At 40.7% G+C, this 72,089-nt stretch overlaps 1 protein-coding gene across 3 annotated transcripts; it reads right to left on the bottom strand.

Annotated features, from left to right (window-relative positions):
- Nucleotides 1-16,433: 16,433 nt before the first annotated feature.
- Nucleotides 16,434-71,268, bottom strand: VWC2 (von Willebrand factor C domain containing 2). 3 transcript variants are annotated; one of them, XM_085052189.1, is made up of 4 exons: nucleotides 70,956-71,262; nucleotides 69,067-69,848; nucleotides 62,273-62,402; nucleotides 16,434-16,926 (listed from the first exon to the last, which is right to left on the bottom strand). In XM_085052189.1, the coding sequence occupies exons 2-4, from the start codon at nucleotides 69,778-69,780 to the stop codon at nucleotides 16,775-16,777; spliced, it is 996 nt and encodes a 331-aa protein (XP_084908315.1). In that variant the 5' UTR covers nucleotides 69,781-69,848; nucleotides 70,956-71,262; the 3' UTR covers nucleotides 16,434-16,774. The 3 variants fall into 3 exon arrangements, with proteins under 3 accessions (XP_084908315.1, XP_084908316.1, XP_084908317.1); XM_085052190.1 differs by lacking the exon at nucleotides 70,956-71,262 and adding an exon at nucleotides 70,610-70,751; XM_085052191.1 differs by lacking the exon at nucleotides 16,434-16,926 and adding an exon at nucleotides 52,906-53,007 and having other exon boundaries at nucleotides 70,956-71,268.
- Nucleotides 71,269-72,089: the final 821 nt, after the last annotated feature.

Genomic DNA, 72,089 nt, shown 5'->3' with positions numbered 1-72,089 from the left:
CTTACAACTGTTGAGCTGCATGTACATAAGAACATCTGCAGTATTTTCTTGGACTTACTGATTATTTCAGTTCTAAAAAGGCCATTGTTTCCATATGTTGTATTAGATTAGTCACTATGTATCAAGACATACAGTTTGAAAAGATCCCTTTCTGAACAAGGTATATCAATTATGCTTATTTTTTTCTCTTTTTTGCATAAAAGCAATGACATCTTTAGTCAGTTGTGTTTCTCTGAAAACTCTGCTTGTAGTGAATGGCACTGATGTACCCGAAAAGTCTCATTCCTCTCATGTGTATTTAGTTAAGGTTAATTCTAAGATTATTGAGCCTACATAAATGAGATTTAGTCAATGTGTAGGCTTTGTAGAATATTGGAACGTTATGTATTGGCTTGAAAACAAACCAGTGGGAGATCACCAGTCAGAATTAAAATTAACAGGAAAAATTAAAAATTAGTGAAATAATACAAGGAAAAGCACTGACAAAGTCAGATACAACGTGACACCCTGTTAGGGTGGTGGTAGCAGTCCAACTGAAGTAGTTCAGTTCAAGCAGTGATCCTGTGAAGGTTCAGTCTCCAGCTGAAGATCCAGTGGTAGCTCTTGTCCTCTGGGAACCCAGTAGACAGGGCTAGCTCAGGCAGTTCCAAGGCCAGGTTATATCCAGGTGGGAACACCTGGCTCCTCCCTCCTGGGCAGAGCATCCCACAATGGGATGAGATAAGTCCATGAGTCACACGGTGGGTCCCTGATGGCCCATTGCCTGTCATGGGGGGTGGGTCATTAGCAGCTGGTAACAGCTAACGGCCCACAGCTGGTGGTAGAATACTTAAATACATCTGTATTGTAACCTAGGACACATTAGTAGGAGAAATTCCTCAGTGAGAGATTTAGATGAATGTAAACTTTGATATGAGCCAGTGGTAAACTACATGGTCTTGTGTAGCTTCAAGTCTTAGAAAGTACTTTTTGATTTCTAAGTACCATTCAGTCTTTCAGAATAACTTCCAAGACAGAGGTAGGGGAAGCTTGTAATATAAAGAGTTAAATTCAAATGCTAACAGTTTATTTCACGCATAATATGGTCCCTTACTCTAATGTCAGTCCTGGAGAGCAGTCCAGGAGCTTAGTTAATAATTTCCCAGGTCTTGATCACAACATATTGATACTAGTCAGCTGATAAAGAGTGTGGATCCATGCAAATGGATTACTAAAACGTAACTATGCTTCTTCTTCAGTCTGTATTTGAAATCTCCCTTTGTTCCTGTGTGTCAGAGACATTCCAGGGAGAATGTAAAGGGTTGAATGGGTGAGGCTCAAGAATTTATATGTTTTTTGTTGGGGGCTGGAGCAGTGAAAGTTTTTAAAAGCACTAGATATTAACCTGATTGATTGCTCTTGAGGGAACTTGAGTCCATAACAGAAACAACCTGGACCTTGGACTGTTATAGTTCCTGGATGACTGTTTTATAAACCTGAATCTTTATTAAACCACAACAGCAGGGAAGCTGAGAGGGAGTAGCCTATTTTGTTTTAAGCAATTCTGATAATATAAATCTGGGAAGAGTCCAGAATTATACATTTCCTAGCCATTAGAATTTGCAAATAAATGACAGTTCCCATGAAATATTTAAGTATACTGAAAACAAGGTGTAGATGTGTGATACCCATTAGAGGGATAAAATTCCTAAATACTTGCATCAAAGCTGACTAGAATCTTAGACAAGTAAATAAAAAAAAAATTATTTCATTGACTTTGTTCTTCATTCAAAACATAATTATGTTTTGTTACAGTTGCTTCCTTAGACAGAGAAAAAAATCAGCCTATGTCAGCAAAGTGCTTGTGATGCACCTCACAGAGTAAACAAGGGACTGCAGATGAAAGAATGAAAAGGCAACTCACATAATAAGCTACTCTCACAATAAAGAATAACAATATAAAAAAATGAAACTTACCTTGTTTAGTTAATCAATAAATCGATAGAAAAGTCCTAGTGGGTATAGAATTTTATCAGTTAGAGTTACTAATATTCCATTGCCATTATGGGTAAGGCAGATCACACTATCAGTCAATACAAAGAGAACGAAAAGTGAAAAGACAAGCAGGAAACTTTGAACATGTGGTATCTTATAAATAACAAACATGCTGTTCTGCAATGCAAATGCCTTTCCATCACTTCAAAGTGATTTTATTATTGATTGGGCAGAATTTTAGCTGCTTGAGGGTATTTGGCTGTTACACTCAAGAACCAGAAGCCAGAGATCTGCTTACCAAATTAACTGCTAATTCAAAGATTCTTAGAAGGGAAAGAACAAAGGGGAAGGGAAGCATGGGGGAATATCAAGAAAGAGGTATACAAACTGTACTTTGGGATTTCAATAGAGGAGTGAGAGAGTCTAAAAAAACATTGTACTCATTGAGCAGCTTTCATCCCATTCTTTCGAAAAAGTCTAAATTTGTAGGGAAAGCTCATGACCAAAGTGCATCTTTTCAATAAACGGCATCAAATTAAGAGATAATGAATAAATCTGGCTTTGCCAATTTCTATGTGTACTGAACCTTGTAAGCATAATAAACACCTTTTTTTTTTTTTTCTTTTTCCTCTTAGCTTTCTCTTTATACAACTAGTCCCTTTATACAAATAAAAGACTGTCTGGATATGAAGCACTGACACCTTTTAATGTTAGATTTTGTCAGAAGCCAGACCTTTAACTGCTGACCTTAAACTTTTAATATTCAGATGGAAAACACTGAAATTCAGATGGAAAACACAAAAATTGTCTAAAATTAATGAGAAATTAAATTATTTTTTAAAATATACATTGGCTAGGGAGATGAAATAGATGTGATGAAAAGGAATAGAATTCCTTTTCATCCTAATATTTCTGTGATTCTGTGCTGCAGGTTCTGCACTGACTGAAATGAATACTTTTCCTACCTGTATTTGTGCAAACATTTTTCATTAAGGGTATTACTCTTCCAAGATTACATTTGATTGATTCATCATCATCATCATCTTCATTTAACTTGGCTTCAGGACACTTTTGGCATGTTCTGTTTATTGAACAGAAATAGCTAATAAAGATGGAAAGTATTTCTGAAATATAAGTGGACCTAACCAATAGTACCTATGTAGATGGGAAAGCTGCAAGTCTATTGATGGTGGGCTACAGCTGTCTAATGTAGGCAAAGTTGCCACAGATTAGCTTTGAAAATTCTATTTGTATAATCCTGAACACTTTAAAAGACATTGAACTAATTGATCAAGGTTTATCTATATTAAACCAAACCTATCAATGAATATCACTTGTCCTGTTTCCATTTAGCTACAGCCCAAAAATTCAGTGGTACATACTTTACACCTTAATCCTAACTCACATACAGATGTTCTTGTCTTTTCTTGTATTCTGACCTCTTTAAATCAAAGATTCTGATTAAAAAATGTTTGCTTCAATTTAGGCAAAACACTGTATGGAGATGTTTTCTTTGTGGAACTGATTGAAGTTAGAAGGGAAAGTCCTGATTCATTCCCTGTAATACACTACACTGAAGGTACTCTGCAAATGGTATGAGTTGATTGCTACTGTCCCAGGAGTATCCAGGGAATATCCATGGAATGAATACCCTAATACATCCATACTGTTGTCTTAAGTGGCAAATTCATATGAAGTACTAAATACTGTTACAATGCTATTTGCTCTGATTGAACTCAGTACTTTGATATTTAGCTTTATAAGATTATTATGCCAGACTGTTTTGGGACAAGTCTGTTAATACACAAAGTAGTGGGATCAGGTTAGTACTTAGCCAGAATTTTCATAAGACCTTATTCATTTAGATTTTAAGCCAGACTCTAAATTTCTATGGCCTGATTCAAATTAAATACAATCAGATTAAGACCTCTAAGTAGCAATGGTGGTATTTTACTAATTAGGTTACAAAATCTATAATCTGACAAGGTATGTTTCAAGGGCTCTTTTACAGTGAGACAAAAAAGACAATTACAAACTCAAATGCTCCATTCCAAATCTAAGTATAGTAAGAATAATAGGTAATATAATTACTCTCTATAAATTTGTCGAATAAATCTAAATTTGAAAATCAAATTTAGAAAAGCAGGGTTTTTTTAAGAACCACTTGCTTTGCATGGACTGTAGTTTTGTTTTGGTCTTTCCCTCAGAATATTTTACTTGATACTAAACTAATTTGCATTTCTTTTTTGTTCAAAACACAGCTTTCATATTAGCTCTGGTGGCTTTTTAACATAAGTAGTAAAAAATAATACTGTTTTCTTTGCTTCCATGCTCCATTACCTCCTGCACGAGACAGAAAATCACATAGCCCTAGGCCAGCATCAACTGAAGGAGCTGATCATCGTTCAGCAGGGACTCCAACAGACACCTCTTTGGCAGAGCCTTTGCCAAGGTTTCACACCTGAAGAACCCAAGAACCTGAAACTGTCAGTCCTGAAACTTGACTGACTGCTACTTCTCATAGTTGAGGATGTCCCATAGTTTGAGCATCAGCACTCTTGGAAATACACTATTCCCTGGTTGACCTCTTGGTAAAATCAGTAATTTCCTTTCCCAGAATCCAAATCACACTGCTTATCATCCTCTGCTTATCATTCTACCTCAAGGCAAGATATGAGCTTCAGTTATACCTGAGAGCTGTATCCTCCATAATCTTTAAAAACTCCAGAAGGCTACACAGACTCCCAAGGAAATGTAACTCTGTACTGCGCATCCTCACCATTGGAAAGCAAATGTATCCCATGTCTTGTTTGATTTTAATATCCTTACTCAGGGCTCACTAGAATTTAACATGGTATTTCAGATGAGCTCTTACCAGTGCCTTTTACATCATTAGTTCTTTTCTTTTGGTCCAAAGAAGCTCTTTCTCAAATGATGTAACAGCACGTTTCCCCTTTCCATTGTGACTATTTGTGCTCACAATCCCTTTTAATCAAACAAATATACAGGCCTCTCTCATTCTTTTGTTTCTTCCTGCCAATTTACACATTGTCATTATTCACAGCTTCTCACACTTTTATTGTCAACATTGTCCATTGGGTTTTTTTCGGATAATCTTAGTGAAAATATTTAGTACAGTCTGTCTAAATGCAAGCTCCTGAGCAACCCCTTTAGCAATTTCTCTCCCAACTCTCATTTCCCTTTTAGGATCATTTGGTACTCTTTTTTAAACTTCATTCTAAACATTGTCTTTCATAGTTCATTACATTTGTATGTGCTGCCATATCAGGTGCCTTCAAATTAATTATATGTTTACCTAAATTGAAAAATACATCAGATTGTATTACTTTACACTTACCTGTATGGTTTTCAGCATTCATTCATGAAATTTTTACATATTGTAGGAGTCTGATCAGCTGGTCTGTAATTTCTTGGATTATTTTTCCCTTTTCTGAAAAATTTACAGTACATTTCTTACCAGTCATAGGCTATCACCACAGACACTGACAAGCTCCTATTACCATCTGCGGGCCAGTTCTATTTTGTAACATGCAAACAGATGTCACTCAGACTCTCTAAAGTACATTAAACTTTGAATAGTGCATCTGTTTCTAGTCTCCATGCCTTGATAAGGATATGACAGAAGGAAAGAGGTTATGGAGCAAGCCCAAGAGCATGGAAAAATTTTAAAAACTGTGCATAGTTTCTGCAGGTTTCATAACCAAGCCTGCTCTATTTTTACTTCTTAATACAGCAAAATAGCTGGATGTTCAGTTACACCTGTTCTCTTTCCTCTATTATTTTTAGAATATCTCTTTGCACGTGGTATTCCAGTAGCTCTGTTGGTGCAGGCTTTGGTGCAGAGCTCTGTGAGCAATGCATCATTTATTTCACACTGCCATCACACAATCTGTGCACTAAGCATAAACCCCTTTCACTTACTGCATCATCTGCCTATCTAAATATCTGTATCAGAACTTGCATTAGTTTTTGTCTCCACCTCTGATTTTATATTAACACAGCAGGAAACATTGAGCCATTGTGTCAACTTCGACTCTCATTTTCTAGTCTAAATCTCTCTCTCAATGAGTCAGTTTAACATGTTATCTTGATTAGTCATTGTGTGCTGTATCTGTCTATTGAGAAATCTTTGTGGCAGAAAACACAAGTGGTAAAACATATCAAAGTTTTGTTCATCAGGTACTAGATAACCCTCAGGCCAACCCTTTGCTGAGCAATTTTGTAGAGCCAAAGACAGAGTTGATGATTAGTAATTCCATTTAGTCTTCTGCCTCTGTAAAGCAGTCTTGCATAAACAGAATTGATAAGTACAAACATCTCAGAAATAATTTAATATGATTTTGTATTAATTTTAATGTTTTACTGATTTAAAACCCCTGTTTTATGTTAAATAAAGCATGTTATTTCAGAATAATTTAATTAAGTATTTTAGCAACATGTGTTTGATCCACCATTAAATTTTACTTAACATAAGCAATGGAATCACTTTCATGTCATCAAAACTTTTAAATATAATTTCTATGCTTTATAAATATATATATATATAAATCATATGCAGCTGTGAGATAAATACAGTACAAAATGTCATATGTTTCTTATGCATCTCTGGAGAGACCTAAGATGAGATGCTGTAGTAACTTAATGAAATATTTTTATTCTGCGGATCTTGATTTCTGTGGTATTTTTAGTAGACTAGAACTGAATAGTCAGTTCAAATTTGGTTTTCTTCAGCTCTTTCTCACAGTATGGTGATTATTTATATTACTGAAATACAGTATCTTGAAAGTTGAAAAGGAAATACATTATTAAAAAAATATTTAAATAGTCCTAAAAATCCGAAGAAAGTGTAAAATACTAGTTAGTTTATAGGATAAAAGAACAAATTAGGATGTGTCCATTTTTGGTTTGTGAAGTGTGTGTGTCCAGTATGTAAAACACTCAGTAAAGAGTATTTTGCTGAGATCTTTACACTTTCAAAGTGAATATAGAGAAATAGGAGTTTTCCACTAGTGAAAAGATTGAAGCAATTTAACAGTTAGAGAACTTTCCAGTAGCTGGCTAAATATGCTACTGGTCCTTACTTCAGATTCTTTTCTGTTTTCATGCTTTCTGCTAGACAGCAAGCAGATGACACTTCTGGGAAATAAAGCTTTTATCCCATTCTAACAAGAGTCTACCTTCCTACAATTAAACAAACTAAAAATTCTGAAGGAGTTGCTAGAAATGTTCCTATTATCTTCAATGAAAAGAGAAGAATTATTCCTCTGGTGCACAAGATGATGGATTTTCCAGACAAAAAGGTTGAGAAATCCCTTTAGTTAGCTTTAAAGCTTTCTCTTTTGCATAAAGACATCTTGATCTGCCTGTAATAATGTACAGTAAAAGGCAAGGTTCTGACATCACCTGCACAGGACTCCTTCTCTCTTACATTTCATAACCTCTAAAACCTCTTCTGTCAATAGCAGTGGCAAAAAATGCTCTGTGAGCTGATAACAGCCACTAGGGATCCAGGGAATCCTGCCAGCCTCAACAAATGAAGATAAACCAAACCAAATACTGAAAATCCTGCTGGAGGTTTGTGCAGCAGTGACTGTGATGTCAACATTGAGACAGGCAGAACCCAGTAACAAGGGAAATGCCAACTCTGCAAAAGGGAAGGTGGCCTTAATTACCTTTGCATACTGAATGCTAATGCTGTTAATTAAAGGTCTATCCCAAAGAAAGGCTACCATTGCCAACCTGAAGTATGATTCAGGACAGGCATAACCAAGTAGCTCAAATCCTGCTTTCTTCTGCCAAGAGCACAATGCTGAGTTAGTCTTTTGCAATGAAGTCATTCTGCCTGTGACAGTCAAATGGTCAAATGGTTTAACATGAGCCATCAGGAAGAAAAGATTTTATTCAGAACACTTGTTCTACATCACACATTGATTTCTGGTTAGTTGTAAATTATTTTTTCACTACTTAACAATTACTGTAGCTTAAATTTCAGCTTTGTCTTGTAGTACTTACACAAGGAGCTACAGGAAGAGTACTTAATATATTACTGCATATAAGCCATGTTAAAATCTAATTGACAACCATATCTTCTACATGTAAATGAAGTAAAAAGTGATGAAAAGTATGGTGCAAGAAATGGATGATGTATAAAATATATACAACTTTTTCATCATCAACTCAGAATGCTGAAGAATCTTTTTCAAATAAACTTGCATTCTAAACATTTTGAATGTAAATATTATTTATTAATGTCACTCAAACTCTACGTTTTTTCTTTTTTTTTTTTGCCATAGTTGTATGTAGTAATGGAATTCACTGTCTTTGGTGGACTGTGGTTTGACACAGGGAGGAACAAAGTGCTAATATTTGAGGGATTTTCACTCTTGCAATGGGTCTGACATATGTTAATGTAGTAATATTAATATTTTTTGAATGTGTACAGTTTGTTTTGTTTACATAGATAAAATACATATGTTTTTAAGAAACAATGATTTACCATTATATTGGTAAAATCTTTTAGGTCATACCACTTGGGACTACTTAATTCTTTAGGTCTTTAGAACATCTGCTAGGTTAATACGAATAGACAAGTATTTGAATCAGAAAGCAATTTCAATAAAAAGTAGAGGTATTTTGTATAGTTAGTCCTTTGCTGAAAGATCCCAATTCTCTCCACATTGGATGATGTAAGGAGTCTGGTCTGTGGTTTTCAGCTACCTGTCCATTCAGTCGTTGGTTTAGAGGATTACAGTGAGTAGCTCAGAGTCCATGAAAGGTCACAAATGATGCCATGTAGTCTCTGATTCAAAAACATCCGGAAGACTTTCTTTCAAGGTTAGTTATAATTCACTACTGAGCAACTTGTAACTTCTTCCCAAAGAATGCAACATTCCACTTGGGTCAGTCATCTGTTCATCTTTAAGAGACCATGTTGAGCACAAGACTTTTGCCCTTACCTGAAGAAAACAAACAGTCACATGAAGTACCACAATAGTTCTCTTCATCTTCTTCACTTGTGGTAAGACTGCTCAGAATTACTAAGTGCTGGACTCAATGCATTCCTTGCCATCATCATTTACCAAGATCCTTAAATAAGTTGGCATTCACTAATGGACTCCTGTTTAGAATCCTATTTGTTTTGTATTTGCAAATTACTTAGTTTTTAATAAATGTTACAAAGTTTATAATCTTTGCCCACTTAGCTCTCTTTTTTTCCATCTAGGTAATGTATTGCAATGAGTTAGATGTGAAAGTCCTTTGTGCTGGTTTTGGCTGGAGTAGAATTAATTTTCTTCACAGTGGCAGGTATGGGGCTGTGTTTTGGGTTCGTGCTGAACACAGGGTTGATAATGTAGAGATGTTTTTCTTACTGCTGAGCAGGGCTTACACAGAGCCAAGGCCTTTCCTGCTATTTTCACTGCCACGCTAGGGAGGAAGTTGGGCTGCTTGGGAGACTGGGAGGAGACACAGCCAGGACAGGTGACCCCAGCTGACCAAAGGGATATTCCAGACCATAGGACATTATGCTCAGCATATGAAGATGGGGGAAAGAAGGAAGAAGTAGGGACATTCAGTGATGCCATTTATCTTACCAACTAACCAATACACGTGATGGAGCCCTGCTCTCCTGGAGATGGCTGAACACCTGCCTGCCTGTGGGAAGCAGTGAATGAATCCCTTGCTTTGCTTTCCTTGTGCATGTGGCTTTTGCTTTGCTTACTGAACTGTCTTTATCTCAGCCTACATGTTTTCCAGCTTCTACCCTTCCAGTTCTCTCCCCAGTCCTGCTGGTGGGGCAGTGACCAAGTGGCTGCACAGGGCTTAGTTACTGGCTGGGCCAAAACCATGACACCATTTTCACCTCTTCGTTATATCTGGAAAGAGAGGTTTGCAGGTATTTGTTGTTTCAAGCAAAAATACGGACCATCTGTGGTAAATATTTGTCTTCAGAAACTCTGCTCTGAAAAAAGGACTAAAAAGAAATACCATACTACATCTAAGAAATAATTGCTCAACATGATGAATTATCTTATGATACTATACTTTAAGTTTCCCATGAATAACTTCTTAATGTGAGAGAACCTGAAGTTCCAAATATATTATACTTTGATTTGGCAGACACCAAACTGAAGATAGTACATTTGAAAGAACTAAGACTGTATTATTTGCCTTCTCGGTTTAAATGAAGTAACTTGTGTATAAAACATATGCAGCTAAGGCACTTGGAAGAAAATGGAAAACATTATTAGCATTCTACAGAGTGACACTGTTTATTGCTCAAACATTAGTATAAATAGCATAACTAGCAGAATATATAAAATAGCTCTTTTTATGAAATGCCATTTGAAAATACATAGCTGGAAAATAACCTTGCAAAATGTTTGGCAGTTAAGAAATTGAACTCTCTTTTACTGTAACCCTTAGAATGACTAAAGGCCACCTATTCCTTATTCTCTTGTGGTACCCAGAAGTGAACAGACCACTGGGTTGTTACATTAGGCTGAAGCACTGCATGTCTCTGTTATCTCCTCGATTTCCCACTCACAACAGCACTACATTAGTTAGCAATTGAATTAGCAGTGGCTAACGGGAGACCATGATACATGGTACTGCTTTTGTGAAAATGCAGACTTTGATTTTGTTAAAAAAAACTGTAACAAATAATGTAGCACATGGATCTTACTGTGGTATGGATAGAAAATTTAAGAATTACCCTCTGAAACAGATGCAGCTTTTTAAGGAAAACGTCACCTAGGTTAAGCAGCATTTTGACATTTTTTAATTTGCTTTCCTTTATATCAGAAATTGAAAGCTCTGGTTGGCAGATGATTTCATCACTTAAAGGCATTTATGGAATGTCATCTATACTTTGAGGGAGAAAAATAAAGCTGATGTATTTTTCAGTGTGTTATTATACACATCAGAATATTTAATTTCTTCTCTATGCATGCATTTACGGATTTTAGCAGAGTATGGAAACAGTGGGATTTGGTTCTCCTGACAGGTGAAATTCACTTTCTTTCACAAAGTTTGCACACCCTTTTGGACTTACCAGAAAAAAATAAGTAAGTGAATATAAAGGTTTGTCTTTAATTCTGCCTACTATGAACAAAGGCACCTTACACCAGTGTTGTAATGTGTGTCCTTCCTGTCCCTGACCCCGCCCCCCTGACCCCTTCTGACTGGATGTGAGTCAGGACCGCCCCCCATCCCTAGAGATAAGAACCCCAGCAACATCCGGAACGGGCCTCTTTGGTTCTGGACTCATATGGAACCTGTACCCTCCCTTGCCTTCCCTTCCCCCTCCCCAGTCTCCCCATTCCTCCCCTGTTTTCCTCAATAAAAACACCATGCAGACCAGGAACCAAACAGCTGCCTTTCTAAACCTGCAACGCTTCTACAAGGACCGTGTCTGACCAGCCCCACAGCTCGTGGCCATGGAATGACCATCCTGCGTGTTCCGGTTCTGGGGCAGCCCTCCCCCGCAGCAGGGGAGGGCTGCCCTCAGGTTTTGCACTGCTGCACACCAGGATTTGTGAATGTTTCCTCTCATTCACTGACTGTAGTCAAGTACAGAGACTTTATTATAAGTGCACCCTGTGGAAGCTAGTGATCTCAGTTAACAGTACTAACCTGGGCTTCTGAAATACTCTTGGTTAATGCTGACTTAGCCAAGAAAAGATTTTTTTCCTATACTTATTATTTAATATTCCACATTATTATTTCCACTTCTCTGTAACTGTTAAGTGACCTAATAGTTTGAAGTTTTCCTGTATTTCTTTCAAAGGCATAAAAATAAATAAATAAATACATAAATAACATACTAGGTTGCATTTATTTTTTTGTCTGCTATGGAAGTTGTTTAATGTGACATTTCAAGAGACTGAAAATTTTCATTTTCAGTTTGGTTGAGCCTAAATACATTTTTCAAAGGAAAAGGATTCTGGGAAGGAGTGGCTGTCATCTCAGAACTGAACAAGTTATGTGCTTTCTGAAGTAGCACTTACTTTAACCAAAAAGAGACGAAAAACTTGAATTCTTGGAGAGTCAGGAAAATAGTCTGTGACATTCAGTTCAGTGCTGTCTCCCCAGTTTGAGTTTGGTTCTTAATGTAGCAGGAAGTTGTATTTTTGCAGAGAGAAAACCCATGCTAACACAGGCTGTGAGGAAAACTCATTGCCTGATAAGGGGAATAAATGGAGCATTTAATTGGATTGCATTAGATTCTTAAATAATGTGTGCCTTTACAAGCCTCCCATGTATCACGGAGCTATCATAATTCAGATATTAAAATTGCTGTCAAAAGTACCATCGAATACTTTACAAGCACAAAAGTACAGTTCCCCATATGGGAACAGAAGAGTTGCTTTCCAAAGTGAGGAAACCTTTCATCATATCTTTTTCTTCCTTATTTCTATGAAAAACTTTAATTCAATGTCATTTGAACCTGGCTTTCAATTTTGCACCTCTGGAGATCATCCCCTCCAATACCTTGTTGAATGTAAGTTCAGCTACAGAAGGCTGCTCAGGGCCATGTCCAGTTGGAATCTGGCCATCCTCAAAGACAGAGACTCCAAAACATCTCTGGGCAACATCCTTCAGGATTTATTCACCTTTACTGTGTAATTCTTTTTTTCGTTGCCAGCTAGAATTTCCTGTATTTCAATTTGTACCCAAATAAATTTCTCACTTACTTTTCTTATCATATTCTTTGGAAATCTATGCTTTTCTTTTTTTTTTGAACATTCCTATTGTAATGATCAACTCATCTGTCTCTCATATTTCCTCTTTTTCCCCTTTTTTCCTTTTAAATCTCATGTAAGTACTTAAGTGAATATCAGCTCTTCTGTTTTTGTGGCTTAAATGAGTGGCTTAAAATCAAGAATCCTATTGCACCCTAACTGTGCAATTTTATAATTACCTGAAACCATCAAGAATGTAATCTCTTCAGGCACCTGCTTACACAGGTTGGAAGACAAATTCATGTGTAATGCACTCCTACAGAAATGGATTGTCTTGATTTCAACTGGGAAATAAGCAGCAGCAAGTGAAGCAGAAGCAGAAATCTCATATTCATGCCAATGCAGCTACACAAGAACATCTGAGAAGAATATTCATTATCCAAGCAACAGACCTGCAAATACAAAATTATTCATGAGCTATCAGTGTGTCTGGAAATACAGCTTTAATAGACACAACCCACCTGCAAAGCTGAAGAACTCCTCTTGTGCAAGATGTATAATCCTTTTGCACTGAAGCAAAAACCAGCTGAGCATCTAGGCTTCAGTAGGGAAGACAATATTCTCTGGAGTTTGGTTCACTGGAAATGATGCAGATAGCTTTTCTCTTATTTTTTAAGGTTACATATGCGCAGGTATTTTACCTAACCAAAGCATAACATTTAGATTAGTACAAGTGGCCACCACAGCAGTTCTGGAGTTGTTTTTTTATTGCTTTGAGATTAAATTAGTTTAAAGGCAAATGGTTCCTAAATGCATTTCATAATGGCTAGCCTTAAATATTTCAATTTCCACATGTTCATTATCGACTCCAGTAACAAGAAAGTTTTAAGTCTATCTGTGTGAAGTGACTGCAAATCAGGCTGCAAATCTCAGCTCCTCAACTCTGCTTCTAAAGGCCCACGTGCAGTTTGGTGCAGTCACTGGTTGGAGTCTGGCTTTTGGGGTTTTTTTGAGTGTTTGCCTCTGTGCCTGTGTGGGGCTGCTGGCAGAATCACTGTGTGCTGGGATGGAGTTACTCTATGCAATAGGCAGGAGGGTGCTGTGGTTTAGATTTGTGACCAAAGCAATGCTGAGACACATGAGTGTTTTGGCTCTTGCTGAACAGGGTGTGCACACTGCCAAGGTCTTCTCTGCTTCTCACTCATCCCCTGCAAGTAGAACAGGGGTGTGTAAGAGCTTGGGAGGGCTCACAACCAGCAGGTGACCTGAACTAAGAGACCAAAGAGATGTTCTATGCCATCTAGTGCCCTGATCAGCAGTAAAATGGAGAGGAGTGAGGTTCAGGTAAAGTTGGTTATCTTTTGCTTGGGATCCAGCTGTTCACTGGTCTGCCCATGGCAGGGTGGTGAGTGATGGTCATCGCCTCTGTTTGTTTCTTTTTTCTTTTCCTTCTCTCATTATTAAATTATTTTCATGACCCATGAGTTCTCTTGCTTTCACGCTTTCTTTCTTTTCTCCTGTTCTACTTGGGTGGACATTTGGGAAGTGAGAGGCTGTGTGGTGCTTAGCTCCCTACTGGGATTATCCCCGAGCACACTGTGTGCCAACTGGGCAAGACTGGTGAGATTTGCCCAGAAAGAGTCACTCAGCCAACTTCCCCATCTCAGGGATACCCAAAGGGTTCTCGGGCCAAAGTTGGACGTGGCCAGTGACCTACGCATAAAGAAGGTCACAAACTCAGTATAGCTTCTACGTCACCCCATTTAAAGAAAAAAAAAATCTAAAAACACTTGAAGTTTGCTAGTTTGCTTCTCAAAAAAAAAAAAAAGTATCTCAAAATATAATCTCTTTAAGAAACTACCCACAACACTTGATGTAAAGATGAATGTGCCCAGGAAATTCCACATGCAATGGAAAGGATCATCCTATTGCTACAGTAAAAATGATATTAATATGTTGGTTCCAGAACTGGAAGACAGAAAAATGCTTTTGAAAAAATGTGCAATAGAAAATATTTATAAAAGCTACACTAGAAAAACGCTAACCATCTTTGTCACTACTTTGACAAAGAAAACTGACCAAAAGAATAGAAATTCTCCTAGGAAATGGCGTAAGGCTTAACAAGAATCTTCAGTGAAGGAGAAGCAAAGTGTGACTAGTCTGAGGTGAGATTTCCAAAAACTTACACATTATGGCCATACATTGAAAGACACAAATTTTCTCACAGTTTCTCACAGTTCACTGAAAATGCACGTGTCTCTTAGAGACACCAAGCAGCCTACTTGGAAAGGCAATCCCACGCTGAGCTGCAAGTTCACCATCCCTGCTCAAGTTTCCTGGCTGCTTCCGACATGGGTACTTCCACTTGTCTTGAGAAGTCATACATGAAGACCACTGGCACTCATGGCATTCTCTCAGAGTTGTGCAGACACTTGATTTCAGTAAGCAGAAGTCCACAAAGCCATGAGGCATGGGTCTGACTGGCTCAGGAGCTAGCTTTCTGTCATATGACACTTATTCTTATGAAATGGATAGGTATACTTTATTGCAAGTTTTAGACAAAACATACCTCCTTTACTCCCAAATAACTCATGATTGAAATACGCTCAAAATAAGGACATGAGGTGATAACTGGGATCCACTGAAGTCATTGGCAAAAGTCCCACGGTGTTCAGAAGCACCAGAAAATCATACTTTGTATGGATGCAAAGCTGCTAACCAGGTAGCAAAGAGTAAGTGGGAGTTTAAGCAAGAGTATTCTGGTTTCAGATATTGATTCATCCAGTTTTCCCTCCAGCAAAAACTTTAATGTAAATCCTTGTTTAAGTGCTCTCTTGAACCATTGCCATAACAGGTATTCAAAGGAGATGTAATGTTGGATTTGATGATAAACTAAACTAAAACTGAAATGAACTCAAGCAAATGTTGGTGGCTGAAGCAGAGAGATGATTCCCCTCACATGTGGTCAGGATCAGATTCTGTGCTGGAAATCCTCTGATGGATTCAAAGATGTAGTTTTAAACCTTTCACTCTAATACAGTGTCACAGACCCTGTACACACTGCCAAACAAAAAGTTGAACCAGGTTCAATCAAGGTGGCAAGACCAGGGTCTAGAGAATGGTGCAGCTACTTACCAGCTCTCCTACCCACAACCTAACAATGTGGAGCCACATCAGTGAAGGCTTGTTTGGCTACTGTAGCCCCTCCAAGCTGCTCTTCTCCATATCCATTATACATCATGTTATTGATGCTCTGTGATTACTTACCAACATTTCCACCAGCTCGGTCATACCATATTGTTTATGCCACAGAGAGATTTGTGATGCTGATAAATTTAATGTCAGAAATTAATATTAAGAATTGAATTTGCCTGAATAAATTTTTATAGCAGCAGCTATGAGAGACCAGTTTCATATTACCCACTGCTCCAAGTTATCTCAGCTGTGGAGCAGGAGACAGCACAAGTAGAACTAAAATATGGAGCTGACCCACCGCTACATTACAGCACATTTATGTTAATAAATGAACACATATTCTCAGAAAGCATATTCTATTCCTCTTTTTTCCAAAACTGAGAATGTCAAAGTTTTTTCATATGCTATCTCTTACCTGTCTCAATAAACTCAAAATAAGCAACAGCAAAAAAACCCCAAACCCAAAACAAAACCAGAAACACCCACAAGAAAACCCTCATAGAGTGAAACTAGAACAGAAGTGTAATGTTTTAGCCATGGCGCATGTATACAAGAGGAGAGGCAATGATACAGTACTTTAATCTGTATTGTCTATATAAAACATTTATTTTTAAGCTCTATAACAGTATTATAGAAATACATAGAATATTTTGTAGTGTATTTTAGTGTACTCACTGTGAAAATAACACATTTAAGACAGGTATTCTTATGTCCAAACGTTTTAAATATATGCGCTTCTTTGCCTTGCAGTATTATGTTACTTTGAAAAACAAAATATCAGCATTTTATTCTTTGCTCCTTGCCAGAATCTTCTCATTTGGATTTCCCTGGGTCATCTCGGGTGCTCTCTGCTGTGGGATGTTTTATAAAAACCACGAAAAGTCCGTAGATTTGTAGATTTTCTATATTTGCTTGCATTCATGTCTAGTGCACATCGCTTGCCGCTCAATCCTCCAAGTGCCTTCTTCATAAGTACAGTGACATATAGTGCATTCATCAGTTTGCACCTCCCGGCCTGCTGGAATGACAAGGGTTTCTGCAAAGCAGTTTGGGCCTAGAAGAAGGAGAGAGTTCATTATGTGACATCACCAGCACACTGCAATCCAGCCTAGCGCAGTTCTAGCCCTGGGCATGTAAAACGGGCTGCGAAATGAGCAATGCTGGGCACACTAAACAAACATGGGCATCATGCACAAGGCATAAAAGCAGCAAAGAACACAAGGACTCTGCCCTTGAAATGGGTGGATGTTTCTGGTGTGGATTGTCCTGCCCTGTACATGACAAAGTGCAATAAAACCTTTCTGTGCAATGTGTAACTGTGACAGAGACCTGGGCACACACTGATGGCACAGATGAAAACAGATTTAAGATAGAGAAAATGCCAGCTGTTGATAATTCAACAGTGCTACTGTAAGGTACTAGAGAGCTGCTTATACATTTTATTACTTTTTTTCCCACTGGAAACAAGCCTTTTCGTTTCTGTAGTAATCATAGTATCAGATTAGTTTATTTTCCCTCTCCTGAGAAAACAGTCCTTTTCCAGCAGAGTGGAATAGCTTCAGTCGCTTCTGAATGAAGGCACTTTTCACGTATAAAATGAAATAATCCATTTTATGTAAGTCAGTAAGTCTACTAACACCCCTTTTCATAGTACACTGAAATAACTTCTTTTCCAAGGATGAGGTAGGAGAAAAGCCCACCAGCACAATGTGCAGAAGACCAATCTAGTTCTTTCAAAAAGCAGAAGGCTGTGAGGGCTGTATTACCAATATTTCTGGCAAAAAATAAGTCTATTTCTGCCTTGAAAATCCACATGCACTTGCACAGCAGCACTAAGACCTCCAACCATGTATCTATCCACTGTCACGCCCGCAGTGGAACTCAGCCCTTTCACTCCATGAGCACACACAGCTCAGGCACAGCCTGGCCACACCACAGCACTTTGGCACCACTGTCATCTGGGCAGGATTTGTAGCAGGGGCCAGGATACATTGATCTGATACTGCTTAAATTCTTAGAGGCTACGGATGCAGCACAAAACACTTACTGACTGCCAGCCTGTTCGCCAGACAAGTAAATATATCCCAGATGGGCTCACTCTTCCATTGGCAGGTATCTACTCTAAGACCTGTGCCAAAGAGCATAGCTTCTTCTTCTTCTACAGAAATGTAGGCCACCCCCTGGGTTGCACATTTTAAAGCACAAACCAAATGGCTCACAAACCAGTTTTAATAGCTATCTCTTTGGAACAGGTTATGCCTTTGTATAGACACAACAGCTTGAGAACTGGATGCTGAATTTCCCGTAATGAAGGCCCTTCCTCACTGAAGTTACCTCTAGCAGAGACCTGCAAGACGTGCAGAAATTGCTTCCCCAAGTTGTACCCTTTAATGAATATTTAAGCCCATACTTTGTTCTCACAGAATCACAGACCATAGAATCATTAAGGCTGGAAAAGACCTCTAAGGTCATTGAATCCAACCATTAACCCAGAAGCACCATGTTCATCACTAAACCATGTCCCCATGTGCCACATCCACATGCCTTTTGAACACTTCCAGGGATAGTGATTCCACCACTTCCCTGGGCAGCCTATTCCAGTTTTGGAACTGGCAGCCTATTCCAGTTTTGTTGACAATTATCTCTAACACGTGGCTTCTCCACAATTTTGGGTGGCTTCTTGCCCATTTGGATGCAGAATGTGTAGGAAAATATAGCATATCTCATGTAAAATCACCTGCTTTACTATCCTAATGTTACCATGATACTTCTCTGTTTTCAGTCTCTCCGTCTGTCCATGCAAAGTATTACTGGGCTGGACAACACAGGAAGGAGGACTTTGGAGTTGAAGCCATGCTCCTGGGTCCCCCCTGCACACTGGGAGGTACCTCGGGTTTCAATCAAGATAAAGCAGAGTTAACTAAGCTGTCCTCAGTGGAACTTCGTTTAAAATATTTGAATGCTGATCTATATAATTTTCTTTCATTAAAATACAGAATTCTTGTTGCACCTAATAAAGTTTCATCCCAAGATGAGTTCACCTGCACATTCGGTAAAGATACCTGAATGTTTTGCATGCTGGCCTGCAACAGCCCCATGATATACAAAGCTGTATGTTATAAAGAGTTAAAATATTAAAAGCAGAATCTATTTTCAACAGAGAATTTGTACGCAACCTACAAGACCACTTGAAATTTAAACACTATATAAAAGGCACTGGAGGAAACAAAGTGATGTCAATCCCCTGTGCAGGATTTATTTAATTCAGACAAAGTAAATGTTATAGGTTATACTTGGTTATAAAAACTACCTGGGGAAGGAAGAAAAAATGGTGCAACATATGTAGTATAATTCACTCGGATTCAGAATGTAAATGCCTCTAGGCACAATTAGCAACACCTTAATGTCATGCATGACGAATACTTTCCACATCAGAAAGTTATTTAATGTAAAGATAAAACAAGTTAGACCTCAACTGTTAAAGAATTTTATATGGGGGAAAATCATTGCTTTGGTAAATCTGAAGAAGAGCAATAACCATCTATGCGAGAAAGGGACCTGACAAAAAAAAAAATGTCAGCAACAAATGTTGTTTTAGTACCATGGAACCTCTCCTTAGAAAACTGCCCATTTTCTGGTTCTGCATTTGCACCCATCATTACTGAAACTGCAAATCTTGTATAGTATTAAGCTGACAATACTCAACTGGCATCCTTGCCCTCACCTTTTTCTCTGCAATATCCCATGTGCACAACATTGTGGGTAATGTTACAGAAAAGGTCATCAATGAAAAGGCTGAACTGACAGGATTATTGCAATATCATGCACATAAATGTCAGTGCAATATAGTGTCTAAACATGGGAAAATAACTCCACAACTCTCCTTTTATAATTTCTTCAAACTCTCAGACTTCCAAGGAAAATATCTCTGAGCTTCACCCCAAACCCTCATTCAATTTCAAAGCTGTATGAGCTTGTCCTGGCTCTTGGTGTCCTGTGGCTCCCTTCCTCCCAAGCAGGGAGTGCTCACCCCCTTCCTTTTCCTCTGAGGAGCAGTCACAGAACCCAGACTTAAATGACAGATGAGACCAGCCTGCAGTGATGAGGTATATGTGGGACAGCACTTGTGGGACCCTTGGTGAAGGGCTGCTCTGGCTGCCCCTGTGCCTCCAGCAGCCCTTCCCTGGCCCCTGCCAGTCACAGAATCGCAAAATCGCAGAATATTCTGAGTTGGAAGAGACCCGCAAGGATTGCAAGTCCAGTCGAAGGGACAGTGATCATGAAGTCGCTGGTGATTCTCTGCCTGTCTAAAACGACAGTAAGGAAACTGAGGAATTAAAGATTTTAACAGACAGTGGGAAGGCCAGGAGGCACAGCAGGTTGGTTTTGAAAGCTTAAGAGTGCCATTTCCTCAGTCTCCCTTAGAAGAGGGAGGCAGAAGCATGTTTCCTCCTCATTCAGAGTGGACGAGCTGCCCCAATGGCAAGGCATTTGCTGAAACTACTGCTTTACTTAAAACTGGGCAGCTTATATTGATCTAGCAAGATTTTCAAAAGGAGATCCATTTTTGAGTTTTTAAGTTTGCAGAATTACCTGACTTAGCACATGAAAAACATTTCCAAGTAAATCAGGGCTGTTTCAACCCCACAACAGTGGTGCGCTTCCTCACTAGATGCTGCTGCAGGAGCAGTGAATTTCTTCTCCTTGGTCTACAAAGGAGGTTGCCTGCTTTTTCTGAGCTCCTTCTTGGCAACACCACTACTGTGCCCAACTTGAGCACCCACTACTTGCTCAGTGCAGCACTGGCTTGCTTGCTCTGCAGTATAAACCTCCCAGCCCCATCTCCAACTGTGTACACTCATATAAAGCTCTAAGGCAGTCAGTGGTGCTGCACTTCTTCACAGCAGATGAAGATCTTGCTGTATCACTCTTAAATCTGGCAGAAAATTCATTATGACATATTGTATCAATTCTGAGTGCAGCTTGAAATCCACCACGACATCGTTTGTTTTCCTAAAGTATACAACTGGTGCTGTCAGACTCCGCTCGAGCCATACCATGCTGGTATCAACACAGATTTCTTTCCCAGGGCTAAGGCACAGTTGCTGCCATCACAGCGATGTCTCAAAGCAGCAAGTTCAGTGCAAATCCTCAGCTCTCACACTGAGCACCAGACTGGCATGCAGCTCCCGGCTTTCCTGCATTTGAAACAGTGAATCCTAGCTTCCAAAAGCAACATTTTTACTGGGATCTAAAGAACTAGGAAGGCAGAAAGGGTGGTTAATTCACTGATTGATTATAAAGCGATCCTCATCTCGGAAACACTTAAAACTGAAAAAAGTTTCAAAATATTATTGGGGTAAACACTGTTATTGTAATTTTTTAAAAAAATCGTTACACTAGTCTGTGGAAAGCTTCCAACTACTTATTTACTATGCTTCAGTGTTGACAAAGGCAACAATCTAATTAAAATGCAAATTTTGTTATCTTGGAAGAAAACAGCTGAGGCCAATTCTCAGCAGAGAATGCCCAAACCACTCACCTACAGAAGCACCTGTAACCTTGACAACCTCAGAAGGGCCTCTCTGAAACTCCTCCTCCCCTCTTTCCACAAAACCACAGCTGTATGTCACGGAGCTGTTCCTGTTTCCTCTTCCTCTTGCATGGGCACACGTTCCAATCGGTTAAAAAATATGAGATACAGCAATTTGGTAAATCACGATTTAATCAACTGTTTTCATCATGTGTTAAATCAAATCATGGACAAAGAAATCTGTTCAACTACAAGTTAATGTGCTTGCCTGGAGAATAAGTCACAGCAGATTTTTGCCAATTAAAACTACAGTGACAACCTCTTAATGCAACACATCCATGTAGGACTGCTTTGGGCTCTGGTTTGTACTAAACTTCCTCACAGCTGCCCCTCCAATAGCTCCTTGCAGCAGTCAAACAGGCCACTTCCAAGGCACTTGACACCAGCTCCATCTACCCTGACAGTTTTCTGGCATTCATCACTGGCATCATTCACTTGGCATTAGAGCACTTTGTAAATTACATAACCTCAATATTTAGCTTACCCCCCTGGTTTTGTTTACACTTTTTTTTCATCTTTCATGGAGACAGTACCAACAGTTACATGGAAAGACAGATCCTACACTTTGCCCTGGAAGTGCTGGGAACCATGACCATGTACAAGAAGGAGATGCATGGGAAAGTATGTGGGGACAGAGCAAGCACGTGTATCCCAGCATCTTCTGAATCAGAGACTTGGTAAATGGCTCCTCCTTGCCGAGTCAGAGGAGTTAGTGGAGTTAATAGATGGAATTAAAGGGTTACTTTATGATTAACCTCTCCAGCATCCTGCTGAACCCAGATAAACAGCATTTGGTGTGCAAGGAGGTCTACAGCTCTTGTGCACAGATTAGAACAGATTTCTTTTCCTATCCACCCACTACCTAAACTTGGTATTCCAAAATCCTCATAGTGGAAGAGGTGGTAACAACCACCCCCACCTCATTACCTTAGTGACATGTATCATGCTTCCCTTCCCTCCCATTACCTCACCTGCAGCCTGAGGAGGCCAGTTCTGCACCCTCACTGTCCCTGCTGATCTCCCCAGACCTCCCCCAGTTCTGCTACCTCATTTTGGGGCTGTGAGGATTGGACCTGTGTACCACACACAAACTGTAGAAACACTACGGATCTGTGCAGTAGCACAGTGATATTGCCTGTTTTGTTTCCCATTTTCCTCCTACTTCCTGACATTTGCCATTCTGTTGTGACCACTGACATTTGTGATGAAAAAGTTGAGCTGATGTTTTCATTACACTTAGAAATTTTACATCAGATAGAAATCTCACAGAAAAAAACATAGTCATTGCACTCAAGTCAAATCTGCTGCTGCCTGTGTTACATAGAAGTTTCACTGTTCAGAAATGCTACTTGACATGTCATCTTCCATGTACAGCAAGAGTGTTTCTGTTGCTCGGTAATTTCAGGAAGTGAAGCCTTCCCTCCCACCACTCAGATCTTTCTTCCTTCTGATGTTTCGAGACTTCCTCCATTGCAGATGCCAGGGAGACTAGTGAAAACACTGAGCTGAAAAATGCAGCCAAGCTACCTGCCAGCTTTTCAAGCTGTCTGCTGCTGCAGATGACCTGGGATGCCACAGTACAAAGCTGAGGACTTTTTGGAAGTTACACTGGGGAGCTACGACAGCTGGGGACCAAATCACGGACAGATGTTGGCTGTGCCTGCCTCCCAGTGCACAGGGACACAAAGTTCCTTCTCACCTGCTTAGATATTTGAGATGGGTTTTGTTTTGAAACGTGCTAACGTGGCATGGTGAGACATTAAGATAAGGCTGCTGTAGTGCATAGCACTGCAACAGAAAGATTTTTGAGACACTGTCAGAAGCATTATCTCCCTCGTCCCTCTCAAATCTAATCACTTTCTCCAGAGACGGTATCAGTACCTACTTTGTGTCCTTCCAATCTCTAATCTCTTCTAAAGGGTCTGTATCTCCCTGACTTGATTTTGTTTCCCTCTCACGTGGATATGTGTGTATATATATAATACATCTATGTCCCGCGAAACGTCAGCTCAGAAGATAAAGCACGAAAAGCAGCTGGCAAAAGGAGTCTGTGACCAGGATTACATCAGCTTCACATCTTCTCATAAAAACAAGTCCATCACCCCAGCTGCTGTCATGATTCTGACTTCTCCCAATCCATTGCAATCTTTTACTTGCCTCAGCACCTCTGGACACCACTGAACCAAGACCAAAAGAGAGTTTTCAATTACAGAAGGATTCAGGTAGACCCAATTTTAAAAGCAATTTGAGACCCTGAAAAACCATGCATTATTTCCATAGTTTATCAATGCTTTAAGACACTGGCAGCCAGAGAACCATGGCAGATGTCCTAACAGAGTTCCGTGTGTGTGTGTGTGTATATATATACATACATGTGACAAGGAAAAGTAAAATAAAAGTATTCATCCTTTTTGTGATTTTTCCTAGCTGCTATGGGAAGTAACAAAAAAGCAGTGTGTGCAAGATGCAACCTTCCATGAAAGCATCTTTTTTTTTTTTCATGCTCAACAGAGCTTTGGTGATTTTAAGAATAATAAACCCCCTCCATTAGTGCCAGATTTTGCTAGATGCATAGGGAAAAGACAGGCAGAAACAATCAAAACTAATATTTTTCAACTAGTTTAGAAGGATTTGTATAGCAACGTCTGCTGTGAGTGGACAGACAGAAGAGAGCCCAATGAAGCTCTTCTGTAACTAAACAGGGTGACCCTGTCATCAGTGGCACAGCTGTGACAAAGTGTATCAAAACTCTGGCACTTGCTGTAGCGTACGTGTGCTTCTGTGTGTGGAGGCTTTAACCCAGAACATAAACCAGCTATAATCTACTTAAGAGTTGGATTTTAATGTCCTGCTGATGAGACTCACAAGTCCTGTTTACGGCCATGTTGGTTGTTTTACTTTTTCATTTATCATGTGTGACAGCACTATCGATGAACGTTTTATTCTGGCTCTGGTCCTAGAAATTGGAGTAGAGTCCAAAAAGACACACAGAACATGAAACAAAGCTACCACAGCCACTGGACTGATCCTTTTCATCTCTGCTTCTTCCCAGCTCTGATTCTCCGTCAGCTTGGTGGTGATGTTAGCACCCGTGGAATGACAACACCAAATGCTACTGACACCACTGACAATGCCAACACTACCACTACCAAAAAGGGCTGCACAGTTTTGCACAGATAGAAATGGCTTGCAGGAAGGGAACAGTCTGTAACCTGCCACTGCTGCTGTCTCCTTGGCTGTCAGGTGTATCCAGTGAGCAGCATTTCAGATATCTGCTTTTTGTGTACTGAATACAAAGAAGCAAAGGAGCATCGAACACTACACAGTCCAATACTGCATGAGACAAACAGAAAGCCCTGAAGCATAAAAGGGTCCAATTAAACATGGGGCTTGACTGCCATAAAAATAAACTGCATCAAATGACTTCTTTTATCAGAGAAAATACAGAAAGACTCTAATAGGCTACTTAAAATGGTTTCCAAAAGTCGTCTGACTTGTAAAGGGACATTGTATTCCACCCAGAAATGGCACCAATTAGACATGAGCTGAACATTGTGGGTATCTCACAGAAAATTACATAAACACTTAGAAGCCAGCAAGCTGTGCATCGATTTTAGGCTCAGCTTTCTCACAGATCTGTCACCACCCAGATGATTAGGAAATTAGAGATACCAGGCTTGAATGTATTGGGAAAAATCATGTCAGATGCCTGAGATAACAAAGAATCACAGAATCACTTATGTTGGAAAAGATCTCTAAGATTATTGAGTCCATACGTTAACCCTGCACTGCCAAGTCTACCACTAAACCATGTCCCTAAGTGCCACATCCACATGCCTATTGAATGCTTTCAAGCATGGTGACTCCACTGTTTCCCTGGGCAGCCTGTTCCAATGCCTGACCACCCTTTCAGTGCAGAAATTTTTCTTAATATCCAATCTCAATCTCCCCTGACACAACTTGAGTCCATTTCCTCTTATCCTGTCATTTGTTACTTGGGAGAAGTGAGCCGTACCTGGCTACAACCTCCTTTCAGGTAGTTTTAGAGAGCAGTAAGGGCTCCCCTGAGCCTCCTTTTCTCCAGGCTAAACAATACCAGCTCCCTCAGCCACTCCTCATAGGACATACACTCCCTTCACCCGTTCCCCTGCCCTTCTCTGGAAACACTCCAGCACTTAAATGTCCTTGCAGTGAGAGGCCCAGAACTGGACACAGGACTTGAGGTGTGGCCCCAGTGCTGAGCCCTGAGCAACACCAGGAGTGACCAGCTGCCAGCCAGATATAACTCCATTCAGCACCACTCACTGGGTCTGGCCATCCAGCTGGATTTTACCAAGCAAACAGTGAACCAGTCCAAGCCATGAGCAGCCAGTTTCTCCAGGAGAATGAGGGAGAAACAGGAACTCTTGGGGGCTGGTTCTCCTCACCCTGCTTACCAGTGTTCCTGCCTGCTGGGACCAGGTGACACCTGCAGAAAGCTGTCTGCCTGTGCTCCCCTCAGCTCTCTCCCTGCTTGCCCCTGCACCATCCAGACTGGACTGTGAACCAGCCTGGGCTAAACCCAGCCTGGAAGAGAGGAGGGTGGTTTGGTCTGGGACATGACCTGAGGTGCAGCATTCTACAGATATACTTGCAATGGAGTGGAGCCTGGAGACCACGTCAGGGTCGCATTGGCTACTTGGAAATTACTTCTGAAGCCCAGAGAGGGCAGTCACATCTAAGAAAACAAACCGAATCATTGCTGATTTTTCTCTGTTACAGAAACTGCAGAAGCATAGCCAGTTACAGAGGGCACTGGCATCAGTGATGGGGTAGTCTGTGGGCTGCAGCAGGATGAGATGCCTGCCTGCCCCAGCACTTGCAGCATGGGAGCTTAAAAAACATGCTGTTGAGGATAACAGTGCTATTCCTTCCCTTTCTTAAGCTGTTTATGCATCCCAGTGACCCTGCTGGGCTTGGCAGGAGAACTGGGGGCGTGGTGAAAGACCTGCCCAGCACTAAAACGTCTTCTCTGCACTGGGAAACATCAGCTTACTCTTCAGATTAAGCAAGCCATGTGAAATGCCTTTGTTGAAAGATTCTCAACAAGTTATCCTAAAAAAACTGTTATGAAAGTTTAAATAGATTCTGCTCTTCCAAAAGCACATGATACAGGCCGTAATTTAATGCCTCAGAGATTTGCTGCAAACACTGTAACTAAAAGCACATTTTAATTAGCCAAAAGACTGCAGCACTGGTGGGCTGAAGTGTCTATCAGGCAGGCTAGTTAGGTCGCTGAGAAGTGGTTCAGTAACTTAGGCAAAAATGCACATAGTGTCAGGATTTTATATGTCCTGAAACACAGGCTAAAAGTGGGACACTAATGAAGGAAAAGATTTAGAGAATTATTTTTGGAAAATCCCTAAAGACTTAAACTGAATCAAAAGCTAAAGTGGTATACCAAAGTTCAGTAAAATTCTGCTTTAGCAATGAAGCATAATCTAAATCAGTTTATTTTTCCAGTCACTATAAATCACTTGGTAGTGAGAATACAATATGTAAGGATGGCTGGTTACTACCTATTACTGGAAGGAATTATTCAATCACACCTAAATAATATCATCAGTCAAGCATCTGCCATTTTTTCACCTCATTTTAGAATAAACACACTGAATATAGTCTCTTTCTTACTGAGAATGATTTATAACAAAATCCTGAATGTAGTATCATTCAAGTCCTGATAGACTGTCAGAGCAGACAGTGACAACTCTCCCAATTAAACAGTCCCATTCCAAGTTCAGGCTTTTATAAAGGCTTGATTTGGCTTTTTTTGCTGTTATTTTGTGTTTTGTGTTGATCATTACTGATCCTTTGGGTTTTGGTTTTTTTTGTTTGTTTTAGTTATGATCTTAGGGGCTTGCATACACAGATTTCTAGCCCCTCTTCACTAGAGTTGGTTTGCTCTGGTTGTAGGTGTACAGATGTACCTAACATGCTCCTCTCTAGCTAATCTGCTGCTGAAGTGATACACACCAACTGAGAAAAAGGTGTCCTCACTGAAGGAGCTGCAGTTTGGGATCTCAGACACCTGCGTAATGCTTGCATACACACCAGCTGTGAGCAAAGCTGACAGCTGCAGAAAGAGGGAACAGAAGTTAAGGCTCTTTAAGGAAATACGGTTTGTGCAGTAACAGAAATAAGTGGTCTGTCACATCTGAACTGCTCAGCTTTGTACTTGAAGACTTTGGCCTTGTGGCAGTTTCTTGACTGTATCTGTGATTTTGTGATTATTTTATCCATTTCCTTTGAATTACAGAATATAAGTACCCAGCCAAGACCAATCCCAGCACAACTGTTATTTAAAACATTAAAAAACCCTAAACAGTTCCACAAAGGACTTTTTTCTATATATACTGAAGACTGACCACCTTCTTTCCCCCTTCTATCTTTCTCATTTAGAATGTTTCCAATAATCTTCCTCCTAAAACCAGAAAAATAGTACCCTTTCTTATAGGAATAGAAGTGTCAGGGATCTGTGCCAAAGAATGAATTACAACTGTTGGCATGTCATGCATCATTTTAAAATACAATTAATTCTAACCATGTCCTTTGCTGTATATTGTTAGCTTCATTGACTGAAATAAAAAGCTGTCCCTGTGAAAAACAGGTGTAATGCAGAACAGGAAAATGAAGAACCTGTTTAGCCACCAGTCTTAACAAATTATTTCTCTCTTTAGGTGTGAAAATTTACAAAACATATGTCTGTAATTGGTAGCTGTTTCAATGTCATACTATTACTGTGTGAATATACCTGAAAGGAACTGAGTTGTTAAGCTTTCCTAAGGAAGAATTCCTTACCAGCTAGCTTTAAGATGCACTTATTTTACTCCACAACTGAGAAAAATCACAGTATTTTCATGAGCAAAAGAGAGGTTACGCTTTGTCCTCCATGCTATTCAGTCAAAAATTCTACCTTTTCATCTCCTTTAATGATTTTCCCCTGGTGGTTATGAAACGCCCTGATGCAGCTTGCTTTGGAAAGACTGCATTTTGTACCCGTGGAGGAAGCCAAAGAGAAACTCAATGGAAAATGTTTCTGTGAGAGCACTCTCTCCCTGCCCCTGGTACCCCAAGCAGGGTACCCTGAGCAGCCCTGCTCCCATGGCCAGCCAGGATGGGATCTGGGAAAAACCTGGCATTGATCTCTGCTCCAGTGCACTGCATTTCAGCCCCTTTTCTGACATGGGCTCCTAGTATCACTTTCTTACATTCTCAAGGTCTTGCACAGAATACAGAACGAGAACCTAACCCGACACCGTTTGGACCAAAGAAATATTCAGGATAGGAAGGGTTGCATTAAATAATAGTTATTATTCTGTTGATTAGAAACTGTCAGCAAGTCAGAGCTGCAAATTTGAGACACCATTCCTGAGGAGACTTCACATACTCCACTCAACACCACGTCTCAAGCCAACTTTTCAGAAATACAACCAGGTACTATGCAAATCTAAATATATTAACTTGCAACATGAAAATCCATCACTACCTGAAGTTAATTTCCTCTTATTTCCATTTTCATTACCCTTTCACAACTCATGAATCAAAAACTAGCAAGGAGGGATGCTTTGGAGTAGGAAGAGTGGGAAACCAGAAGATGGAAGGGTGATTCATTGCAAAAGCAAAATATTAGGAAGCCACTGGTGTTGGAAGAAACCAAATCAGTGGGATTTCAAGCAGGAAGGAAAAAGGCAAGAAAGCAAGCACGGTGACTGGCAAAATTATTTTAAGGAATCACCTTTTTCTTGAGATGGAACGACAGATGCTTTGAAGTGAGAGACATGAATCATGAAAGATATGAGAACCACCACTGTTAAATGTAGAGATTGCCTCTGTGAGTTATACAAATCCTTTCATCCAAGAGAAGTGCAGCAGCACAGAAATCACATGTCACTCACAGGGGCACACGTAAAAGGACACACATAACCCAAAAGTAATCTTCCACATAGTATCTCTCAACTTCTTCACTTCTGGAGTCTCAAACAGCATTTATTTTCCCCCGTGCTGCAAAGCCAGGAACACCATTTGATAGCACAGTGCTCTTCTCCCATGATGTTGTAAGTGCAGGGTCTTTCTTTCCATTGCACAGGTGTGAGAAATTGGGAAGAGCCCAGCAGAGAGCACAACCCCCTTGGATCAGCCAGATCTGTAGCTATCTGGACCAGGCAGCCAGCTGGGCCAGGGGCTAGTGAAGGAAATGCAATGTGAGTATGATAAGCTCAATGATCCCTTCAACATTCCCACGGCAGCTTGTTAAGAGGTAGAATGGATCGAGTCAGCATATTTAGCCACCAACACTAATGTCCCAGGATGGGCTATTTCAGCTAGAAAGATTCAGCTGTTCATCCCAGTCACACAGCAGGCTACAGACACCTTCAAAAAACAGCAGGGCTCCTGTAGAGCCCTCTGGTTTTAGCCAGTGCAAACTCACAATCTAAGAAGTCAAAATTCGTATAATGGAGGTTGCAAAGATGTCTGCTCTTCTAAGGAGAGACAAGATATTCCCACTCCAGAGCTGAACTATTTAAATGTCCTACCACTAAGTCAAAGCACTAAGCACAAGAGGAGGCAGGCACTACCAACATTACTGGAGTTCCAGCTCCCAGAAGTAGCCATCAAGCTCCTGCAAAGATGCTCAGGGAAAAATAAGAAATTGCATCAGGCCTTTCATTAAATTAATAGTCCAGAAAACTCTGAAAAAATCAAACTGGCTTCCAGAAATGGCCCCCAAGATGGCCAAGCTGGCACTGGGAAGCTGGGTTGCTTCCTAGAACTTTCTTTTCCTTTTTTTTTTCCCCCTAACACATAAGACCTGGCATGAAAACCAGTCTTTGTATTTACAGTAATACAATTATTGTAAACCTATTCTTAAATATTTCCACATATTATATGCTTCCTCTTGTAAAATTATATCCAAAGGCAATTATTATGGAAATAAAAGTGCTGGAGGAAAACAGCTGGTGCTTTTATGTTTATCTGAAAGCTATGTTTGTTTTTTCCTAGGCAAAACCAAAGCATTATGAAACTGTAAATGATTCCCAAGACACTTGGAACTGATTTTCTTAAAATGCAGATCAGTGCACTAGAAAAAGAGCAATAAAATAATACAAAAGTGGTAAAACTAAAAAGTAAATTTTACTTTTCTAATGAGGTTTTTACTCCAGAATGTTCTACAACCAATAATTAAACACTTGATATATGATTACAGTGATATCTTCTCAATCTGTCTTCAGGGTATCCTTCTACTCTCTGGTGATAAAAATGATCACTGCTCACCTGCTGCATACACAGCGTAAGTGTAAAGAAGACTTGGGAAGTTTGTGTTGAATAGAAGCTATTATTTTCAAGAACCTCCCTAGAAAGACAAAACTAAAATAAAATGAGACACTCTTAATTACAGAGTAGATGGGAGTGCTGTAAAACATGTGGGATTTAGAGATGTGGAAAGGGGCTGTTTCCTGCAGAAGAACTGATGTCCTAGCAAAGGGGGGATACCAACCCAAATTGAAGAAACCAGCAGATCCTCTAATTCACTCCCATTTACAAGATGAGGTTCATTCCTGCCTTGCTCTGGGGTTTAATTTGCAATTTCTCCATTTGTACTTTATACCATAACCATTAATAGCACAATATGTACTTCTGAACTCTACAGACATTACTGGATTAGTAATTTATTTTCTGATTCTTCATTCCAAGTCTATGTGTAATTTATGCATGTGCAATTGAAATCCATGTATTAACATGCATAAAAAATAAATTCTGTAAAGAATCTTTGTGGAATGAAAGTTTTGGATGGGTTTTCAAGAGAGGAGAGACAATTGGTCAGGACAGAAAGAACAACACAAAAAAAAACCCCAAACCAAAAACCAAAACCAAAACTCCACAACAGTTTTTAAGAGAAGGCTTGACCACAACACTCTGAGTAAGACCATGTAAATGCTTTATAATAGACTAAAGCACTTAGGAACGGACACTTTTATGTAGAAATTGTATCACTCAAGGCACATTACATCAAGGAATAAAATACATCAAGGAGTCCCTTTCCTCAAGCATGATTGTCAGCTGACTTCTACTGTATTAGGAACACTGCTCCAAGGCAAAAACATCTAGTAGCAGGGCAAAATAATCCAGTTGCAAACATGAGATTCCATGAGAGAATCATATGCAAACAGAAGCAATATCTCTTCAAAATGCCAGCAATAAGAACCATGCTTAAACATCTCTTCATCTTTGGATACTGCTGCAAACACCAGAACTATCAAAGGATACTGGAACTAAGTCAAAATACCCTAATAATGGTTAGATAATCAGATCGATAAATTTGGATTTCAAATTTTAAGCCTTTCTGGCACGTTGTGTCATTTTTTCCTCTGGGCACAAAGTCTTAGCAAATAAAACACCTCTATACCTGTGACTATGAGACTCATACTTCAGCTAATTATGGCATATTTATTCTTACTGAATAAAATTGTGCTGACAAGTAATGACTGAATACAGATGCTGACAAGTCAGAAAGGGGAAAACTCTTCAAATGGGCTAAAATGGGAGCTATAATGGAATGTAGGAAGAAAAACTTTGCTTTTTGGCACTTGCCCTCCTTAACTTTCACTTCTTTTCAAAGTGGAACTCCTAAAAGCTGCACTCAGTCACTTATTTTCCCCCAATAACTAATCTGTCGGGAGTTCTTTCTGCAGACGACAGTGCTTTTAAAAGATCATTTCTAACACAGGTTTCTGATTAAAAGACAGATTCCACTTCCAGGCTGTTAAAAAGTGAGAAAAAACATCCAAAGGAGAGGGCTAGCCTGCCTAGCCATATCTGATCACATTTGACTCCCTTTACAGACAGAATGCCTATGGCTTGGTTTCTTATTTCTTTGCTTTCTGTTTAGAGACAGATTTTAAGAAAAGCTTCAGCCCTCCCCACATTTATTTTTGCCCCGTAAGATACACTTCCGCCCTGTGTTCAGTTTCCAAATGTGAGCTCTGTGAAAAGATTGTAGGAAGATTGTGCAGAGTATTTAAGCATATGCACTTAGGAGAAGAGAGTACCTTGGCCATACTGAAGTACAGAAGCAATGGGGATGAAAAAAAATTGTGGAAAAATAAGAGAGTGAGGAAATGAAAGCATCTGCAAGGCCCCCATGCAGAAATGTGCAAGTCTGCATGTTAAGGAAACCAGGCCCAAGGCATTAAAAAGATTTCAAAAGAGGTCAAGCAATATAAATAAAACTTAAAAGCACTTTTTCTTCCTCCAGAGATCACAGCATGAGCACCTCAAACAAGAGCACCATCTAAACAGTTTTCTCAAATCTACCCCACTGCCAAATCTGCATGTGCTGCAGCCCCAAGCATTATTAATTAATGTGTGCATTAATTAGCATATTACTTTTCTTACTGCCTAAGCCCCTCACCTGCCATGTACACACAAATAAAATCTGTAAGCAATTTTCATACCTTTTAAAAAAGTTTAAAGTTCTATAAAATAAAATTACTGTAAGAAAAGTATCTCCCTCTGCTCCAGTCAGATTTACCTTGCTTTCTTTCTTGTCCTTAACTCCTCCTGATTTCTGATAAAATCAGGACCGCCTCTGTTGTGCAGTAGCACCACTTCACATTGCATCACATTCTCACAGACAGGCACCACAAGTATTCCAAGCTGCACAATCACTGTAGGAATTCCACATCCTGGTCAGGGATTTGCCTTCTCATGAATGCTTCAGCTTTCACTAGAGTAGTGGACGTTGTATGGATTCACCCACATATCTCCTGATTTTCTGCACAACATGGATAAAAAGGCTGGTCCCGAAATCTTGGCTGTCCCTAACATTCTGAGGTATGTTCAAGGCAGATCAAAAATACTGCAACCATTTTGCTGCTTTTGAACAGAGACTGTAAGTTTGCATCTCTCAGAAGGACTTTTTTTTTACTTTTTTCCCCAGCAGAAATCAGAGTCATACTAAGATCCTAGTGGAAATCTACAAAAATAATTGTTTTTTTAATAAAAGGTTCAGGTTTGTGAAAATCTCCATGTTTCTAATTCAGGAGAGTCATTGGCTTCAATTGATAGCACTGGGGTAATACAGAGCTTCTTCATATAATTTCTTCTCAGTTAGTAACATTTTCTTTTAAAGGTTTACCCAACGTGTAGCATATTGAATACCTTAACAAAGTTTAAATTACTTCTTTTTCTCCATCCAATTTGCTATGTCACTTTACAGGTGTGGGGGTCCCTTGCTATACGACTTTTTGCCCTATGGTTATTACAGAGTGAGCTGCTAATTTAGGCACTGAATGCTGGTGATCATCCACATTTTTGCTCATTTTTTTTCCTCTGCACTTCGATAGACCTTCCAAAACCAACCACAACCTAAAGATTTCCCACAGGAAAAGGGAAAAGGGAAAAGGGGAAAAGGGAAAAAAGGTTTTAAGAAAAGAAGTTGCACATGCAACTCCAAATCAAAACTTTGATATCACGTTGCTGGGAACAGCTGTCTTCATTTACCTGTGCATACCCTCTCATAAAATATTAACTCCAAAGTAGTTCAGTGAATTGAGGAGGACTCCAGTCTCCTTTCCCAAAAAGAATGAAACTGAGGAGACATAGTGAATAATTATGGGCACTTGGGCACTTATAATCAATGCTTTTAGTAGATTATAAATATATTTATTTGGATGTTCCCTAATTCATGCTTTTAGAGTAATGGTACTTGCAGAAATCACAAGCCAAGCAGACTGTAAATCACTTTTTGAGAGCATTAATAGCAGCCTGTGAACTTTTAAGGAGGGGACAAATAGACACCTGTCATCTTCTAACAGATACACTTCAAGGTTTCTTTGGTATATATTTAATGCACATAAGAAATCAAAATGTATGACCAGTCAGAGCCCCAAGACCATTTGGCTAAAGCAGCCTGTCCTCCTGCAGACCCTGGTGCAGCATGGCCAGTGCTGATGATTCCAAAGACTAACAAGATGTCAGAACAAATCCACACATTCAGCCAAATAAGACCCAGGACAAATGGAGGGAAGGTGTTTCTTTTAAAGAGTTTGGGAAGAAGTGGAGAATAGAATAAACTGGCTTCCCAAACTCATACCATGAACATTTTTTTACTTCGCTAAAACGTTATATAAGGCAAAGATAATTCAAAAACTGATCAATTTCAAATAGGAACACACACTGGTGCTTGTTATGATAATTTCTATATGCATTTGAAGCTTTCATTTGCAATGAATGTATCAAGTCAATACAACTCTACCAAGGCTTTGTAAGTTAAAAATATATTGAAGTCACATTCCAAAGTGCCACTCTGAAGAAAGACCACTCCCCTCCCTCCCAAAATCTGTTCAATAAATAGATTAATCTTAGATAACACACATAACTTCTGTTGTTGATTTTGTGTTCAGGTGGCACACACATAGACACACACGCTCAAATTACTATGAAATTTAGTATTACCTATCTGTGCAGCATGAAATGAAGCACCTGTGCAACACACATAAACTGAGGACCAGCATGGAAGGCAACTGAAGAGGAAGAACAGTTGCTTAAATGAAAATTATATAGAATAGCAATATTTAATGCTCCAGCAGAAACCCTAATAATGATACAATGCACTACTGTATAATAAAACTTGTTCTGCTATAATTCACATTCAAGCAAGAAAAAGCAGATGAGGGAAGAGATATGTTTTTCTCATAATTTTAAACATAAGAACGTTCTAAAATCTTTTTTTCAAGGTCATGAGGAAATGCTGTGGCAAAGCAACAGCAAAGGTTTGTATGAATACAAAACAACAAAGGTTTGTATGAATATGTTTAGTGGTGTTCACAGCATGTGAAAAATGAGCCAGATCCATGTCTGTTGTACACTAGATTATCTCCATGAAGAATGGAGTTTGAAGTATGAGCTTGAATGACTTGCATTAATAGGGCCTTGCGAAGAATGCAGACCAGTGCTACTTTGCTTCAGAGTATTTAACAATATGATTACGAATGAGGGCAAGAATTTAAGCATTTTCTTTGGAAGGCAAGCCTAAAGTTTCATCATATAACCAGCACCTTTGCAGATGGAAAGGAAGCAAAGCTGTGTCCAGCCTGAGGGAAATAAACCTAGTAGGTGCAGTGATGCCTAACTGGTACAGGGAGTGTGGCACAGACACACAGCCTGGGCACAGCGGGAGATGTCCCATGCAGAGAGACTTTTTTGTGTTGTAACTTGGGGAGAGCAATTGGAGGAGGCTTTGAAATGGATCAGGGTAAGACACATGGTGGCCAGGTCTGTGACTGAAAACATTTCTGGAACATCTTCTGAAATGGACTCAAACATGAATCGGCACCAGACCCAGCTGCAAGCTCTTCAGAGACTAATGTGTGCCAAGAAGGTTCTCCAGTCCTTCCCAGTGACCAGTGCTTCTGAAAGGGAAGAGCCAGAGTGGAACTCATGGTGGGCACACAGCTAGAGGAATCTGAACTAAACCATGCAGGGCCCCAGGGAGCACCCCCAGAGTAAAAGGGTAGTTGATGACACAGAGACGACACATAGACCAACTTCTGCACCCTCTCATCTTTCTGCACAGCCCAGAAAAACAGCACAGGACAGGGACTGAGCCTTTCAAACCATCCTAATCTTGGTGAAGCATGTGGGCAATTTGGACCACCTGCAGAAACAAGCATGACTTGCAGGCTGACTAACCTCAGCCCTGCCCTCAGCAGCTGCAGACAGGATTTGCAAATAATTCTTCTAGCATCTACAGCTGACAATTCTTATCATGTGTTCATCTGAGATGTTTGTCTCACTACTTCCCTCTCCCCATCAGAGCTTTACACTGCCTACAGAAATTACATTAATTCTGTAAAGATGGACAAGAGTTTAGTGGAAAATCAGTCATCACTCAGAACTTCATAACTGGACATGCTGGACTAGCATTTGTCTCTCAGTAGGTGATGCAGAAAGGCATGCATGCCAAATCGTTTTAGCAGCTGACTATAAAAAAATAAAAAAGGCTTTTGAAAATATATTTTTTGAAGGATTAAAAGAAAAAGATTCTTTTAAGGATTAGAAGACAAATAGTGGGAAGTCTGACACAGTGTCACATACCTTAAGCTGCATGAGTCCAGGTACAGGCCAGGGACTTTTAAAACTTATGGGAAATTTTACCCAGCTAGAGGTGTAATTAAACACAGCTGGAGAGCACACTTAAAAAGCGCCTCGAGGACTGCTCTTGGATGTACAAGTTTTGTCCATCTTGCTCACAACATGGAACTTGTCCAAGCACTTTCAGGAAAACATAACCAGGGATGACTCTGCTCCTCAGGCCCAGCTGGCACTCTTTGGTCTCCTCAATGTGCCAGCTTGTAGCTCCTCAAATTGCTGCTCTGTGCTGATCATGCTCTCACAACAACAATAGACAGAGTGAAGTTCCTTGCAATGGAAAAAAAATTGTACTGATAGCCAGTGTCCTTCAGACTCATGCTCTTCTATTGATACCTAGGGACTTGCTAAAACAGAAAGATTTTGTGCCATAAAGGAAAAAAAAGAAAAGCCACTTGAAGCATGTCACATATTATTCCACAGCTATATTCTGAACAAAGTTTTCCAAACATATGGGACACTACAAGTCACACTACAGACGACCCAAGTTTCAGTTCATCATGGGAATCACTGAATATTTTTCAGTAAGTTGCACAGATGTGCATGCCAAGTGCAATTCCAGCTCCTGACAATACTGTGAATTAAAGTGATACTAGTGAACAAGAATGGTGGTATCACTTTGGGAATTTACACAGATATACCACAGTTTTTTGGCAGTCAAACCACTTGTCAAAGACTGCTGTGGGACATGTTGTACTGAACAATCCGAAAGCACAGATGTATGTTGACCCTTTATTTAATATTTGAAAAGATCATGGAGATACTGATTTTCATTACTATTATTATTTCTTCTTATTATTTTACTTTATTTCAATTATTAAACTCTTTGAATCTCAACCTACAGGTTTTACCTTTTTACTGATTCTCCTCCCCATCCCAGTGAGGGCAGGGAAGGAAGTCAGTGAGCAGCTGCATAGTACTTACTACCAGATGGGGTTAAGCCATGACAGAAGCAAACAGCTGCAGCTTGCAACAACAGAGGTCAAAAACTATCTCATCAACATTTACTGAGGGCTCGTGAACCTGTGGGTCAATGAAAGTTAGCTCAACCTATCTAACAACAGAGAGAAGCTGCAGAGTAAGTTTCTTCACATCTTTCATGATTTCTTCTTCCAGCTAACCAAAGACAACCACAAAAAAATCCTTCTCAAAACCCCTCTACACCACAAATGACTTTGCTTGTGCTTCATCGTACACCAACCAGACACAATTCAGTCCCCATATTAGTGCACAGAGTGCTTGGCCACTTTGGTAATCTAACATGTCTGGGATACCAGAAATCTGGACCATGCAACACAAATTAAGTGAAAATTAATCATGTTGTTAAGATATGGGCTCAAAATCTTCACAGCACTGACAGATCAAAACGCCTTTTTGGTGTGATAATCAATTAGTGCACTTGCAGGAAAAGAAAACTGGGAAATCTACACATTTGGGCAAATATTTACTGGTGAATATACTCCTTTCTGTATGTGTGAAAAGTTCCTATTGATGAACAGTGCTTCCACTTGTCTTGAAGAAACCAGCAATTCATGCGCCACCTCCACATCCCTAAAAGCACGATGACTGTTACCAATTAACACTGCTGCAACTCTCCTCTGCCAAAAGAAAACCCGATTCACTATCTACTGGCCCAGCAGACAGGAGAACAAAGCAGCAGGAGACAGCTCCTGCTAGGCAAAAGCCTCCTGGCAGGACCAACAAAGTGTATGGATAGAGCCAAGGGCTTTTGAAACGAATTTCCATCCTTTCTTACCAAATCAGTCATAGGAATCATTTAGTTCCCCTGTGGTATTTCAGTGTTATCACCAGATACTTATATTAAACTTTTTCTTTTTTTAATAATTAATTTAATTAGGACTGTCTCTAGCAAGCATATATATATATAGCTGCATGCCATCAATAATAATGTATTCATTGCTCGTAGGCTACCACTGAGAGGTGGTCATCAGGGCTAAATCAGAACCTACAAACAAGGACAATAAAAAAAAAAAAATCCCAAAAATGTATCACCCCAGGCTGCAACAAGCTGAAATTTCTCAGTACAGATCAACGACTAAAACAGATTGGAAGCATGGGCTGAAATACATTTTCCATGTATTATGGCAGCCTTTCAGTGGCATTTTCTGCTCAGGAAAGCTAGGAGACAGACCAATTAAAGCAATTACAAAATATGTACCAGGGGACATTAACTAATGGGACTAAGCTGTGATCCTGCCATTAGCTTATTGTAAGTAGATGATTTCATACACAACTTACACTCTCTCCTGGTCAATGAGATGCTGTAATTACACCTAAACCCACTACCCTGCAGGAGTAGGGTTTTCAAAATTAAGAATATGTCTATGCACACATACATCTGTGTATACACACACACACACACCCACACACACACACCCCCACACCCACACACACACACACACTGTATGTTGTGTGTATTATATCGCATATTATCGTAGAATGTATTGTAATTATTATATACTACACTATCTGTATGCATTGCATAAAGGGTAAAGGGAAAGATAGTATTCTATTTAGAGAATAAATAAGAGAAAAAATACATGCATTTGGTTAAAATATTAAAATATAGCAGCAAATACAAGACTGCCAATGACAATAATTTCTTCTTTTGTAAGACCTGGATTTCCTGTACCATGCTGCTTTAGAAATAACTGAATTCTTTTTCTAACAGTAAGCAGCATACAAGTTTCAGGGATAAGTACATGCTCTAGCTGCCTGCCAACCAGGTCCAGAAGAGGAATACCAAACTCTGTGAGAAGGGTGTTGAGGTCACTGGCTCAGCATGATTCATTTAAAGCTATTACTGAAGAAACCTCAGTTCTGTCAGCATTCACTTGTTTGCAGTGCAAGCGGAATACTTGATCCTAGGAGTAAACAGCTTTGGTCCATTTGACATGAAAACTCAAGAGCAAAGGAAAGCACAAAAAGAGTGAAGAAGTCTTTGTTCTGCAAGATGAAATTTGAAGCTACAGGCTTAATTGTAAGTCACTGTTTGATTTTTAAAACCAACAGTTTGCTATCCAGAAAACACCAAAACAGAGCTCAGCCTCTCTTCCCAAATAAAATACATGAGTGCACAAGCACAGACTTATTTTTCCACATAGTTAGCACAGCCAGTCTTCATCCACCCCACAACAGGCACCTCTGTTTTGACAGTGCAATGCTGGAACAAAAGACAACCACACACAAGGGAACAGGACGACAATTTAGATGAAATTGTTCTTAGCTGTTTAGTCACTTCTCTTGAATCTTTGCCTTAAAAATAAACTGCAGCTGTTTGAAGGAGCAGCAAATCCAACTGAATCAAGAGAACATCTTAAAGGTCTGATCAAGGCTCAGGACTTGGGCTGTGGTGCCAGGAAGCCAAGAGCAGAAATGGAGACTGATCCCTGCAATGAACAGAGCTGGTTGCTCCACAAAGCTCAAAACCAGGGATAAACTACTTCAGAGTATTATTACTATTAGGAATGTAATTATGGGCAATTATTACAGAGGTGATACCTGTAACCTGTCCAGAATCACTATCATCCCCAAAAGATTATTAGCGGAGCCTCTGTTCATCATACACTAATTATATAATAACCATTTTAATTCCCTCCTCCAGTTTTAAGGAAGTAATTAATAATAATGAAATAAAGAAAATATTAATTAATTAATTAATCTAATAATAAAATTAAAGAAAACAAAGAATGGTGCAACTGTGACAGCATACTGTATGGGAAAATACCAGTTTGTGGTATTTTTCCCTCTGAAAGACTCAAACTATTGAACTATTGAACTCACTGCTATTGAAAACACATCAACCATGACCTCTATGCAGAATTTGAACATAATAAAACCATTCAAAGAAAACAGCAAGAAAAGAAATAATTATTCACAGGCTTCCAATTTTGATTATTGTTTTGTAATGTAGAAGGAATAGGATATGATTAAACAGTGCCTGGCCAATGGAATTTCATGTGGCATGCCTATTTCTTACAATAGCTTTTACCAAGTCATAAAACTGAAATCATTAATTTAAACCCTTAAAATATCGACACGATGTGTTTATTACCAAGTCTTAAAAATAATTGGATCATTATCATTAAAAGCTCCTTAACTGACTTCAATTTGAAAGTGCTTGCAATGGTGGAGATACGATGTATAAAATGAACATGTTTTTAATCTTGTTTTTAATCTCATTTTTAATTCTATGTGATCTAAACAACCAAGACATCAAAGACTGCATTTTCTAACAGGTTGTTTTGGGGGTTTTTTCAGTTAAATGACATCCTGTTTTCCTTTGCACTTTCCTCTTTGTCTCACACTTTTCCATTTTCCCATTTATTTAAAATCACATTAAACCTACAGCAAAAAACAGATGTGCAATCCTAAATGCTTGGGTACATGACTCTCACAGTGCCAACCCCCAGTTCAGAGCAGCTAGCGCCACCTCTCTCAGAGGTCACTTTATTTCCTTTTCATATAATCGTCAACTTCACAGCACAGGCAAATGAGTCAACATATCCTCTAATTATCAGTAATCCAAAGATGCCTTGAAGAGAAAATGAATGACAGCTCTGATGCATCAACTCTCTGCTGCCGGTTTTGTCCTGATTTCCACTGCTTAGCAGAGTTGTCCCTGACCGTGTGACGGCACTCCTGACTATGACACTGCCACATACTAATGTATATCCTTTAAACCACAAGGTGGTTTAAAGATGATTCGCTTCTATCCTGCCCCACACAACTGCAGCTTCCCAGTGCCACAGGCTTCTCAGTGAGCACTGCTGGCTGGCTCAGCTTCCTGAGGCACTGCAGCACTCATTCCTTCAGCTCCAGCTGTATGTGCAAATACCCACTGCAGTCACATTAGCTAATTTATTGGTTTCTCCACTGCCAGTTGTTTGATGCTACATGAGCTGCTGAGACTAAAGTTTAGCCCTGTTTTGCTTGCTGGGACACCTGGAAGCCAGAAGAGGAGGCAGCAGCAATCCACATGGGAAGAGCTGAAGGGAAAGGGGTTCCTGACCCTTTGTGAGTGATCAGGAACTTGAAAAGTGAAGAAAACTGCTGACCAAAGATAGGAAAAACAAAGGCCTGAATATCTTGGAGAAGACTAGGCAGCACTGCAGGTATCTGAAACCTTGATCAAAGGAAGGGTGGAGAGACCTCTCCTCAGTAAAACCTTTTCAAGGCGTACACATCACAGCTTGGGAGACACAGGAATGCTGTGGACAATCTCCTGTGGTCAGACACACTCCAAGTCATCTGTTGACACAGGTCAACAGCTCAGTAGAGAGTTAAACTCATGGGCTGCAGAGGGGGAAAACAGATCTGAATAGTTCAACACCTTGAACACTTTCAACACTGACTACTGGGTTACAGAGCATCTTCACACACTGTGATGGTGTGTGCACAAACTCACCCTCTTCCTTCTCCTGTTCTCCTCATGCTTGCACAATTATTTATTTAAGATGTGAGTTGTTTGGAGGAAGGACCATCTGCTTTCTCACCTCACAGCTGCTCTTCCTTTATCAAAAAACTTAAAATAACCAAACTCTGTCTTTACTGCAAAGCACATGTAATACAGATATGTGGGTCACTTAACTGTTATTTTTTCTATAATTCAATTCAACTGTTGGTGTTTATTACAGGTAGCAACAAAAGACCTTGTCCTAGATCAGGATCCTGCTGAAATGCTGTTGTCTTGTTATTTTCTTCTTTGGCTTTTCTATTTCATTTCTTTGTTTCCGTTTTCTCCAGAAACAAGGCCAGAGCACAGTGTATCCTAGTTTCCGTCTGTTAGGACTGCATGACCACAAGCCATGCAACACAGCCAACTCAGACCAGGTAACTCAAAGAGCTCAGTCATTCTATCTACATGTCTATATCCAGGACAAGGAACTCCTTCCTTGCAGTTGGGCTAAATAAAACCTGTAAAATTGTTGCAATAGCAATTTGAATTCTCCTGTTCTGCACAACTGCAAACAGCAGAAGCCATAGCAAACATTTATAAGAGTGCACACAAATCAACACCTGCACTGTCTATTTTGAAAACACTATAAATAGGCAATGACCCGAATGTAACCTGGCTGTGCTTCAAACCAGTGAGTCTGAAGGCTGGCAATTAAAATTACACTAACCTAAGAAAACTACCTGAGAGACACTTCATCTTCATTCAGATGTAAGTTTTTATCTAAGAATGCCTCTTATACTTTGTTTTTCCAAATGAACTGGGCAACATGGCAGTATTGATGGCACTAATAAACGCCTGATACACATATTCTTAATAAATGGTTTGAACATGGAAGTCGAAAGTTCCCCATTTACATAGACATGTACACCTTCCTTGTGGTTTAATAAAAGCAATTAAAGAAACTGAAGTCAGGGTTAAACAAACCAGCTTCTTAAACTGGAAAAAACATGTTTATGAATAATAATTACTTTTAAAGGTATCCTGAAGGTTCCTTGCTTCTTGCACTGGTCAAGCTTTGAGATCAATGATTGACACTATTTTTTTTCAATACTTTCAAACTTTACGTTGGCACAGGATTATCAGTATAATGTACTGAATTGTTGTCCTCATGAATAATAATAATAATGATCAGATTTTTTTTCCCTCCATACTTGATACACATCCTTCAGTACTATCCAAATGCCCTATGTTTTGTGGCTTTAAAAGATGATGTGTCAGGGTGAGAAAACCACCCTGTGTATAGGATAAGCAACTGATAGTTTAAGAATTGATAGTGTGGGGACTATGACATTAAGAACTGCATTAATGAAAATAACAACATACTCCTTATGTGAAATGTGCATTTAGACTCTATACTCGTTGAAGCAGGGATTTACTTTTTATTCTCCACTCATATAAATGCTCATGGATTTAGAGTCTTTAGTGCTATTGTCGCTATAAGCCAACTGCAAATGTAGTGAAAGCTGCCCCAGGACTAGAAGACTCTCTAAGCAAGAGACTTCTGTGATCCTGTGGTGTGAGGAAGGAGGCATTGAGATGTTGAGACATGTTCCTTGATCTGGTCAAGAAATCTGTGCTAGAAATCCTTCTTGAGTTATGCAAGTAAACATAAAACCACCTAAAGGCAGCTGAGTGGAAATTTTATCCAAGCAATGAATTCATTACCATTGGTACAGATGTCACCAGACATCAGAAATGCTCAGATCAGAACTTCCTGTTTGAAATGGATGGCATGTCCTTAAAATGAAAGAGGAAGAAAAAAGCAAATCGTTCCCCATACTGCAAATATTTTTTCCAGGCAATACCAGCTTTGATGGCAACAAACAGAACTGGGCATCATAGGCTTCCCTCAAACAACACAGCATAGGGATGTCATGGACTCATACTGGATGAGGTGCCCTGGGGTCCCCATTCTGAGTTTCTTCTGCTCAGGATGCTTGCCCTAGACACTAAAAATCTGAGAGTCCCTAAAGTATCTAACACAGAATTTGTATATGATATAGACCTTAGAGCAAAGGGGGACCTTCTCCTCCTCTTTCCTATACTCTGTTAAAAAACCTAAACCAATTGCCTTGTGATTTTTGTACTTGCAAAAGACAAAATGGTATCTTACAACCTCCAGCACTGAAAACTTTTGCCAACAAAGAGAAGCATCATGTCTGTTCACCTGGAAAAAACAACTCAGAATTGATATAATTCAATCTTTCCTTAAGTTCCTCTCTTGTTCCCAATTACTTTCAAGGTCATGAAAAATCTATTATGACTAAAGGCAATAACTATTTAAAAAAGTCAAAAGACCAACAAAAAATCCCTATCAATTTTCTTGAATACCTCAGTGCCTCTACTGACTAGAGATCTCTACCACCACACTCCCTTTTTTTTTAGTAAGCATTTAGCTGTGCCAAGGTCCTGCTATGTTTCATACATTAAAAAAAAAAAAAATCAAATCTCCTGCCAAAGCAACAGAACTGTGGTTTGATGAAAGCCACACTATCAGACACAAATAAAATCTCTGTAAGCTCACCAGTACAATGGCTGCTTAGCTCCTATTCTAGGAGGAACATTTTAAGATGCTGATGGATGACTTTATTGAAGATGATTAAAACAATGAAATAAATCTGGTGCTGGTGCAGGACAGATTCAGGGAAGACAGAGACACATGCACCACACAGTTTGCTCCTGTCTGCCTGGCAGGGTGAGGGCCAGCCAAGCAGATGCAGGATGGGTCTCCACAGAATATACGGCCATCACAGCTCTGCTTCCCATGCCTCACACTCCCTAATTCTTCACTGAACAAATATTTGGACTTGATCCTATGGCTGGGTACAGGGTCCCAGAAGAAGCCTATATTACTTCTCCCCCAAACACAGGTAACAGCATACATCAGACTGCAATAAAAGCACCTTGTGCCTACCTCACTATGGGTACACAATCCTTTCCGTAAGTGTGCGTGTCTAATTCTCCCTCTCCCATCTTTTTTGACTCCTTCTCCACTCTCTCTTCCTCTTCATTCTTCTCTCTCTCATTTTTCCTCATTCCCATACCTTCCACTTCCTTTCCTTAACTCACTTAAGCACTATTTGAACCAACATGTTGGCAGAATTAAAGACCAGTGTAGATGACCAAGAAATATCCACACCACACAGGTGTACCAAAACAAATTTATCAGGAAAGGAAAAAATATTACTTTGTTCCATACTGCCAAGGTATCCCGGACTTTTTCTGAGATATCTTCCAAACAAATGAATGATAAACCTTTTGTTGAAACATTTCACATTTCAATGATTATATCAGAAAAAGTGCCCACATTTTCACTGCAACACCAGAAGAAATGAGTTTACTCTCTCTACAAGTCTGCATGTGTACGAGGACATAACAAGGGCTAGCTCACTCTTGTTTTATTCACGTATGAAATTTTTCTGGACAGAGATGAGGTAAAGGAAAAAAAAAAGGCAAGCTTTCTCTCCCTTATTACAGATTTTCAAGCCTCCTCACATCAGCGTGTTTCTGGGATACAATAATATTTTGTATCCTTTTATCATTCCTGTGCACATAATCTTTATCACAGTTTGGCACAGCTTTGCTCTGTGCCTCTGCAAATAGGTATAGCTCATACCAGTGGGAAAACGGCCAGTGACAGAATTGGAGCTGCAAACCTCATAGCTACAGACCTATCTCAATCCTGCCAGTGGCCTCAAAGCTCACAGAGAAAATACACAGACTGCACACCTGCTTCTGGTTAAACAAAGAAAATTGGATTTTTATCAGTTTCACTGCCACCTTTTACACAGCACTGTTTTGTCAAGAGCCACTAATGAAAGAGCTTAGCAGCAGATAAAGAACATACAGTTTTGACTGAATTCATAGATTTATCTAAAATATTTTGCAGCCAGAACTATATTACATTCTTTTCAGAGCTGAAATAGGATTACAAAGCATGGAAATGAATGTCTTAAAATATATATCTATATTATTGCATATGACTGAGGAGCTTCATTAATAAAGATGTCTCTAAAGATTTCAGGTTTGCACATAGTCCTGGTGAAGGTTTAAATATACTGACAGTCAGTAATCCATATTCATTTCAGCTGGAGTTTTGAATGGATGCCCTAGGAAAGAAAGGCGGGATATTACAGTTTGTATGCTAAGACATAACCCAAGTGTCACTGTTGAGCAGCTAGCAGAGTAATGAAAGCACCAGTTCTCAGTGGCAAGAAGAAATGACCTTTATTGTTTTGATTTCATCACATATATAGAGTTCTCAAAAGTCACCCAGATTGGTCAGTCAGAAGCCTTCCCCCAGGCCTGATTGGCCAGGCCTGCACTGTCCAAGTTCTGGGACACTGTTCCAACAACATCCAAACTTTATTTATAAAACACAAGAAGAATTCTCATGGGAAAAGCCTGTGCTAGCCACACCCAAGAGTTAACACCTAATTCCCTTTTTCGTCCATATCCTGTGTACTTGCCCCAGCAGGATTCTTCTCCAGCTCTAGTTCTGAGTGTTACAGAGGCACTGTGTGGTTGAACTGCACTGGAGATGGCTGGGCTGACCACATACTGTGCTTGTGGAGCTCTGTATAAAGATTTAAAATAGAAAATAATAGCTGAAAGATAATGTAGCTTGAAGACTTGGTGGTCTTTCTGAAAATCCCACCAGTGGCGCAAGAAGAATGAAAGAAACTTCTGAAAAACTGAAGGGAAGTTCTGAACCAACACACAGCTTTTAACTGTCCCCTAAGACCACTAAAAGAATGTGTAAAAAAAATTAAGGATGAAAATGTGAGCCCCAATACCAGAGCAGTAGAGCAAGCTCTCCCAATAAAACTGGAGAAGCAAGCTCTTTCCCAGAGTCACATGAAAGGCTACCCTGAGCAAGGCAGCTGCCAGCAGACACCTTCCCGTGAAGCCGAGGAGTCAGAGCTGACTAAATAACCTGGTAACCACATCGTTTCCTTGTGCACACAAACTGCAGGAAACTTGTGTGCCTCAAGCGCACTCACCAGATGGGATAATTAGGCTCAGACAGATCACTGACCTTCCCAATAAAAATAACCCAGAAATAGAGGTTGACTGAAGAAATCTGTGTCATGTTATCAAACTCCTAAACAATCCATGGAAAGCCATCTATCCTGACTCACCCAACAGCTTGGTATTCCTGCAGGTGCTTCTTCTGAGGGTACCAATCATTTGGTTTGGGGCATTCTTAAATATTTCCTGAATTTTCTTTACAGAAAACAGGCACTGAGATGTCACTGCTGGGAACTATGCAGTTGTCTTTCTATGAAAATGATGAAAGCACATATATATGCATTTATGCTAAGCTATTCTCTCTATAATTATCACTGAGACTGGTTTCTCACACTAAAACAATTTTGGAGAAGTCAAGACTTTGAAACAGCACAAAATGCAAATGTCATTTCACCTTCCATAAATGGAAGGCATGACACCCATTTAAATAACACCATTTTATCTGGAATTAGAAAGGTAAATATAATCAAATAATCAGATGCTTGAAAATAAATTCATTATTTTAGAGTTTCAAAGGCCACATGAGACACCACAGTCTCCCTGAAATCAGGGAGATTTCCATCCCTTCCCTACCAAGTCTATTTTTCCTTCCTTGATGCGTACCACAATGTTTAAACCCATGTTGATGGATAACCACATTCACACAAGGCTACTCAGGTATTTTCCAGGCACTGTCATGTCATATAATTCTCTTCCATGTCCTAAACCAGGAAGGCTTAGACACAGTGCCAATTATTGCTAAGCACAATCTGCTATGAGCAAAGCACGCACTGCAAGCCCAAAGACAAGCAATTTTGTAAGTTCACAGGCAGGAGATAACTGCAGCTCCTCAAGGGGCCCATCACTCCCGTGGAGATTAGGGCTGGCTCAGTGAGCTGCAGCAACTGGCAGCATCTTTGCTTGTACACCCATGGCCTGGCATTCTCAGGCAGTCAAAAATCTAATGTGTCAAGAAGCTTTGTTGTGTAGGCACAGCCTACAAACACCTTACATACCCCAACACAGACAGGCAGCTCCACTTGGCCATGCACTGGATAACACAGCACGGATGGATCAATCTTGCTGTTTGAGACTTAGATCTATATATATTATTTCCAGAAGGAGAAATTAGGCATCAAGGGCTAGTGCTTATTTTAATAAAACACATATATTCCAAAAATCAGGATAACTAAATATTCTAATTCAACTCAGAGCAATATCTGCCTTTTAAAAGCAGTGCTTTTTTGGCTGGAGTATCCAGAGGAGATTGAAGTGACCTACAACAAAGTTAGAGGCAGGGCTTTGAAGCAAGTTTTAGAGCAAGTTTTATGTCTCTGATTCCACACAAGATGCACTCACACACATGGACGCCACTTCCTATACATCTAGCTACTGATGTGCAAAAACCAGTGAATCACAACAGAATCGTAACAGTATCTATACATTTAATTTCTGATTCTAACCCCCCACTGAAAACTATGTTAACAGCTATTCAATTCAAACTCTGCCAAAGAACACACAAGTTCGAAAAGGAACACAGATTTTTAATTATAAAGTAGGCAAGTAAGCAGGGAGAGGAAAAGAGAAGATAATAAATCAAATAATCTTGTTACTTATCTGGAGGTAAATCAGCAGTCACTCCATCAAAGCAAGAGATAACAAGAACATATGAAATGACTCAACCCAACTATTTAGGTTCCATATTTTACTCATTTTATGTAAGTCCCACCTGTGCCACAACCACCTACAGCTCGAATTTACTGAAAATTCACTACATGGTAAGAAGAGAATTGATCTTAAAATTACTTTAACGCTGACCTCTAGTGACAACTGATGGGAATTTTTTTATGGGCTTGGCCATTTGGGAATGGATCTTTGGGCTTCTCTATAATTACAGAGCTCGCTCCAATTCACATCTACCCCAACTGCAAGGAGTGTGCAGCCAAGGAGAGACCTTGAACTCACATTTATTAGTTACAGTCACAGGTGAATTAAGGGTGATTCACCACAGTCTGTAGAAATTTTATGATTAAATCCAAACCTGTTTTCACTTATTAAAAAGAGGAAAAGGCAACAAAATACAAACACTAGATTTTGAGCCTTGCAACTGTAACAAATGCATTACAGTATCAGCTAGGCACAACTAATGACAGACACCTGCCCACATCTTCAGGCAGCCTACCAAAATGTCATCTTTCATCTCAGGGACCATAATAAGACAACGTCTTGTCCTCTAGTGCTCTGTAGCAAAAGCAGCGCTGCAGCTTGAGCAGTAATCCTGCAGCTTTCTCTGCAAAACAAGGGTGTTGTGGGCCCATGGGGGCAGGCATTTCACCCACACACCCACTGCAATATAGTCCAGATGGAAAGATAAGCAGATGGAAGGATAAGCAGAGTACCGCAAGTCGCCAACCACCTCATCTCATGAAAGCAGGGAGGAAATAGCTGCCACTCCAAAATGCAGCTCACCTTACTGTCTTTGCACACATAATCATAGAATAGTTTGGATAGGGGGGAACCCTTAGTGCTCATCTAGACTAATCCCCCTGCCACAGACACCTTCAGCTAAGTCAGGCTGCTCATGGCCCCACCCAACCTGGCTTTGAACTCTTCAGTGATGGAGCATCAACAGCTTCTCTAGGCAACCTGTTCCAGTGCTTCATTCACCCTCACCATGAAAAATTTCTTCCTTATATTTAGTCTAAATCTATCTTCTTTTAGTTTAAAAGCATTCCCCCTTGTCCTAGCTCAAGAGCCCTTACTAAAAAGTTTGACCCCGTGTGTGGGAGGTGAAGACGGTGGTGGCCACGGACCACGGTATGTAATTGTTTTGAGAGGGTTTCAAAAGTGGGGAATGTTCTCATTAACTATGGTGTTTGATGACCCTTGTAGCATGTGTTTGTGTATACAGACCTATGTATACACACACATTGAAAGAATAGGCTTAGCCAGGAGGCTGGAAAACTGCCAGCTGGACCTCCAAGGGTGAGGAACCCCCTTTGGAGCTGATCCCAGCCTGGGGTAAATATAAGTGGGTTTTATGTTACCTGAATCTATAAAGTCCCCTTTTGCATTGTCCAGATCTTGTAACCAGTGTATGCCATTTACCCAGACATGACTGATGTCAGGGGAGATTTTCACATTCTGTTAACTATCTGCCCCAAATATTTGTCGCCGGTAGAGTCCTGAAAACCAGAGTCGAGAAAGCTTCTGCCTTCCTGAAAACTTGCTCAAAGGACTGAAAAAGCTTACAGTCTGCTCCTCCACTAAGCTGATAACACGAAGATTTTTATGGAAGCATCTTCTGGTGCACAGCCATGGCCAGGTGACAGCACAGACAGCAGCACAGTCAGGGAGAGAGCACCAGGGCCCTGAGGGAGCATGTACCACAACAGAACTTGGAGCCAAAGCCTAATCAGTCATACCTAGGCACAAACACAAACCCATGTATTTCAAGATAATTGACTTGACTCTTCAGTCATTTTGACTGGAAAGAATCAGCTGTCACAACAGACTTAACTTAAGAAGACTGAAGATTAAACACTCAGCTGATGTGAAATTAAAAAGACCTCTCATGCTGACAAATACATCACCTTCTCATAACGAAGACTGCACAACAGTTAAAACTCCTCTGCTGAACAAGCTGCCAGCAAGAAAATCCAAGGAAGTGTTTATTTTTCAGCACCACAGGCATATAAACGGTACACTCGATGAACACCTGCTTGCCAGCAAGCCAGGCAGCCTTTGGCAGCAAACCTGGATCTTCCTTCCCTCAATACTTGGGCCTGACGATTCTTCCATGTCTTAGCAGCTTATCTAATCACAGCAAAACACAATGGTCATGTGACAAGGAAAGCATACCTTATCTAAACACACTGAAATCAAACCCCAACTTGCAGATTTAATGTTTAGGATGCAAACTAGGTAAATGAAACTTCCTCATGTATTCCAGCTGCATGTAGGAGTGTTTAAGGATGTACATGCATAATGAGATTTAATTATCTAAGGGGAGTGGGGGGGAAAAGTGGAGGGGACAGAGAAGGGTGGGGGCAAAGGCTAAATAATGGATATAGTATCGCCTCTAAGTTGCTATAATCACACCTAGCTTGGACATCAGCACAAAGTGGTCCCAGAAACAATCATTCGCTCATGTTAGTGGCTGTCAAAGCTCCATCTAATCCATTCATTAACAAAATATTAGCTTAGCAAGCTGCCGTGGCCAGAAGATAATCAGTTTTCATTGTGGGGTGGCACATTCTGTATCAAATTGACATAATAAATAACTCCATAAACTGCTATAATTTATTTGCTTCTGAGCCTTTTTTTTCCCATTAGTTCTTCAGTAGATTGTATTAAACACACATGAACTAGAAATACTGAGAGTCCTTTGACAAGTCTCAGAAGTCTTAGACAGTGTGGACAGCTATTATACAAGCAGTTCATGGGTGACCTGCCTTTAAGTCATTTAAAGAATGGCTGATAGCAGACCATGCCAAAAAGGCAGCCTCATTAGGTCTTATCTCCATCATCTACATGTACTGAGTAAGGTGTTATTGTGGCCCAGCACGCAACACAATGATTGTGCAATGGTTTCCTTTGTGTGGGAAAAGGATTGCTGCTGTTTTAATATCTCTTCAATTAGGTCTGTCTCCTTGCCTTAACAAGAAAGTACATACCCAGGATGGGTTTGGCTGGGGTAAAATTAAGATAGCCCAATTCTTTTTCTGTAAAGTACTTTAAAAAGAAGAAGTTCAAAAGGAAATTGAAAGATGTGGACATTCCTGTTCACATGAAAATGAACAGGTTTCTGGGAGGCTCTACAGCACATCACCACAGGCAGTTTCACTATAGCTAGGTTAAGGTATTTTATTCCTTATATCAGAGACACGATCTTTGTTCTAATCCTAGGGAACTGTGTATCAGCACTATCTTCTGCAGTGAGTTCATGAGTTAATTACATGGTGCCTTAAAGATCTCATGTACGATGCCTTTTGATTTTTTTGCTTCTCCCTTGACTTGTGAAGACAGAGATTTTCATTGGTACTATGCTTCTCCCTGGGTACCACACTTTATCACATGATTTTTAATTCATGTGCTATCACTACTAGAGACCTCATCTGTTCTCACAGGGGAATATTCAGCTTTCTTGCTGCTCTTCTCTCTACTTCTGCAACCTCTTCTTGCTGAGTGCTCAGCAAACATGGAAGATTATACAAAGCAGGTGGGAGGGACCAGTCTTTAAATAATAGCGTACTTCCAATAAATGCACACCTTTCTTAATGAAGCCTGACAGATGTTTACATACAATATTTCACACTGATATGTAAATAAAACCACTTGGTAGAAATCTTAACAAAAGGTCATCAAAATACCCAAGCAATTTCTTTCACTACTTAACATATGGTTTTACTGAATTTCATTTACCATTGTGCTTCCTTGTTGCTTGACTTCATAAAATATTATTAATGGTCACTACTCCTTCTTCCTCTTCTATCTTTAACAGGACTCATTATTTCCACATGTCCCCCAAAATTGTCCAGTTCAACCAGTGATTTTCCTTCTGAATGCAAAATGTTCAAGAAGGTCTGACATCACAGTATCAGAAAGGAATATGAGTCTTTTGAAGCATAAGAAGTAACAATGTTACTTTTTCTGGAAAAAGCAATTAACACCACACTTCAGTAAAACTACCTCTGAGAAAGGAGAAAACACTGCAACTATTTGAAACACAGGAGGCCCAAAAGTAATTTGTTTGGATATGGATATTCTTTATTCAACGCTATTCACCAAACAGTATTTTGAATCCTGTTACAATGCATTACTTGTTCTTTTCTTCTTGCCACTGCTCCATCGGATCAATTCCACTTGAAAAGTAAAAAAAAAACCATGTTGGGTGAGCACACAGTGAAGATATAGTTATCTTCTCCATTGGTAATAAAGATGGGACTTGCTGCTTATAAGTACTTCAAAGAAAGTTGGTCAGTAACCAATGTGTAATAGTGAGAAGAAATGATGCAGGAGGAAAAACACTCATCATCTGTAAGACTGTAAGGTAAGGAGAATTTATGCATGCAGTTTTTTAATGGGCCCCTATCCAAGGGCTAGCAGCATAGAAATAAGCAAACAGAGCTGAAGACTCAGCAGAAGAACAGGGCATTAAGACGAAAAGTGATGTTTACCAGTAGGAAGTCATTCCTCTAATGAAAATTTAACAAGCACCAGTGTAGGCAGGAAAAGAAAAATTTTTAAAAAAAATATATAATTTTCCCAAATGAAAATAGCAATCAAAGTTTTTGATTGCCTAACAGCTTTGAAATGCTAATTATTATGGTAACTATTGGTGAAGGTAAGGAATTACCTAAAGAGTGTTATTTTCTTTCTTAGGTTTTTTGGTTTGTTTTTTTTTTAAGTCACTGCTGCTGTACAGCTGAACATGCTCAAGAAAACAAAACTGTATGGATAATTACCCCCATGGAAGCAATCCAAAGGTTCACAAAGCAAAAGCTCCTTCCACCTTAAAGATCAAGGTTTTAAATTAGGAAAGTACTTAAGTCTCCAGCTGATAAAGATGTTTGACCTGCTGGGCAAAGGTAATCGCCAGGGACTTAATTCAGGACCCTCACAGCACAAAACACAGGGGGGATCCCAGTGCAGTAGTTTGAAACAGTAAGATGCTACTTAGAGCAACAAGAAAAACAAGCACTGAAATTTTACAAATATTAATAAAAAATAACAGAAGCTTTTAGCCTTTTCCCTAGGAACCCATCACTCCTTTTCCTTCAGAACCCTTTCCCAAACACTGGCAGACGTGTCCCAGTCAGCCCCTGGTCAAGCTCATGTCAGGAAAGGAAACAGGTTTTCATGCTCTTGATCAGATTTTGACTTCTTTTAAAAATGCAGGTCAAGCAGGACTAGAAGAAAACTTATGAGACTGCTGTCATGCTCATGTAAGACCTATGACAAACTCAAAAGAAAGAGGAGTTACATCGAGTTAAGACAGGTCTGGCATTAGCAGCCCTGCACTGCCTGGAAAGGCCATTGAGATTGCAAAGCTCAAGCACAGAAAAGCAAAGTGTTAAGGAAATCAAATTTAATGAAATCAGCTAATTCCCTGTTTCCATCAGCCAGTAAGTCACTTGGATCAATTCACATCTTCCTTAATGCCTAAACCTCAACTTCCTATGAAAAAATAAGCAGAGAAAATTACACTGCACTTAGAAGGAAAGGAGATTTTGATTATATAATTTATCATAAGAGGGTGACTGTTCTTATTTGAGAGAGATATACTAACATACCATAGCACTTCAATATAAGCCTCCATTTCCCCTCAAAGCCAAGCAAACTCTTGGATGCCTCATTTAACACAATGAAATAGCAATGAAAAGCTGCAAAAACATAAAGCAAAATGCACAAGGTGTGTTTTTTTCTTCATTGCTCCTTTTGATCACACCACAAAATACTAATCAGCCATGTAGACCTACTACTGTAGCACCTAGCTAGTAAACAGCTTCTATTTACAAACAGGATTATCTGCAAAGAACACAACCAAGAGCTCATGTGGACAGTGACAGTAGCTCAGCTAACACTGGATAATGAATTAATCTATGGTAACTCAATCTGGAACAAGACAGGGTTTCAGAATGTAAGAGCTCCCAATTTAATCAAATCATGTAGTGTTCTAGTGATAGGCAATCTTATTTCATGGTTGTAGCATACAGCGAGAGGCACACAAGTACTTCAGACCTTGGAATCCTACATGCCCCCAAACGTTTGCCCCAATGTCAGCTAGCGACACAAAATTAAAATAGACATCCAATAGCAGAATGGGGGAGCAAAATTAACACTGGGGATAATTTCTCTAATAAATAGCACATAAAGAAATAGTGGATGTAGGAGACAAGGCAACATCCTTAATGTTTTTTGTTTGAATGGGAAAGAACAAACTCTGGGGGCAGTGTATGAAGCAGGAGGGGCCACAATGTGATATCTGGGATCTACTTTCTTCTTACATCTTACCTATCTCCGTGTGTGTGTAAATAACTGCAATACAAACTCAGAAAATTCTTGCGTGAAGAACTTAAAAATAAAAAAAAAAACAAGCAAACAAAACCCCAAAGCAACTGATGACTTCATTTTGGGGAGCATGGGCTAGCTGTTCTGCTGGAAACCAAGCAAATCCCCAAATGCACCTCTATGTAACAGAGAAAGTGTCAGGAAAGACAAATCAAGCAATAGCACACTGTTTACTCCAATACTCTGATGGGTATTGGCACAAAGGCAGTTTCCTGTCTGAACCTTAACCAGCATTCAGAACTACACGGGATGGCAGATACATGAAACTGCTGTGACAAGCACTATAAAGTACATCAGATACATGAAAGCTGATGGAAAATTATTTTCTCCTCCCATGCCAGGATTTCAGTGTTTGTTCTTTTTCTATCAGCACAGTATGCATGTTCAACTTTCTGCTCCTGAGGCTGTCACAAAACACCCTTTAAGAAGCCAGATAGCTGTGACACATGAAGTTCTGACCACCATGAGGAACTGGCAGCTGGTTTCCCACACTCATCTGGGACCATCACCACTAAACAACAGTTTGGGGCACATCATCATCGACTTCTGCTTCAACTTACAGTTAAATGATAACCCCTGCAAGCAGCTGCCATAAAAGTGGACAGATACAGCAGAATTTAACTTTGATTTACCACTTAAGCCTGCAGTATCAAGTAAGAGGCAAGAAACTGATTGCTGAATGTTTTTCAGGCTAACTGTAGCAGCCTATAATGAAAAAATATTGCAAAGTGAGTTCTGAAAACCTTATAGGATACACTGCTTTTATAGTTTAATAGGCTCTTCTACATCTTCCTACTTAAAGTATCACTTTAAATACCAAGGTCAGTATAATTTCTGATTTTTCTTATGTGTCTGAGCAAAATGATGGGACATTACATACCCAGGGGCAGCTACTGCTGCCTTTTGACAGCAGAACTCCCAGCTGCAAGCATTTTGCTGAAAAAAAAAATAGCACACAATATTTATTTGTAATAAATTCATATATGCTATATAAACTGATTAATCCTTTAAACTGATCTAGGCTCAGTATAACTGAATACTTTTTGCCATATCTTCAGAGAGATCCTTTTCATACTCTGATGGGTTTCTGTACTTAGGGAAATAATTGTATAGACTGGAAGTCAATATAACTTGTACACTATATGAACACCCTTAGAGGAAATAACAGCATTTAACACTACCTGACCAGCTGAACATGAATGATGCCTAACAGTGGATCACATGTCCATGTGCATGCATGCACGTGTGTGAGCTGGAAACAAGAAGGCCTGTGTGGTTTTAGCATAAGGTTTTGCTCAGCCCACTTTGCAGTGCTGATCCATGCACATTTAAACAGCTTTGGATCTAAGTGGGAGAAATGGCGCAACAATAAAATTCTGTGTTTTCTGCAAAGGAAGAACACATGGCTTACGCAGCCACCAACTTTCCCACAGCAAACAGAGAAAGTGAGCAGAGAGATGAAATTAATTTAAAGGAATTCCTTGAAATAAGGCAATACAGACCAAACTTCCTCTCAACTTCATCATCAGCAGAAACCAAGAACAAAATCTATGGCAACTAGCTTACCAACTTCACCTACTAGATTTGGAAGTCACTTTAAATGTCCAATGCAGACAAAAAGAAACAACTGGCTGCCAAAATACCTGCTACAGTTTTTCAACCTACCTGCCTATTCACCAGGCAATTTTAATCACCTACAGCTGTTCGTGCAACTTTAATAGTGTTTTTCTCCCTGAAACATTCATTCAGCCTAGAACATTAATATTTCCTGGTTAAGAGTCCCATATTATAAATCATTTTGTGAAATGCAGTCTATTAAAGTGAAGAGTCTATGCAGAAGTTTTTGCTAAGTGACTCAGGCACACAGAAACATGGATCAAATGTTACCCTGTATACACAAACATTCAAATGCCTGAAGTAAACACATTAGAAGCAAACAAATCACATTGGTGCACACTGTGTGGGTGGAACTGGGATTAGTTTGAAATGATTTCTTGTTCATTAGGTTATTACTTTTTAACATACATTCCATTTTTTAAATAAATGAAACACTGTTTCAATCCTATCAACTAGGATTTACAATGTTTTTATGGTACCTGCATTTTTCATCTAGAAGAGACCACCCTGACCACCTGATTTGATCCCCTCCTTATATTGTAGACTGAAGAAACCACTCTCAGGCTTTGAAACTTCTGGATCTCATTTGCTATAGATAAATTAGCTGCCAAAGCATGACTAAAAAAAGGTGTTTAAAGTGACAATAGAAAGGGGAAGAGAGGACAATCAAAGGCCCTGATTACTTAAATTTTACAGCAGTTACATTCCTGATGTTTGCATTAGTCCTGCCTTGTCCTCTGCCTGGACAGCAGCATGATGATTCTTCCTTCATTCCTGAGATTAAGGCATTTATAGTCAAGGTCATATCATATTTTATTTAAACACACTGCAGAAGGACATTAAATTTTACAGGTTAGATTCTCCATGGTACTTGAGCAAAACTGGGGCTGCAGGGAAGAGCAAGCAGGCAGCTCACGTGAAAGCTGCCATGGTGCAGCTTCCCTTTATTGGCCCAGAATAAACATCCTCTCTTTGCCATAGTCAGACAGGTCTCTCAGCCCAACGTAGCCTCCCCACCTGGATTTTAGAGGAGTGACAGATGCAACAGTACTGCTTTAGCCAGCACCATTTTTTAACAGATTTGAGTCCTGAGGTGAGACAAAGCCCCACTGCACGAACGGTGGCAAAAGGGGACAGCAGCTCTGCCAGCCATTACCAGGGTTTTGCGCCCTTGAGAGCTCCTTCTCCCAAATGGAGGTCCCCACTTGCCATTCAGATGCACTCTCAAGTCACCTTGTGCCTAAACACTGTAACTGTAAGCAAAGGTACTAAAGCAAGTTTCAGTGAGTCAAACTCACAGCACAGGGATACACAACCATTAGCTCTCACTCTCCCTGGCCACAGCACATTAGACCTGCACCGCACTAGCAGCAATCATTTCAACCAAATGATACATGTATTTCAACCATAACTATGAACACGAATATCAGATCAAGTCCTGACTCATTCCACCTAAGGCACCTGAAATGACTGCAATCAGAGTAAAGTCTCCCTGTTGCACAGCCAGTAAGAACAGACATCTCCTGCAAATGTTACAGCCCTGAGAACACACTTGACCCTCCAGGCATCAGCGTTTTTATTTTTGACTGCACAGCTACGAGCCTTTGCTGAAAGGAGAAGCTCAGCTCTCCCTGCTGTAGACAGAGAAACAACACTGACACGCAGATAGATAAACACTAGGAAGGCAACAGGATCTGCTTCATTTTATCTGGGGCAATCTTTCAGCCATATAATGAAATAAAAATCTCTTGGGGACCTTGGATCAAAATGGTTTTTGGTCTAGCAACCACGACTCCCCCTCAGGCTCCACGTGGGTTGCAGGTTTAATCTCTTGTTCCTGCAAAGACACTGGCAGGAGTGGGGCCACCCTTGACTCCATTGGCTGCTCCGTGGCTGCAGGCTTCAAGCAAAACAGAACTCAGCTGTGTATGCCTATTAGGGCTCTAATGCTGGGAATAGAAGTGGAACACACAACCAAGGTAATTTAATCTAGAGCAAGATAATTCACTACCAGTACTACCCCCCACCCCCTTCCATGGCCCCAAATGCATCAGTGACAAGTACCCAGCCTTTTCCCAATGAGAGGGCAATTATATGCCCATTGTCTTTAGCCTTAACTCTGCACAAACTGTAGAAATGTCTGTAGCTGCATCTCAGGTTATTGATATGGCTGTGAACAGGGATGGCTTCCACAAAAGTAACCACAATGCTAATAATGTAAAGCAGGATGGAGAGCTGAACTGGGCACCTGTTACTTAATGCAAATTTCTGAAGTCAGATTTAACTTTCTGGACATTTTTTCTTGTAGCTGGCACTGATACCAAAAGCATGAAGCTCAAAACATCAATCCACATTAGAAGGAAGCCTCTCCTCCATCCCCTTCTGTCCTCACCCCGTTTCCTTTCAGGACATTTATATAAGATAAACACAAAACAGCCCCCTCATTTGCAGTGACTTGAGACAGAAAAAGCAGGAAAATTCCCCTAACCCCAAGATTTTCTCAGTGAGGAGTCACCTTTTGTCCCTTCTATATACTACATTTGAGAGCAAATGTTCTTTTAAAAGTACCCCCTTGTCCCTGCCCAAAAAGGAGAAAATAATATCTTCAGCTATAGAAGTACCCAGGCTTCTTTTTGAAAATCAGGATGTGACATAGAAGATTATTTAATACTACACATACAACCATTCTTTAATTCCACAAGTTTTCCGTTCTTCTTGAATTCAAAGGAAGCCTGTACCTACACAAGTGCACAGTTATGTAAGCCCAATGTGCAGTTACACATCCGTCCCTCCTCATAAGGGCTGCCAGCAATTTTGTGAAAATAGGTTGGAGAAGTCAACTACATACACTTCATCCCACAGAAGATAAGGCACAGTGCCTCACACCTGTCAAGACACTGAATTAATTAATTTCTAATAATCATAGGCTTTCACTAGCTCTCCTCCATACTTCTTACCAGTGAGAGAGGTAGTTGCTCAGTTCTCACTGTTGGGTCACTGCCAGCAATCTGCAGACCAGGCAAGTTGGGAAGGTGGTGTATGTTAATCAGTGGCAGGAAAGGGATGGAAATCAGATTGATCGTGTGCATTTTTAACACACAAATGCCAGTAAATGTAGAGAACCCAAACTTCACCTCCCACCCCTTCTCGCTCTACTGCAGATCCTGACAGCAGTTACCTCACTTGTACACTTTCCATGGCTCCACCTCTCCCACTATTCAGGTTATATGGCCAAGCTCACTGTACATCACCCAAAGCTCTTTTGTGTCACTAACATGATGTCATTGATGTCATTGCTGTAACAATCAACCCTGAAGCACAATACAATGATTGTTTCTCCAGCTCACATTCACAGCACATTTGTTCCAGCAGGCTTGAAAATGAGAGGATGAGGCAGGCTAGGTTTTCCTGCTCAGTAGGTTTTTGCACCAATCTAATTACATACATTCAGCAATTCACTGGAGTTCCTAGAGAACTGCACGTGTACCACACTTTAAAATAGGCTCTAAAAGCAAACAGCCTTTTTTTTTTTTTAATGCACTCCCCAGATGGAGAGGTTTCCTCAGAAGTTTCTTCGTGATATTATACTGAAGCTGCTGAACCAGAAAAGTTGAGCTGCTTCTGAACTATCTTGGTTTTGTTGTTATTGCTAATGGTTTTCTTCTTCATCTAAAAGCTAACAAGGAAGGCCATGGCTGGTTCTCTGACATGCAGAGAAGTGACAGTACAGCTCACTGGAAACAGGCAGCTGTGGTCACCTTGGTCTGAAACTGGGTCAGAGATGTCAGCTCACGATTATACACAAGAAATATGCAAGTAATATTGGGGATTCAGAGGCTGAGGACAAGACCACCCTTTATTTGCTGGCAGAACTCATGTAATACAGCTTTAACAGCTCTGAGAAAAGGCAGCTTCCTCACAACAAAAGGTATGTTTTATGTACAATTTTTGGTAACTTTTCCTCATTTCTTGGAAAAGCATCAGGGAATCTGTGTGAACAGCCAAGCTAAGCCCTGCAGTGCTGCACCACCTTAATCCAAACCATGGCCATCACCAGGAAATTGCCACTGTCTATTATGTCACTGCTTGTGGGAGAATGTGTGCCAATGGAAAGTCAATCCACCTCCAAACACTGTCAAGACCATTGGACAAATTCAGTGGAAAAGACTACAGAGTCTTAATGTATTCTGCTTGTAACTCCATCCCTGACACTGGAAACAAACCTTTTGCCAGCTAAAGTCACTTCGACCTGGTGAACTGCAGAGCATGTCACACACAAAAGGCCTGTGACCACATCAGCAATGTTCTTGCCATCAAACAAGTGCTAAACGATCCTTTGGACTAGCTAGCTATGACATCACCAGCTTCCAAACTCAGACTTTCTCAGGAACTGTCCCTAAATGCCTCGAAAAATACCTGTCCTCATCCCCAGAAACAAGAGTGCCCTTAAGCTGTACAGCTGAGAACAAATTCCTTCAGGGTTGTAATAACCAATTAAGGGATGTGAAGCAATTACTTTTATATCCATACAAATGAAACTCCTCCAATGCAATTAACAATCCCTTATCATCTACTGTTGAATTTGTGAACCCATATGCTGTACACTCTCTCCTCCCCCAACTTTTCCACAATTTTAATCCGTTTGTTTTAGCTAATGTAATGAAACCTACCTATTGAAGAGAAATAACAGATGTCTGCACATTATCTGAATGCTTTTAAATGACTTTTTTAATTTTAAATATAATTTCATTTGAGATTTTGCAGCTTTCATTTCTATTAATAAATTATCATTTCTTCTTTATAAGTGATGAGCTAGTACGTCATGTAATTTTTTTCCTTTAAATAGACTAAGACTTTGATCTAATGCAAGCCCTTGCTGGGAGTAGAGAGACTTTCTGTCTAATTTAGTTACGAAAAATATTCAATTAAATTTGGGAGTTTAATTCATTTAGTTATGAAAATTAGATGAGCTCAATAAGGTACATTTGATTTGCCTTAAGAAAAGAAAAAAAATAACCAAACCAAAAAAAGGAGAAGAATATCTGAAAGGGAAACAAATATGAATGGTGAACAAAAGTAGCTTTTCCTGCAAGACTGAAAGGTGGATAACAGGAAGAATCTGACTTCCATTTTGTGTGCCTATATAAAACACAGCCACAATGAGCTCACGCAAATTTTATATAAAGAAGATACACGAACAGCTGGTATTAACATCCTAATTGACCCTGGGTAACAAAAATCCCTATAGGTCATAACTGAGTCCATCCCAGTCAAGGGATATCTGATTCCTCACAAGAGGATTCCACCAACCACACACTACTCTTCTCCATCTCCATTAGAGGAAATTGAAAAATATTTGAATTATTTTTCAAAAGCACAACAGGACTACATGGATCTCTCTGACAGAGGCCTCCTCCTAGTTCTGCAGCCACCACTCACCATTTTTGCAGATGGGACAGCACTGGTCAGGTTCATACACTGGATCCACACACTCGGTCTGGGGACAGGCTGAGACCGTGCACAGCACTTCACCGTTGGCTTCGCAGCGACACCTTTCACACGGAGAAACCTGAAACACAAACCCAGTCATCCTTTAATTCCTCCACTTAATGCACTCCTGGAGTGAGCAGGGTCCACCTTCTCATCGTGTTCTTTCCTTCACATCTTCACTCTAAAACAAATGGGCTTTGTGGCCTAAATAATGCAGAGAACAAGACTGGGCTCCTGCAAAATTACAGAACCACAGCAGAAAAAAAAACCAAAACAAAACAGGTTCTTCTCTGAACGTATGCAGCAAATGGGAAAGTCGGAGGGATGTTGAAAACAACAACAGTGCAGAATTTTAATACAAATAAAACAACTACTGAATTTCTAAAGAACTTCCAGAAAATTAAGTTCCTAATCTAGTTTAGTTCTGTCAGAGGTTCAAAAACAATTTAGAGAAAAATATTGTATTTTAAGAAGTAAAGTTTTGATAAAGTTTGAAACTTCTTTTAATGGAAATCCTTTTTGTAATATTTTCAGGTTTGAAAGCATTTTGGTAGCAGGAAGTTACATTTTATTGAAAATTATATTTTTGAAAGAGAAGTCTGGAAAAAAAGCCATCCTTTTGAATTCAGGTATTTCCCATAGGTTAATTGTATTTGGACCATTCTTCTAATACTTGTAACTTTCTGAAAGGAAATTGCAGTTCAAAGAAACAGGTGAAGATTGAAAATACAGGTAATCCTTTATACCTAGTGAAATGTTATTGGGTTTGAAGAACTCTTACAGAATAGGAACACCGTAAGATAGTTACTTAAAAGACCTACTTCAAAAAAATTAATTCTGAACAAAACAATAGCAAGACTCTCTCTAGTAAAAAAATGGACTTTGAAATGTTTGCATTTGCCACATGTACAATCCCAGCTGCTCTCTTCAGCATTCCTGACCAGGTGCACCACATTTCATTGCTGACATCCTCATACCACACCGGATAGAGGGAAGCAAGAATGTGAAGAGCAGTAAGTGGTATACTGTAGATCTCATTGCTGTAGTCCTCCAAAAAACCACATGGGTACCCAAGCTCAGAACACAGGATGAAAATGCAGCTGAACGTTATTATTAGTGATCCTCTAAAACTATAATCTGTGCAGATTACTGGTTTACTTAAGGAGGAGGTTTTTCTTTTTACGGACCCTTTTTCATTCCAGATTCCAGCTGATGCAGACAACCACCCATTGCATTTCTCCAATAAGAGCAGAAGAAAATAAAATCTAAAAAAGAAAATAATTATTCTCTATGAAGAATCACCCAGATGTCGAACTTGCAGATCATCTGCTTCTTCTCCCTATTTTTCAGGCAGCCTATCACATTTTTCCTCAAACCCATTCTCTGCTTGCTTGCCTCTCACATCATTCTCACTTCCAAAGTTCAAACATGCTGATGCTTGCACAGCATCATCTCCAACTAAATGCCCATTCATGCTTTGCTACTTCCCTTCCCACCTGCCAAGGCTGTTATTTGCTTATGCACTCACATATCTTTCACGCCCTCCCCTCTGCTTAGAAAGCCTAAATAGGGTCTCTTGCTGTGCTGCTTTCTGCTTTTATTACTATTATTTATTTCAGGTTTCCTTTGCTAGCTACTCATGTTGTGTTTTCTCTTTGCTTTACACTCCACCAAGGATAACACCATGGCATACATTTACAAAATCCTACACAGGCTGACAGGCCAGTACAGCAGATCTTTATTAGACTTTGGGATAACAACTTTGTCCTGTAATTGTTTTGAAACTGTCACGTTCACTTCCAGAGCTGGAGTCTCAGCAGATGAGGAGGTCTGTGATCCAGTGCTCAGCGTTGAAAGGCTCAGGTATTCCAAGTAATCATTTGAAACACATGTGAAGTTTTGAGTGTCAGTAAACTTGAGCTCGTAAGTATCAAGTCAACAGTAAGAATTGTCCCTTCTAGAGTTGCATCCAGAAACAATACTTACTAAATTATAAAAACATGTTTTATACGGAGGACTGATTTTTATTCTTTTAAGTAATCCTACTTGATCAAAGATACCAGAACTCAATTCAAGGATCAGGATCAACAAGGCAAACCTACAGCTTTCAATCAATTTTAACACTTTTTACCATGACTTTGAAAAAATGCAAATTTGCCAACTATCACAGTTCAATGAGACCAGTGGTTATGACAAAAGATACTTCTGATCCCAGGACACCACTTAATATCTGTGTCATTCAATACTGGAAGTGGTGTGAAAACTAGAGTATCTGATGACAATCAGGAAACAAGGCAGCATGCAGATGTTATTCCTAAAATGTTTTATCTGTGAAATTTAAGCATATTCTAATTAAAAGGTTTACTAGATTTCCAAATTTGACAAAGGCTGGAGTTCTCAGAAAAATAAGTCATTTAATGAAGCACTGGAAATACTATTGATGAAGAAACAAAACTGATCTAATACTGATGATTCATAATACACATTTCTGTCCTACACAGCACATACACCTGAAGACTACATCTTTCATGAACAGAGTACACTGTTAATAGTATACTGCAGTAATGAAGACACTTCTGGTGTAATAGATCATAGGATTTCAGGGGGATACTTACACTATGCCCTTAGCAAGTACTGTCATCTGCACAACCCACCAATCTGAGTAATGGCAGCAGAGATAAGGAAGGTCTCCACGAGCTTATTTCTACAAAGCTCTTCTCAGGCAAGCAAGTAAAGCACTGTGGCTGTTAAAATGGTATCAGTTTCAGCTGTTACATGTTCATCTTTGGACTAAACAACAGATCATCAGGATATAGCAGGAGCTATAGAAAACTGTAGAAAACCCACACTTTCTGCACCTTAATGGCAGTACTTGGGAGACATAATTGTCACTAGAGAGAGAGGCAGTAAGACAGTGTGTGTATGTAACAGCAGCTAAATAAATCAGAATGAAAAGACACATTTGGTCCTTCACTTCCCCTCTCTGCTCATGCAATGCAAGTGCATTCCCTGCAGCGCAGTTCCTAGTGGAGTCAATGCAAGGAGTATCCCACTCATTCCAGTGGGGGAGAAGCAGCCCAGCAGCACTCACACTCAGTAATTCTCACATAACCAGGCCAGACTGGAAATAATACCACCTATCAACCTCTCTCTGAAGATTAATAATACCATGTCTCCATGGTCTACAGATGAAGCTGTTAACTTTCAAGTAGCAGCAGTTCTGCCTATGCAAAAACTGCAGAAGGAAACAGGAGGCAACAGAAGTCTTGTGTATTCACCAGGCAGCCATAAAACCGGTAGAAAATAGAATACAGATGGCAAAAAACCTACTCCTTAAGAATTGTTTAAAGGGAGGTTTATGTGCAGAGGTATAAATGGAGTTGCAGACATTGTAAAAGAGTAAATGCACTACTGTGTAAACAGCTAAGTTTTCCACTGGTGAGGTGTGAAGAGAGCTGTAGCCTAGTAAGGTTAGTGGATCTATCCAGCAGCTTAGTGTAAATTATCATAATTAAGAAGTGACAAATCATTTTCAGACCAAAGTAATTTGAGCTTTCCCCTTCCCCATGTCAAACTTTAATTACAAACCAAAATGACATGAAAACCAAACCAACAAAAAAGCTGAATTAATACATATACAATCTACATTTGGTTCCTTGAGGCTTGCAAACACCTGAATGAAAAAAAAAATCAAAACAAAACCCAAAATAATCATAATCCCAAACTTATTTGCTTTTGTGCTGGAATTCTTACTAATATTTTCTTGCCACTGAGACGACTCAGGAGAATATGAATGGGGTCACACTAACAATAATAAACATACCAGCCATGCCTTTACTCCTCTGAGCCTTCAAAATACCACAGATCTTTCAAAATTCACATGGATTTGTTGACGTTCAGATTTCCAAGTAACTTACCCACAACCAAATACAATTTGTAGTAGAAAGGAAATTCTAAAAGATGCAAAGCAACAGCTTTCAAAAATACAGGTCTTTTCCAAAACACTGTACTTCTGAAGATAATTTATGGTTCTTGTAAGGCTTTGACTTTATGCATCAGCCAACATTCTCAAATGTTACTTGAAAAATTTGGACCACATGCTTTGGAATCTCCAGCTTCAGTGCAGGACTTTATCCTCATTGCATTTCACCAACTAAAGATTTTGCTACCAGCTCCACTCATGGCTGCTGGGATCCCTCTGCTATTCTGCCTCACAATACTCACAGGGGACCACCACTGTGAATGGTGGTGGAGATGGAAACAGACTTACGAGATTGCATCCTTCCCCTTTATCCAAGCTGTGTTTTGTGTTGACACTCATGTCCTTTTTGAAAACATAAAAATACATGCATACATGCACACACAAGCAAAGCCTGTAGGACAGACTGCAAATCACAGAAGAAACACACCAAACCTCCCATTCTCTGGCACACTCAGCTTCTGGCTTCAGTCAGGGCAGTTCTGGGCCATGCCAAGAGATATAGGAATTTTATAGAAGCAGACTCACAAACTTGCATGCATAATTACACATCTATACATAAATATTTGTGCAAATAATGTCACTTTAACATTAGAAGGTCACCTTTTTCTTCCTTCAGTGATGTCTGGTACTCTTTGCCACAAATAGTAGGTGCAGACACAGAGAAAAATCACATCGCTATCCATTTATAACTCCTTCCCTGACCTTAATCAAGACATAACACATTAGCAACCTCTCTAAGACCATCAGCTTTAAACTCACAAAATTACCTTTGAAACTGTGCACAATTGCTTGCATTTTGCAATTGCTTCCACTGAGTAGCAGCAACCTGACTACATCTGCACCTTGTGTTGCCAGACAACTCCACTGATTGCAGTGACCTGGGCAAACAGCTGCATTTACAGCTTGTGCTCACAATATTGGAACCAACGTTGAAGCTCAAATAAAACACAAGGTTCTCCCATAGAAAAATAACCAGGTTGCAGTTCCACTGCCTAATTGTGTCAGTAACTTTCCTTGCCTGTCCTGAGCAGACATCTCTTCTAACTTGGGTTTCCAAAGCTGGGTAAAACAAGGCAGTAAGGGAACCGATGTTTCATTAGAGGAAGGTATGAAGACAAGGGCTGAAAGAAGAATGGGGTTAAAAAGAAAGCTGAAAGCCAAAATCTTTTCAGAATATTTCTGTAAATGTCACTGTTCAATACTTCGTTTTTACCAAGGCTGTCAGCCATACTCTAATCTACCAGGGAACATTAAGGTTCTATGCTCACTACACATTTAACACGGTATTTTAGGCTTGCTTTACAGCCATTAATACAACACTGCTATATAAAAGGGCTAGGAAATTGAACTCTGTAGAAAAGTATGAATAAAGAGTGGGGAGAAGCCTTTAAAATTCTGACCTAGGGAGAATGTGTGGAGAAGCTTTGTGTTTTGGCCAATCCTCAAAATTAAGTTTGCTGGAAATGGAAGGCTCTCACAAGCCACCTCTGAAAAGGTCACACCAACTAGGCGCTGTTAAGGTAGCTGGTCCTTCTTAAATAGAAAACTGCCACCCTGAAGTTGAATGTAATCCTTGAGGGGGTCAAGGAAAAAGAGAGGATGATACAATATTGTCTGCCATACTTGCCAATTCACTGGTGCTCTGCACATTACTGCCTAAAAAGAGCAAAGGGCAACACTGTTATTTAGTATGGAGAAAATAGTTCTGCTCCATTATTTATTTATTTTCCCTTAAATCGAAGAACATGGAAAGACGTTATGAACCAAAGTTAAGTTTTCACAAACATGCAAATACCACAGACAGCAGAGGTGGCAACTTATTCCCAGTCTACACAAATACATTTTCTCCATCCTGAGAGGGACTCAGCTTCCAGAGCCTTGAACTGTATTTCACACTCCCCTCAACATATTCAGAAACTCTCTGGTGTGTTCAGAAATGGGTTTTGGGCCAGCCCTGTATCTACCAGTCATTCACAAGCAAATTCACAAGTCATTCTTAGAGACTGCTCACAGCTCTCAATCACAATAAAATACAAAATGGAAAAAGACAAGGTAAACAACCAGAAATCTGGCCTTAACTCCAAAACTTCTGAGTGCACTGTAACATCTTGCTTTTTCAATTATAATGACCTTGCACAACAATGCTAAAAGACCCTAATCGAAAAGAATTTCCCTGAACATAAAGCCTTCCAAGTCCTTCGTTTAAGGATCACTGTAATCTAACCTGCAGACCATGCTGTTGTTAAAAAGAAGGCCCACAGTCATTCTCAGAAAGCAAACACTATGCAAACTTGGCAGCAGCACTTAAATAGTTAAAAAGGACTAAGAAATCACTGCTCAAAAGAAGGGATCATCACAGACTGATTACTAGGAACAGAAGTCAGCCCACAAAACCCTGCTTGATCCCTGCAAGACAGAAGTTTAACAGTTAATAATTAAATAAGGAAACAAATGTATTGCTGAAAATTTTCATAAAATCCGTAACACCACGGAGTAGCATTCTTCCAAGTAGCATTTTTTACTGCAAATACCAAAGGAATTAATAAAGATCAGCACCCTCATTTAAAAATGTTAGAGTATCATAGAGCAAGAAAGGTCATGTTTAAGGGGAAAATTTACAGGACTGCAGAAGTAATATTAACACAAAAATGAAAAGAGGAGGGGGAGACCCAGAACACCCTCTGAGAAAGCAGATAAAGAACATAATACCACTTTAAACAAGAGAAGAACCCACAAAATTACTTTTGGCTTCAGTCCTTACCATGAACTCCTCTAGGGTCTGGTAAGTTTTCCCTCGGAACTCGCAGTAGTTCTTCCTCTCTTTGCACTGCGGGCAGCACTGCGTGGTGTCCACATGGATGCAGCGAGGGTGGAGCCTGGGGCACTCGGGCTGGATACATAGCGGGCCCTCCTCAGTGCACAGACAGGGGCAGGCAGAAGGGCCCGGCGCAAACTTCTCCCCGATGGCATAGACGAAGCCACTCTCATCCACGCAGCCTTTCCCACGGTAGTCCGGATAGGCGTACTCCTCCGGAGGCTCGGGAGTGACACTTGCAACAGATGCTGGCAGAGATGAATCTTCAGCCACCTGAGGTTCCTCAGGAGCAGCATCCCTTTGCTCTTGCACTTGAATGCTCCCAGATTTACTGCTTGTCCCCTGGCTGCTCCAAGTCTGTTTTTGCTTAGTCCAAGACTCCTTGTTCGAGTAGTTCCTGCTTCCTTTGCTTTTCCAGTCCCTGCTACCCTCCTCCCTCCCGCTCCTGCCGATCTCATTCATTTTCCCTGGACCTGTCTGGCTGTCCCTTGTAGATGTGTGATCCCTCTTTTCCTGGCTCGCCTTTATCTCCTGTTTGTCTTGAGCCTTGGCCAGTTTTTGTATGGGTACGGTGGAGCTACAGAGGGCAACCATGAGGCAGCAGGTTACGAGAAGAGAACTAGAGAGAGCTCCAATTGCCATTGCAGTAGAGCTGGGCATCACCTACTGCATCCCACAGGGGACACTGCATTCACATCGGAGGGAAGCGCTTCATGGATCCACGGTACCTAGGAAAAGAAGGATTAGGAATACTTCAGCTCCCGCAGTTCTTCCCCCTCGCACCCTGCCTCGCCTCCACCGATGCAACATCTCAAACAACATGCAACCTGCCTCGGTAGTTTATGCAAAAGGCAAACAGCCTGCTGCTGCATCCCTCCTCCTCCTCCCCCGCTCTGCCAAGTCTTATAAATAGCAGGGCTCTGGACACGGACCGGGCATCTTCGGCTCCAAGAGAGCACCACGCAGAACTCCGGGGAGTCAGCGTTTGCAGAGGCAGGTGCAGGCAAAACCCACATCGCTTGGGGGTTATTTTTAACTTTCAAATGACAACATGTGGAGAGGACGGACGCCCGATGAATTAAATAGAGCTCCCCAAAACCCAGCAGGGCCCGGGATAGAAATTACCCAAATGAGTGCTATTCACTGTCTGCACACACGATGATTTTCATTAACCTCTTATTTAGTCTGAAGTACGCCGGTTTGGGTTTTGTTTAAATACCTACCAGTGAGCATGCTTCTCTTACAGACAACTAAAACCAAGCACACACTAAAGCGAGCAGAGACAAACTATCTCCCTTCCGAATTACCCAAACCAGCACACAAAACCACCTCTCCCCGTGCTCGAAAGGAAAGGTAGAGCCGCTCCGAGTTTCCGCAGCCGCGGCTCATTTAACCCCCATCCTCCAGGAGTTCGGCAGCGCTCCCGGCTCCCTTCCCTGAAACACTGCACGCCAAATCGGGAAAAAAAAACCCAAAGCAAAATACGTACACTACTCCGGCCACGACAAGCAATGCCGCTGCAGCCTCCCGGCACGACCCCAGCTCCGCGGTCCCGCTCCCCCAAGCCATTTAAAAGCCTCTCTCTCTGCCCGCCCGCCCGGCCCTCGGCGGTGGCACCGCGGGGCACCGCGCTCCGCCCGCCCGGCAGCGCTGCCCGGCCCGGCCCGACCGCCCCCGGGGAGCCGGGGCTCCGCGCCGCCCGCCCAAACTTTCCGGAGGGCCGGGCAGCGCCGCCCGACCCCCTCCCGGTGCGGCTGGGAGGGAGCCGGGCCAGCCCCTTCCCCAGCCCGGCCACCTCCCCCGTGGCCCGGCGCGACACCTCCCTCCGTCCGTACCTGCGCTGGCGGCGCGCTCAGCCCCGGCGGCGGCTCGGGGTGGCGAGCCTCGCCCCGCTCCCGGCTCCCATGGCGGGGCCGCGGGCGGGCGGCCGGCGGCGGCGGCTGTCGCTGCCCGCTCGCCTCCGCAGACCCGCCGAGCCCGTAGCGCAGCGCGGCGCGGCGGCCACAGCCGGTCCGGCCCCGCCGCCCCGGGGACGGGCTCCGCCGCGGGCCCCGCTGCTCTCACATGGCGGCCGTGCGCCCCCGTCCCCGGGGGCTGCGGGGCAGGACGGGGCGCTCCCTGCCGCGCTCCGTGCCGCCGGTGCGGGCCGGGCGCAGGGCGCGGCGCGGGGAGGGGACTCGGCGCCCGCCGGGGGGCGGCAGCGCAGCGGCCCTGCCCGGCCCTGCCCGGCCCTGCCGCCGCCGGAGGGTGCGCGGGGCGGGGGTGCCGCTCCTGCCGCAGGGCCCCCCCGCTCCGGCCACGGCGAGCGGCTGTCGGAGCAGAGCGGGGCAAGGCGGGCGCCTTGTGGGTCGGCCCCGCACGCCGGCGGCTGAAACTTTGAGTGGTGTGAGGGGCGTCGTTTTGGGACGCGAGCCGCGACCCGGTGCGGCGGGCACGGGCGCTCTCCCGGTGCGGGACTCCTCCGCTGCCGGGCCGGGCGGGCACCGCCGCGCACACCTGCGGAGCCGCCGGCGGAGCCGCCCCGGGCGCGGGCAGGACCGAGCAGCGCTCGGTCGGGACGGGCGGGCTGTGCCCGTGTGTGGCTGTGCCCGTGTGTGGCTGTGCCCGTGTGTGGCTGTGCCCGTGGGTGGCTGTGCCCGTGGGTGGCTGTGCCCGTGGGTGGCTGTGCCCGTGTGCGGCTGTGCCCGTGGGTGGCTGTGCCCGTCTGGCTGCCCGCGCCGCAGCATCACGCAGTGCTGTGCCTTAGCGCTCCCCTGCTAGCCTGCTCTAGCAGCGAAGCCGTACGTCGTTTACTAATTGGGGTACTTACTTATGCTTTTGTACGGCCGACGGACACTTCTGTACTTAAATAGAGTTGCATTTTTCTCCTTTGTACTTTCTTCATACAAAAAAAAGGATAGAATGGTCTATTATAAAATGACTGCTGTAAGAGTGTTGGGGCAGAAACGCACAACAGCTAGAGGTACTTT

The sequence above is a fragment of the Lichenostomus cassidix genome, chromosome 2 (assembly GCF_008360975.1).
Source record: "Lichenostomus cassidix isolate B80296 chromosome 2, HeHo_3.0, whole genome shotgun sequence".
Taxonomy (NCBI): Eukaryota; Metazoa; Chordata; class Aves; order Passeriformes; family Meliphagidae; genus Lichenostomus; species Lichenostomus cassidix.
The sequence above is the reverse complement of the archived record's forward strand: the minus strand, read 5'-3'. Positions and strand labels throughout refer to the sequence as shown.

What these genes read in the sequence shown, in the direction of transcription:
- VWC2 (XM_085052189.1), bottom strand. Translation starts at nt 69,780, where the DNA reads ATGCCCAGCTCTACTGCAATGGCAATTGGAGCTCTCTCTAGTTCTCTT. An exon ending in AGACCCTAGAGGAGTTCATG is followed by an intron (nt 62,403 to 69,066) that starts GTAAGGACTGAA and finishes TTTGTGTTTCAG; the next exon opens with GTTTCTCCGTGTGAAAGGTG. An exon ending in CTGTCCCATCTGCAAAAATG is followed by an intron (nt 16,927 to 62,272) that starts GTGAGTGGTGGC and finishes TCCTTCTTCTAG; the next exon opens with GCCCAAACTGCTTTGCAGAA.